We start from the raw sequence: 57,500 nt of genomic DNA on the forward strand, positions 1-57,500 counted from the left end.
GATTCCACCCTGTCTAGAAGAGCAGTATGAGTGGAACCCTCCCAGACATGTGAAGCATACTCCATACATGGACGGATAAGGCCCTTGTACAGAGTTAGCAGCTGGGGCGGTGAGAAAAACTGGCGGAGACGTCTCAGAACACCTAACTTCATAGAAGCTGTTTTAGCTAGAGATGAGATGTGAAGTTTCCTGTTCAGATTATAAGTAAAGGACAGACCGAGAACGTTCAGTGTAGAAGAGGGGGACAGTTGAGTGTCATTGAAGAAGAGGGGATAGTTGTCTGGAAGGTTGTGTCGAGTTGATAGATGGAGGAATTGAGTTTTTGGGGCATTGAACAATACCAAGTTTGCTCTGCCCCAATCAGAAATTTTAGAAAGATCAGAAGTCAGGCGTTCTGTGGCTTCGCTGCGTGATATGTTTATCTCCAGAAAGGTTGGACGTCTATGAAAAGACGTGGAAAAGTGCAGGGTGGTATCATCAGCGTAGGAGTGGATAGGACAAGAAGTTTGGTTTAGAAGATCATTAATGAATAATAAGAAGAGAGTGGGTGACAGGACATAACCCTGAGGAACACCACTGTTAATAGATTTAGGAGAAGAACAGTGACCGTCTACCACAGCAGCAATAGAACGGTCAGAAAGGAAACTTGAGATGAAGTTACAGAGAGAAGGATAGAAACCGTAGGAGGGTAGTTTGGAAATCAAAGCTTTGTGCCAGACTCTATCAAAGGCTTTTGATATGCCCAAGGGAACAGCAAAAGTTTCACCAAAATCTCTAAAAGAGGATGACCAAGACTCAGTAAGGAAAGCCAGAAGATCACCAGTAGAGCGGCCTTGACGGAACCCATACTGGCGATCAGATAGAAGGTTGTGAAGTGATAGATGTTTAATATTCTTCCTGTAGAGGATAGATTGAAAAACTTTAGATAAGCAGGAAATTAAAGCAATAGGACGATAGTTTGAGGGATTAGAACGGTCACCCTTTTTAGGAACAGGTTGAATGTGGGCAAACTTCCAGCAAGAAGGAAAGGTAGATGTTGACAGACAGAGCTGAAAGAGTTTGACTAGGCAAGGTTCAAGCACGGAGGCACAGTTTCGGAGAACAATAGGAGGTACCCCATTAGGTCCATAAGCCTTCCGAGGGTTTAGGCCAGCGAGGGCATGGAAAACATCATTGCGAAGAATTTTAATACGTGGCATGAAGTAGTCAGAGGGTGGAGGAGAGGGAGGAACAAGCCCAGAATCGTCCAAGGTAGAGTTTTTAGCAAAGGTTTGAGCAAAAGTTCAGCTTTAGAAATAGATGTGATAGCAGTGGTGCCATCTGGTTGAAGTAAAGGAGTGAAAGAAGAAGAAGCAAAGTTATTGGAGATATTTTTGGCTAGATGCCAGAAGTCAAGAGGGGAGTTAGATCTTGAAAGGTTTTGACATTTTCTGTTAATGAAGGAGTTTTTGGCTAGTTGGAGAACAGACTTGGCATGGTTCAAGGCAGAAATATAAAGTGCATGAGATTCTGGTGATGGAAGGCTTAAGTACCTTTTGTGGGCCACCTCTCTATCATGTATAGCATGAGAAAAAGCTGTGTTAAACCAAGGTTTAGAAGGTTTAGGACGAGAAAAAAAGTGAGGAATGTATGCCTCCATGCCAGACACTATCACCTCTTTTATGTGCTCAGCACACAAAGACGGGTCTCTGACACGGAAGCAGTAGTCATTCCAAGGAAAATCAGCAAAATACCTCCTCAGGTCCCCCCAACTAGCAGAGGCAAAACGCCAGAGGCACCTTCGCTTAGGGGGATCCTGAGGAGGGATTGGAGTGATAGGACAAGATAAGGATATGAGATTGTGATCGGAGGAGCCCAACGGAGAAAAAAGGGTGACAGCATAAGATTTCAATGGTGAACATTGAAATCTCCAAGAATGGAGATCTCTGCAAAAGGGAAGAGGGTCAGAATGTGCTCCACTTTGGAAGTTAAGTAGTCAAAGAATTTCTTATAGTCAGAGGAGTTAGGAGAGAGGTATACAGCACAGATAAATTTAGTATGAGAGTGAGTCTGTAGTCGTAGCCAGATGGTGGAAAACTCGGAAGATTCAAGAGCGTGGGCACGAGAGCAGGTTAAGTCATTGCGCACATAAACGCAGCATCCAGCTTTGGATCGAAAATGAGGATAGATAAAGTAGGAGGAAACAGAAAAGGGGCTACTGTCAGTTGCCTCAGACACCTGAGTTTCAGTGAGGAAAAGAAGATGAGGTTTAGAAGAGGAGAGGTGGTGTTCTACAGATTGAAAATTAGATCTTAGACCGCGAATGTTGCAGAAGTTAATGAAGAAAAAGTTGAGCGGGGTGTCAAGACACTTAGGGTCGTCGACAGAAAGGCAGTCCGACCTGGGGACATTTATGGTCCCCTTCCCAGATGGGGACTCCGAGGCTGGTGTAGGAGTCGCCATGATGATTTTAAATTTTTTGAGTGAAGGGTGTGTGTGTTATTAGGTGCTTGTAGTTTTGTGTGGAGGAAGAGAGTTGTCTTTAGAGGGCAGGCTGTGACTGCTCCCTTGTGTTGTGAGACACAAAGGGAAACGTTCAGTGAGGTCACAGCTGGGTTTAATGATAAGTTCACAGCATCCCCTGAACAGTGCTTTAGACCTCACTGGGAGTAATTATCGTTTCCGCAGGTGTCTACTGCCTCCTCCTCATTGTAAGCAAATGTTACTATTCATTTGAAACAATTCACGCTGCACAGTTTTAATAATTTTTTTTTTTTGTCACTCATGACTGACTTGTATGCAAATAATTTTGTATGTTCGAAATTTTATTGAAAACAATACACGCACATCGGCTTGTTTTCACCTTGTTTGCATCGCTGCCCGCGAGTGGCTGTGTCTTTCGCTACGCCCCGTTCCCCGCCCACAATTCTCGCAAACACTTTGAAAGCTTGCGGCCCTAAGCTCCCAGGAGACCTGCGCGAAAGGAATGCGTCGGAAAATGTCTGTTTTCGAGGCGCTTGCAAAGAACTGAGGTTTACTTCGGTTATGGGGGGTTATTCCTTACTGATATTGCTTCTAGAGCAAGTACGATCATAATTCGCTAGTATGAGGGTAAAGAAAATATCAGCAATACTATTATAATTTTCATTTATCAAGTATTATAAAATGTCCCACTCGTCTCCTGGACGGCGATTCCGCTGGCCTCGACTTATGTGCGTGCACTTTAAATTTTCAAAGTAACTAGTTGGATTTTCACGTTTCTTTTAATAATGTACACAAAGGAATAACTCACGGGGATCCACATGTATGTTCAATGAGAAACGCTCACTATCAACTAAATGGGGAGTTTTCGGAACTAAACCGCTAGATGTCGTTGCTGCTCATTTAACTTTAGGAAAGAGAGCTAAAATATTGTAGTAAATCCCAGGTGCGTAATGCATAGAACATTGATTATCATGATACTATTGAAATGATGTATCGACTTTTCAATATCCGGTATGGATAATATTGAGAGAATGTGGTTAAATTAATTATTTTTTTGTGTGATTATCGAGTAAACTGCTAGCATTATCTTAAATAAAGCATATTACAAGCATAAAAACTATTGATTTGGACAATAAAAAAAAGAAAAAAATCACACTGTACTATATAGTATGACACAACCTACTCAGTAACATCGTGATATGGCTCTAGTTTTTATCTTATTTATTTATTTATTTATTTTTTTGTGGGGATTTTAGCATCCCTCTCATGAAGCGAGCGACAAGGCAAAGTAATCGAGAACCAAAACAAACATCTCTCAGGCGATCCTGCTGCTGCTGTAGTGTCCAGCTACCGTAATCCATTGCTTAAGGCGTAGTGGAGATGGGCACCGCAGCAACATTCAACTTCTTGTCCAACAACGTGTTTCTTAAGTTCAACCAGCGCGGCTGAGTCAGGTGTTTGTTTTGGTTAGAGATACAGCATTCCTATCGCCAGGACACTCGAGTTGCCAATTTTTTTTTTCTATTAAAAACGCCGTTTCCATAAACTAGGAAGGAGATCTATGTAATTTGGACTTTTGACTGTCACAGACATGTTGCCTTTATGTTTACTGTCGTTTCCAGTCAAGAGTGTATTCATTTGGAAATCTTAAGATGACCAAATAAATCTAAATGCCGATTCACTAGAAAATCAACTTACATACATTTGTTCATGAAAAGTTTGATTTTACTTGTGTTACTACTTAGAAGGGTTTACGTAGAAAAATATATTATATAAGCCCGTTGCATCTTCATGTAAATAGAATAACACTGTAGGTATATCTGATATTGCTTGTATGTGAGAGAAGAGTTTGTGTCTGTACTGCCACCTGGTGACAACCACTATTTCTGAAAACTCCCCATTACAAGACCGCCCTTCGCCTCCGATCAAGCCACTCTCGCGATCACTCCGAATCATCACCATGCAATCAGATTTCTTCACTATTATATGTTGTATGATGATTCTGAAGTCATCTATGGATATATCATCTCTTTCTTTAAATATAGCTGGAAGTAAAATGTTAAAAGTCGATCTAGTAAATGAGAAATAATAAAATTCGGCAACTTTTCCTCGTCACTGAGGGAACCAAAGCTGCCAACCTATGCGGAAAGCTTAGTATTTGCTAACCTGACGTTGGGGCTTCCATCAAATGTTTAACGAACGCGACCGTGGGGTTAGTAAAACCAAATAAGAACGTGGTGCTTGCTGCTTCGTAATTACTAATACGACATTTAAATGAGCGGGCCGCTGCGTCATGTGCAAGGACTATAGACAACATATACATTTCTTGGTTTTGTGTCTGAAATACGCGGCTCTCCGCCACCAACGCCAATGTGAATGCTCAACGGCGAAGACAAAATAAGGAGCTTCCGAAGTAAAGAAATACATCTCCTTGAAATGTTGATCACCGTAGCCATCGACAACAAGGAAGAGGTGAAAGTAGAAGCAAAGGGAAACAGTGAAATAGTTGTGAGGACACACACACACACACACACACACACACTCATACCATCACTGCCAACACTTTCCTAACTCACCTACCGTACAACTCATATCCTTCTTCCAATCCTCCCCCCACCTCTCTCTCTCTCTCTCTCTCTCTCTCTCTGCTAATAAGGATGAACCCAATATGGAGGGCCTGAGGGAGGTTGTGATCCTTCCCACACTCCTGCCGACATCCACACCCGACTAATGCTAACACACACACACACACACACACACACACACACTTCTTTACTCGTAAATCTTCATCCCGTCTCATATAAACGCTCTTTCCTGTCTGTGCCATGCAACAAAGAACATCCATATCACAGCAAGCACCTCAGCAGTACAGCACAGCAATGCACGACACATGCTACCTAGCAGTCCACAGCACATCAGAGCGAAGTTTAGTGCAGCATAGCATACCGCAAAAGAACACAACACATCCTAGCACTAGAAACCATCCACAACACAAAACATCAGAGCCCACCACAACATTAAAAAAATGTAAATAAAATAAATAAAAAATAAATAAATCAACAAGTAAAACGTCTAAGACAGCAAAGAGCCTGCATCGGAGCGTCAATAAATTCACAACTTAGAACAGAAAAAAAAAAAAAACGCTCAACACACCACAGCAAACCACCAATACATAACAAAGTCACATGACACAGCAGACAGTTTAACAGTCTCCAGTATTAATAAACGTCACACTTCCTGACATCATCATTGTGTGTGTGTGTGTGTGTGTGTGTGTGTGTACCAATCAACAAGACTAGACGCCTCTCATGGGCGCAGGAATACCTAAGTCATGCACATATCTCCCACCCTTCCTTCGCCTCAGGCACTTCCATTACTAAGTGTAGAGCGTCCCCCGCCTCATACTTTTAACACGGTTTTCGAGTCTTAATCCCTTCAGATTGCTAAGGATTTTAGATTTTTCAGAGAGAGAGAGAGAGAGAGAGAGAGAGAGAGAGAGAGAGAGAGAGAGAGAGAGAGAGAGAGAGAGATTCAGCTTTGCCCATGGGTAAGTTTTTATTCTCGCTTAACTTTTCTGGTAGCATTTCGGGCTTAAGAAATCAAGTTCTCAACAGTGTGGTGAATTACAGACATTACGCATATTTTCCTATCAAGAGTAGCCAGACCTTAAAAACACCACCCCCCCAAAAAAAAAAAAAAAAAAATAGAGGATAAAACAACATAGAACTGCGAAACCATCGCGGTGAAACAGACACTACGATTAATTTCTTATCAAGTGTAGCGTAGCAAATGTAGCCAATCATTCTAAAACACTTCCGTGCCGCACCTTCACTTACAGTTAAAGCTATGTTTTTTTTTTTTTTCATGGGTGTTGTAACATTCTAATAACAGATTAGTAACAAAAGAACAATGCTTAAGAACCCGGTTAATCATCTGTGGCCATGGAGAATAGCCGTGGTGAGACTAGCATTAAAAAGGTACAACAGGGGGTTTATTGAGGCTACAACAGGGTTACAACAGGGGGTTTATTGAGGCTGCCGACCTTGAAATAGCGATAGTGTTTGGTTTAGGACTCTTGTACTGATTATTCTCAAGTACTGCAACATCTTATCTTTATTTTTGGAGTGTTATTGGAAGTTGGTTTCATTTTTTTTTGTTACAGTAATAAGAATCTTGCACCATGAACGAGCATAAAACATGAGAATCTGACCAAACATCTGTATGGCCTTTGAAAATAGTACTTGAGTGCCGAAAACATTTCAGAATACAGGCCTTGAGAGAGAGAGAGAGAGAGAGAGAGAGAGAGAGAGAGAGAGAGAGAGAGAGAGAGAGAGAGAGAGAGAGAGAGAGAGAATCGATGAAAAAAAAGACATGGCTTAATGCCATTTTTTTTTTTTTATCGATATATGTCCTTGAATCTACGTATAGGTAAGGACACTGATATTTGACGAGAATGGTGCGTCACATCACGCCCTTGGTGCCTCACGAGTCAACAGTAATACAAGAACGCAGTTACGCTAATGTTAAATAAACTGTATGGCATAGCTACGGATGGGTGAGTGAATAGCAAGAATCTTAAGTTGAACGTGCTAGACATCGAAGGTCATGTAGTAAGGGTAGCACCAAGAGGAAAGTAAAAAGGAGTGGGAGTGACAGGTGGATGATCAAGAGTGTTCACAGATGACGATGGGGAGACCACTGAATAAATTAAATAACACTCATTAGTGAAGCTCGGGTATTCTAAGCCGAATCAAGTTATACTGGATCCCTGATATAATGTAAAATTTATAGTAGTTTAGTAATAGTAGTGGTAGTAACAGTAGTTTACATAGTATGTATGTTGGTACAACTTACTTTCTATATTTCTACACATTTTGTTATCGAAGTAGTTGTCTGTGAATCAGTGAAATAATGAAAGGAACTCTCATTAACTTACGTTTATTCTGAAGTAACGAGTATTTAGGTTGTTAGGAAATAACTTTATCTAGGAATAGTACTGATCTAGGCATTAAGCTTTTCTGCATAATGCATGATGTGTACGAGAGAGAGAGAGAGAGAGAGAGAGAGAGAGAGAGAGAGAGAGAGAGATACAAGAGAGAGGCAAAGCCGGAGAGGAGAGTGAGGGGCCAACAAAACTGCTGCAGGAGAGGCGACCTTGGAAGTGCGGTGCGCGGGAATCAGTGTTGCCACCACCACCATGGTATCGGGACCCGTGGACAACATTATCCTGCTGGCGGACTGCTACAAGGTAAGAGAGTGTTCGCGTGTGTGTATTAAGTGACGAGGGTAGGGTATGGAAAAGTGTTCTGAAGGGGAATGAAAAGGCTAAGCTGGAAAGGAAATGAAAAGGCTAAACTGACAAGGGAATGAAAAGGCTATGGTGGAAAGGGAAATGAAAAGGCAATGCTGGAAATGTAATGAAAAGGCTATGCTAGAAAGGCAATGAAAAGCCTATGCTGGAAACGGAACGAAAAGACTAAGCTAGATATATAGTCTTGCCGAGTTGGTAGTAAGGTAGAAACTAAAGGGGAAGGATCCAACTGCCTTTAGAGACGTAGGGAGATGTCCCCATTCCTCTAGTTTTTATTTATTTTCAATCGCTTAACACTTTCACAGCTACATACTTTGCCTATAGCTTTACAACTTATCAGACACGCGTTTTTGTACTAGTTAGAGTATGTTAAATATTCCTGTGGCCTAGAAAGAACACAATGTTTTAATTATCTCTTCCCCATCTGTCCATGAAACCTACATACTGTTCGGAATGTTACCAAAATACAACTACGGGATTAAACTTTAAAAAAAAAAGTTAAATAATATCACAATATAGGCCTTATTTTATTACCTGAATAACACTAAGACCGTTAACTAACACTTAACACTCCTACTGAAAGTGATAGCTGGCTGCTGCTGCTACTACTACTACTACATTCAGCACTGCTAATCCTCGCCATCAGCACCCCATCCCCATCCTCTCGCATGCCAGCCACGTCGTCTTGCTGTTAAATATGTTGTCTTTGGGCTAACCTACTTCAAAATATGATTAGTTGTGGAATAAAGGATGTAAATTAAGAAGGAATGCAAAATATAGTAAGGGGGAGCGAAAAGTAAATAAATGGAGAGATAAATATAAAATATAGTGAATGAGTGCGCGTGTGGAGAGGAGGGAGAGGCTGATGTAAGTCATAAGAGACTCGAGAATATTATAACTGAACGCTAAATATGCAAGCTAGAGAGGATACAAATTTTACTTGCGGGGGAGGCGAGGAGGCAGACAGGTTATAGAGTTGGCCACCAAAATATGAATGGGAGGAACACAAATATGGAAACTGAAGAGGATAGAAAAAATAAATAAATAAATAAATAGAAAATAAGTAAGTAAATAAATAGATAATAATAATTAGTTTAACGTGTGCGTATGAGACGAGACTATGAAATACGGGATGACGGTTGCTAAACTGAATATTTAACGTGCAGTGTTGGGTTGTATTAGAAAAGCACTTGCATGGAATGTCAAGATGAAAATAACGTGGATAAGTACGATAATTTTTGGCATGGGAGTGAAACACAAGAAAGAATATATTGTCGGGTGGGTGCGAAGGTATGTATTGTGGACCGGGTGGAAGGACATACACTGCGGAGCGGCTGAATGGGTGAAGATAAGTATTGAAATGGTTTGGTCACGTGATAAGACTAAGTGCATATGACTTGCGCATTACATCTAATATGGGAGTGCGATGGGAGATCTGAACGTCTTATCTCTCCTGCATTTGTTATGTTCCCTAACGTCATTTATTATATATTTGCATCAACCCTACGCTCTTTGCCACGTATTTGGCATACCTGAAAACCCTTTATCCTCCCTCAGACTAGTTTCAAAGGCCACACTTACGAATTGGTGTCGAGTTCTGATGGATATTTTTCTTCAGATAGAGCAATTAGCTATCATTAGAATCACGAAAAGCTGAAAACTTAACAACTTCCACTAAAGTCTGTTGTTTGGGAGTCGAGACAAGCCATCGAAACTTAGAATATGAGCCTCATCCGGGAGTGTTGTTGTCTCCCTGAATTAAACTACTTTTAAATTATTCATATTGGACGATGATAAACAAGTTAATATGTTGAATATGTTATTCTATGTTGAAAATCCTGAAACATTTACCAAGAGTTTTAAAAATTAGTACATGGTAATCATAATAATCTCAAAGCTGCACGACTCAAATGAGAACGAGACCCATTCAATTGTTAGCTGTACGTTGGTGAAAATTTTCTCAAATACTATTACAAAGTCAAGTATTAGTACAGGCTAATGAACGACACCTATTCACCATCGTTACGCAGAGGATATTACTGTTTGTTGAAGCATCATTTCCTGTTACTGTTCACTTCATTACATCTATTACGAGTTACTGTTCTCTTCATTACATCTATTACGAGTAATCTCTCTCAACCTCACTATTGTGTTGAGCTAAAGTGATTAACCAAGCATAATAACTATTTTCGGTTATTCGACGCTTGCTTAATAACCCTTTGGTGGCTGAAAGGGGCTGGGGATACAGTGCGGAAACGAGGTAAATGGAAACACGTGATGACCGTCTATCTAATACAAATGCTGGTGACCACGAGAAACCAAGAAATTGGCGTTAATGATTAAGATTGGTGATATAACACACACACACACACACACGGTAAATCATGTGTAAAAAAAAGTTTGTAAAATACTTAGGGACAATAAGGTAACACTTAAGAAGACACGAGTAACAAAAAAAAAAAAAATAAATAAATAAAAATAAATAAACAAATAAATAAAATAAAAAATAAAAAATAACGCGCCAGAGTAGAAATTGCCAAACAAGAACAAATATATCCAACAGTGGAATGTGGAAACCCGAGGAAGTGGTGTGGGTGCGAACAGTGTATATTAAGTTAAAAAGATAAGCTGCTTAGTATTAAAAGACGAACATAAATTAAGAATTATAACGACCGAATTGATGAGCGAAAGCATAAATTGTCCATAACAATAAATATAACAAATAACTGTATCGAATTGTTTGTCAGCTCTGCTCCTGACCACCCACTTGCTTCCTTGTTTGATTGTTTGTCTCTCCTGGATCAGATGAGGAGCTTGGTGTGTTGGTAGCGTGGAGGACCGTTAGTGAGGCGGTGATTCTGGTAGCTTGGAGGTCATGGGTATAAGTTGATAGAGTTGATGTGTGCGAGTAAAAGACACGTATGACGAGAGTTCTTGATTTAATAATAGGTAGAATGTGCACACTTGGTACGACAGGAGATTGTAACTTGACGATTGATTGTTCTTTCTCTTGGAAGTGATATGAAGTGATGAGTGAGCAGCGTCTCTCAAGACTGACTGTGACTGAGCGGAACTGAGTGAGAGATCAAGACTGACTTCTTGTGATTGGGTGACTGACTGACTGGGACTGAGACAGAGCTCGGTACCATGCGGGCTGTATTTGTCTGAGCTAAATGGAGCACGTTTTGGTTTTTGGGGAGAAGAAATGACAAATGAGATACCTTGAAATGAGGTGAAGGACCAATAGAGGATCTCTTTACTTTATAACGAACTCAGAACGAAAACAGTTTTTGTCTCCAAGGACCGGAAGTGAGGTGTGAAATTCCCTTGAGAGGTAGAGAAAGGTTAAAATAGAATAGGCTGGCTGGACATGAGCACACGTGGCATCAATATATGAACTCATGCATGTGGGATGGATTTATGAATGGTGAATATATATATATATATATATATATATATATATATATATATATATATATATATATATATATATATATATATATATATATATATATATATATATATATATATATATATAATAACTAAAAATACCTGAAAACCTTCATGCCAACAAGATGCTGGTGCTCCTCTTGCTCCTGCATTGCCTCGCGGCGGGTAAGTTGCAGTAATGGCGGTGGTGGTGGTGGTGGTGGTGGTACTGATGTCACGCCCTCACACATGCGGCGAGGCTACACCATGATGTGGCGCTGGTGTGGGGAAAATGTGTGGTTTTATTATACACGAATAAAATACAGCAGTTTGTTTACCGTACTAAACTATTAATTCTGACATACGAGTACATCATTAGCATTGCTATTACCCACTGAAGCGTTTTGCCCGATAGAAAATTTCTGATACTGGGAGGGTTCGTCGGTACATCTTGGGTTCGTATTCTTAAAGCTTTGTTCTCTCTTCGCTGTTTCCAAGGCCATAAGGATGATTAGGCAAGTTTTCAAGGCCACTTTTTCCTCTGCTGGTACAGAATGCTCGTCAAACTACTTCTTGTACGTAAAAGCATAAAAACGAAAAGAAAAAAAAAATGAAAACTTCGTAGCAGTTACTTAAGCAATATTAGATTCGATAAAATGAAAATAAAGATGTGTATAATAAAGGAGTATACAGTTTTACCTACCAGAAGAAGAATAAAATGTTTAGTCTGAAATCAATGTGACTGCAAAAATACGAAGAGGAAGTGGTGACGTAGATGAAGAAGACACGTCCTTGTACGCATCTTGTCACCACGTCCTCCCTTCCTTCTTTCACATGTACAACTACAACACGCCTCTAAAGGGAAGACTCATCTCGACTCCCCAAACCGCCCTAGTGAAGCCGTTTCGAGATCAGTTGAGTCGTGTATCTTTCGTGAAGTCCCTTTATTCCGTTATCCTTGGACGAGTAATGCAACGAGTGTCTGATTGTTAAGCTGGAATTGAAAGCTCTTGTTACGATCCCAGCTTTAGTTGATACAGATGTGAAGAAGAAATGGATATGTATGTGTGATGTTCGTTTGCTAGAATGGTTAATATAATGGTTGTTGTGAAGGGATCTCTCTCTCTCTCTCTCTCTCTCTCTCTCTCTCTCTCTCTCTCTCGTTGAAACATAATTGTCTTTTTAAATAGTAATGATTTACGTGTGTGTGTGTGTGTGTGTGTGTGTGTGTGTTCTCTTGGAGTTGTAGAGAGAGAGAGAGAGAGAGGGAGAGTACTGATTATGTTTTCTCTCTTTTCAGTCCTCGCATTACAAAGTCTATCCGCCAGGCACCACCAAGCTCTATGCCTACTTCGAGTCCCGCGGGGGAAAGTGAGTTACAGAGAGAGAGAGAGAGAGAGAGAGAGAGAGAGAGAGAGAGAGAGAGAGAGAGAGAGAGAGAGAGAGGAAGACCCATAATTCACCTTCCTCAACATCCTTTCAATTGTGCATCCTCCCTTCCTCTTACTACATGCTCTCTCTCTCTCTCTCTCTCTCTCTCTCTCTCTCTCTCTCTCTCTCTCTCTCTCTCTCTCTCTCTCTCTCTCTCTCTCTGGCCTATCTTACCCTTACTTCTGAATCCTTCATTTCTTCCCCTACAAGAGAAAAGAAAATGAAAGAAAAAAATCCCTTTATTTCCTCCACATTCATTGAAACTTACATCTTTCCCCTAGTTTTCATACATTTTTTTTATTTACCTTATTTAGTATTCCGTATGTTTCATCCTCCTCCTTATTCTTCTCATACAGGCTCTACCTATCTTTTCTACAATGGTCTCTGTAGAATTGCTCCTTCGTCTCCTACAGACACTTTATCTCTATCTCCATTATTTATTCACTGTTCTCCACTTTTCCTATCAGTAAAACCAGCATGTTTTCCTTCCTTCCTCCTCCAGGAGGAGGACCTCTTCGTCGGATCATTCTCCTTCCTTTTCTTCTTTTTTTGTATCGGTAGCATAAATATCCTTCCTTCTTTCACGTCTTCCACTCCTACATACTCACTCTCTCCTTCGTCGGGCATTCCTTACCTTCCTTTCTCAACTTCCTCCTCTCACTACTCTCTTAAGTACACTTTTTCCTTCGTCAGGTATTTTTCCTTCCTTCCTTCACTTCTTTCCCTCCTACATACTCTCTCCTTCGCTGTTCATTCTACACCCTCCCTTCCTATCTTCCTAAACACATTATCTTCCCTTCGTTAGGCATTTTTCCCCCTTTCCTTCCTTCCCTGTTTCTCCACACCTCTTTTACAACCCCTCCTACAGGTACTCTTCCCTTCATCAGGTATTCTACATCCTCCCTACCTTTCTTCCCTCATTACTCTAAGATCTTAAACACACTATCTTCCCTTCGCTAGGCATTTTTCCCTCCTTCCTTCCCCATTTTTCCCCCGCCTCATACAGGTCTTTGTCCCTTCGTCAGGTACCCGTACACCGTGTTCTTCGGGCTGCAGTACATCCTGAAGCAATGGCTGTGCGGGCCGGTACTGACGAAGGAGATGGTGGCGGAGGCTAAGCAGGTGATAGGGCAGGTGTTCAAACGAGACGACGTGTTTAACGAGGCTGGATGGAACTACGTGGTGGAGGTATGGACTAAATGGACGAGAGCAAGGAAGGGAGGACATGCATTTTTACTAGGGTTTTCTAGGGGATTTCCAACTGAAGGCGTTTAAATCCTTACTAGGCTATTATTTTGTTTTGACTATACTGCTCTTCTCTGGCTAAGGAAAACCAGGTTGGATGGAAGTACGTGGCGAAGGTAAGGACAAGATCAACGGGAGAAGAGAAGAAAATGGTACTTTTACTAAGGAGTTTTCAACAGAAGACCCTTATATCATTTCAAGGCTGTTTGTTTTGGCTACACTGCTCTTCTCTGATCAATCCTCAAACTGCTTTCATGATCGCTTACATAAACCAGCCTCTCCGATCTGATATAAAATCAAGATTTTTCATGGCGTATATTTTAAGGAAAGCTAAACTTCTAAACCTCATCTTCTTTTCCTCACTGAAACTCAGGTGTCTGAAGCAACTGACAGTAGCCCCTTTTCTGTTCCCTCCTACTTTCTCTATCCTCATTTTCGATCCAAAGCTGGATGCTGCGTTTATGTGCGCAATGACTTAATCTGCTCTCGTGCCCACGCTCTTGAATCTTCCGAGTTTTCCACCATCTGGCTACGACTACAGAGTCACTCTCATACTAAATTTATCTGTGCTGTATACCTCCTCTGACTATAAGAAATTCTTTGACTACTTAACTTCCAAAGTGGAGCACATTCTGACCCTCTTCCCTTTTGCAGAGATCTCCATTCTTGGAGACTTCAGTGCTCACCACCAGCTTTGGCTTTCCTCTCCCTTCACTGACCATCCTGGTGAACTAGCCTACAACTTTGCTATCCTCCATGACCTAGAGCAATTGGTGCAACACCCTACTCGTATTCCTGACCGTCTTGGAAATACGCCCAACATTCTTGACCTTTTCCTGACCTCTAATCCTTCTGCTTATGCTGTCACCCTTTCTTCTCTGTTGGGCTCCTCCGATCACAATCTCATATCTTTATCTTGTCCTATCGCTCCAATCCCTCCTCAGGATCCCCCTAAGCGAAGGTGCCTCTGGCATTTTGCCTCTGCTAGTTGGGGGGACCTGAGGAGGTATTTTGCTGATTTTCCTTGGAATGACTACTGCTTCCGTGTCAGAGACCCGTCTTTGTGTGCTGAGCGCATAACAGAGGTGATAGTGTCTGGCATGGAGGCATACATTTCTCACTCTTTTTCTCGTCCTAAACCTTCTAAACCTTGGTTTAACACAGCTTGTTCTCGTGCTATACATGATAGAGAGTTGGCCCACAAAAGGTACTTAAGCCTTCCATCACCAGAATCTCATGCACTTTATATTTCTGCCCGGAACCATGCCAAGTCTGTTCTCCAACTAGCCAAAAATTCCTTCATTAACAGGAAATGTCAAAACCTTTCAAGATCTAACTCCCCTCGTGATTTCTGGCATCTAGCCAAAAATATCTCCAATAACTTTGCTTCTTCTTCTTTCCCTCCTCTATTTCAACCAGATGGCACCACTGCTATCACATCTATTTCTAAAGCTGAACTCTTAGCTCAAACCTTTGTTAAAAACTCTACCTTGGACGATTCTGGGCTTGTTCCTCCCTCTCCTCCACCCTCTGACTACTTCATGCCACGTATTAAAATTGTTCGCAATGATGTTTTCCATGCCCTCGCTGGCCTAAACCCTCGGAAGGCTTATGGACCTGATGGGGTCCCTCCTATTGTTCTCCGAAACTGTGCCTCCGTGCTTGCACCTTGCCTAGTCAAACCCTTTCAGCTCTGTCTGTCAACATCTACCTTTCCTTCTTGCTGGAAGTTTGCCTACATTCAACCTGTTCCTAAAAAGGGTGACCGTTCTAATCCCTCAAACTACCGTCCTATTGCTTTAATTTCCTGTCTATCTAAAGTTTTTGAATCTATCCTCAACAGGAAGATTCTTAAACATCTATCACTTCACAACCTTTTATCTGATCGCCAGTATGGGTTCCGTCAAGGCCGCTCTACTGGTGATCTGGCTTTCCTTACTGTGTCTTGGTCATCCTCTTTTAGAGATTTTGGTGAAACTTTTGCTGTTGCCTTGGACATATCAAAAGCTTTTGATAGAGTCTAGCACAAAGCTTTGATTTCCAAACTACCCTCCTACGGTTTCTATCCTTCTCTCTGTAACTTCATCTCAAGTTTCCTTTCTGACCGTTCTATTGCTGCTGTGGTAGACGGTCACTGTTCTTCTCCTAAATCTATTAACAGTGGTGTTCCTCAGGGTTCTGTCACCCACTCTCTTCTTATTATTCGTTAATGATCTTCTAAACCAAACTTCTTGTCCTATCCACTCCTACACTGATGATACCACCCTGCAGTTTTCCACGTCTTTTCATAGACGTCCAACCCTTCAGGAAGTAAACATATCACGCAGGGAAGCCACAGAACGCCTGACTTCTGATCTTTCTAAAATTTCTGATTGGGGCAGAGCAAACTTGTTATTGTTCAATGCCTCAAAAACTCAATTCCTCCATCTATCAACTCGACACAACCTTCCAGACAACTATCCCCTCTTCTTCAGTGACACTCAACTGTCCCCCTCTTCTACACTGAACATCCTCGGTCTGTCCTTTACTTATAATCTGAACTGGAAACTTCACATCTCATCTCTAGTTAAAACAGCTTCTATGAAGTTAGGTGTTCTGAGACGTCTCCGCCAGTTTTTGTCACCCCCACAGCTACTAACTCTGTACAAGGGCCTTATCCGTCCATGTATGGAGTATGCTTCACATGTCTGGGGGGGGTTCCACTCATACTGCTCTCATCAACTCCTCTCCTCTAACTGACTGTGTTCAGCCTCTCTCTGACCGCTGCAATGTTGCATATCTAGCTGTCTTCTACCGCTATTTTCATGCTAACTGCTCTTCTGATCTTGCTAACTGCATGCCTCCCCTCCTCCCGCGGCCTCGTTGCACAAGACTTTCTTCTTTCTCTCACCCCTATTCTGTCCACCTCTCTAACGCAAGAGTTAACCAGTATTCTCAATCATTCATCCCTTTCTCTGGTAAACTCTGGAACTCCCTGCCTGCTTCTGTACTTCCACTTTCCTATGACTTGAATTCCTTCAAGAGGGAGGTTTCAAGACACTTATTCATCAATTTTTGACCACTGCTTTGACCCTTTTATGGGACTGGCATTTCAGTGGGCATTTTTTTTTATTAGATTTTTGTTGCCCTTGGCCAGTGTCCTTCCTACATAAAAAAAAAAAAGGTGAACTATGCAATAAGAGTAATGAAGTATGAAAGAAGAATGAAGGAGATGTGGTGGAAGGAGGAAGGTAATGTGCATGGAGATTAAGGAATGAGAAAAGGAAAAGGAAGGAAGGACGTGAAGAAGAAAGAGAAGGAAGGAAGGTAGGAAGAGAGGAAGATAGTAGAGAAGGGAGGGTTGAGGCATGGAGGAGAGAACAGAAGGTAAGGAAAGGAATGATCGGACAGATGAACCAGTCACAAAATTGAACCAGTAGATAAATGAACCAGCACCAAGTGAACCACTCAAATGAAGCAGTGACAGTTGAACCAGTGACAAGTGAACCAGTGACAAGTGAACCAGTGAAAAATTAACCAGTTACAAATAAACCAGTGGCAAATGAACTAATGACAAATGGACCAGCTGACAACTGAACCACCGAATCAGGGCAGTAAAGAAGAATATTTGATTTGATTTAATTCAATTTAATCTATTGTAAAGAAGAGTGAATAAAAGGAGGGAAGAAGTTGGGCATTGTAGGGAAGAAATTATATTTATACAGACTGACTCTTTATAGGAACTGTGGAAGAAGGAAATAGAAAGAGACAATAAAGATGAGAGATGAAGAGAGAGATGAACGTGAGAAGTGAGAGAACTAGGAAAAAGGGCAAACAGAGAAAGGGAAAGGAAGTGATAACAATGATAGAAGAGTAGGGAAGACAAGATGCTGACTAGGAAGAAGGAAGGTTAATAAGGAAAGGAAGGAAAGAAGTGGAGAGAGGGAAGAAAGAAAGGAGGCAGATTAGAAAGAAGGAAGAATAAGGAAAGGAAGGAGAGAAGATGAAGAGGAGGAAAGAAGGACAAGTGGCAGACTAGAAAGAAAGAAAAATAAGCAAAGGAAGGAAAGAGGAGGAAGAAAATGAAAGGACTGAAAAGACGAAAGACATGTAAAGAAGCAGAGAAAAATGAGGTAAAGAAAATGAGTACTGATGATAATAATAAATAATAAAAGGAGAAAAGTGATGGAGAATATTAAAAAGGACATACACGGTGATATATATATATATATATATATATATATATATATATATATATATATATATATATATATATATATATATATATATATATATATATATATATATATATATATTTTTTTTTTTCAGATTGAATGTGAATTTGTCAAAAGAAGAACGTACAAATTAACTTGGTGCTATTGAGTGGATGTGATGAGTGATCACTATAGGCAGATAATCCTGAAAAAAATCAAATAAATAAAACATAAAAATAAAGAAAAAAAAAAATAAAGATATATTTCCCTAATGTGTCCAGATTTTCGGGTCCCTGTAGAATAAAATAAAAAAAAATTACACAGAAGATTAAAAGAGAAACATAATTCTCTTTTTCTCTGTCCGCAGCACCACGGGGGTCGCCTGCCGCTGCGCATCAAGGCCGTGCCCGAGGGAAGCGTGCTGCCCACCAGAAACGTGCTTTTCACCGTCGAGAACACTGACCCCGCCGTGCCCTGGCTCACCAACTTCTTTGAGGTAAGACACAGAGGACCGTATTCTGAAACACTTCCAACCCACACCTCCACTTCTTTTCAAAGGCTCTAAGTAGTCTAGCTGGTGACTTTTTTTTTTTTTTTTTTTTTTTTGTCACTGTTCTTGTAATAAACTATTCAACATCACTAACAGGAGAAACAGCCTTGAGAACCCGGCTATTCATCTGTGGCCTTTGAAAACACAGTAGGGTACGCGACAACGAACATGATTCGTTCCAATGTAGCGTTTGTTATGACAAATGTGCGTTATAGCGACTGAAGATATGGAAAAAATAAATAAATAAAATAAATAAATAAAATAAATAAATAAAAAAAGTAAATAAAAAAATGTTCCAGTGAACCATAAAATAACGAAGAAATTCTACAATTTTCGAAAAAAAAAACACACTTGCATTGCTACATTTGAAATAACACAATAAAATATAATATTACCATCCCGAGTTCCGCGCTGCTTTGACAAGTATCGGTCACATTAACTTCCTGTCTGCATCGCGTATACGTAGTGTAAACCTTAAGTCAGAACCACATCTCTCTCTCTCTCTCTCTCTCTCTCTCTCTCTCTCTCTCTCTCTCTCTGAAAGTAAGAACAATCCTAAGGATTGCTAAATAGAATGAGACTGACTGAAAATGAAAATGGAATTATGTATATGAGAGTGACAAAGAGTGAGAAAGGATTTTTTTTTCTTTTTTAATGTAGGAAGGACACTGGCCAAGGGCAACAAAAATCTAATAAAAAAAATGCCCACTGTAATGCCAGTCTCATAAAAGGGTCAAAGCAGTGGTCAAAAATTGATGAATAAGTGTCTTGAAACCTCCCTCTTGAAGGAATTCAAGTCATAGGAAGGTGGAAATACAGAAGCAGGCAGGGAGTTCCAGAGTTTACCAGAGAAAGGGATGAATGATTGAGAATACTGGTTAACTCTTGGGTTAGAGAGGTGAACAGAATAGGGGTGAGAGAAAGGAGAATGTCTTGTGCAGCGAGGCCGCGGGAGGAGAGGAGGCATGCAGTTAGCAAGATCAGAAGAGCAGTTAGCATGAAAATAGCGGTAGAAGACAGCTAGATATGCAACATTGCCGCGGTGAGAGAGAGGCTGAAGACAGTCAGTTAGAGTAGAGGAGTTGATGAGACGAAAAGCTTTTGCTTCCACCCTGTCTAGAAGAGCAGTATGAGTGGAACCCCCCCAGACATGTGAAGCATACTCCATACATGGAGGGATAAGGCCCTTGTACAGAGTTAGCAGCTGGGGGGGGTGAGAAAAACTGGCGGAGACGTCTCAGAACGCCTAACTTCATAGAAGCTGTTTTAGCTAGAGATGAGATGTGAAGTTTCCAGTTCAGATTATAAGTAAAGGACAGACCGAGGATGTTCAGTGTAGAAGAGGGCGACAGTTGAGTGTCATTGAAGAAGAGGGGATAGTTGTCTGGAAAGTTTTGTCGAGTTGATAGATTAAGGAATTGAGTTTTTGAGGCATTGAACAATACCAAGTTTGCTCTGCCCCAATCAGAAATTTTAGAAAGATCAGAAGTCAAGCGTTCTGTGGCTTCCCTGCGTGATATGTTTACCTCCTGAAGGGTTGGACGTCTATGAAAAGACGTCGAAAAGTGCAGGGTGGTATCATCAGTGTAGGAGTGGATAAGACAAGAAGTTTGGTTTAGAAGATCATTAATGAATAATAAGAAGAGAGTGGGTGACAGGACAGAACCCTGAGGAACACCACTGTTAATAGATTTAGGAGAAGAACAGTGACCGTCTACCACAGCAGCAATAGAACGGTCAGAAAGGAAACTTGAGATGAAGTTACAGAGAGAAGGATAGAAACCGTAGGAGGGTAGTTTGGAAATCAAAGCTTTGTGCTAGACTCTATCAAAAGCTTTTGATATGTCCAAGGCAACAGCAAAAGTTTCACCAAAATCTCTAAAAGAGGATGACAAAGACACAGTAAGGAAAGCCAGATCACCAGTAGAGCGGCCTTGACGGAACCCATACTGGCGATCAGATAAAAGGTTGTGAAGTGATAGATGTTTAAGAATCTTCCTGTTGAGGATAGATTCAAAAACTTTAGATAGACAGGAAATTAAAGCAATAAGACGGTAGTTTGAGGGATTAGAACGGTCACCCTTTTTAGGAACAGGTTAAATGTAGGCAAACTTCCAGCAAGAAGGAAAGGTAGATGTTGACAGACAGAGCTGAAAGAGTTTGACTAGGCAAGGTGCAAGCACGGAGGCACAGTTTCGGAGAACAATAGGAGGGACCCCATCAGGTCCATAAGCCTTCCGAGGGTTTAGGCCAGCGAGGGCATGGAAAACATCATTGCGAACAATTTTAATACGTGGCATGAAGTAGTCAGAGGGTGGAGGACAGGGAGGAACAAGCCCAGAATCGTCCAAGGTAGAGTTTTCAGCAAAGTTTTGAGCTAAGAGTTCAGCTTTAGAAATAGATGTGATAGCAGTGGTGCCATCTGGTTGAAGTAGAGGAGGGAAAGAAGAAGAAGCAAAGTTATTGGAGATATTTTTGGCTAGATGCCAGAAATCACGAGGGGAGTTAGATCTTGAAAGGTTTTGACATTTTCTGTTAATGAAAGAGTTTTTGGCTAGTTGGAGAACAGACTTGGCATGGTTCCGGGCAGAAATATAAAGTGTATGAGATTCTGGTGATGGAAGGCTTAAGTACCTTTTGTGGACCACCTCTCTATCATGTATAGCACGAGAACAAGCTGTGTTAAACCATGGTTTAGAAGGTTTAGGACGAGAAAAAGAGTGAGGAATGTACGCCTCCATGCCAGACACTATCACCTCTGTTATGCGCTCAGCACACAAAGACGGGTCTCTGACACGGAAGCAGTAGTCATTCCAAGGAAAATCAGCAAAATACCTCCTCAGGTCCCCCCAACTAGCAGAGGCAAAATGCCAGAGGCACCTTCGCTTAGGGGGATCCTGAGGAGGGATTGGAGCGATAGGACAAGATAAAGATATGAGATTGTGATCGGAGGAGCCCAACAGAGAAGAAAGGGTGACAGCATAAGCAGAAGGATTAGAGGTCAGGAAAAGGTCAAGAATGTTGGGCGTATCTCCAAGACGGTCAGGAATACGAGTAGGGTGTTGCACCAATTGCTCTAGGTCATGGAGGATAGCAAAGTTGTAGGCTAGTTCACCAGGATGGTCAGTGAAGGGAGAGGAAAGCCAAAGCTGGTGGTGAACATTAAAGTCTCCAAGAATGGAGATCTCTGCAAAAGGGAAGAGGGTCAGAATGTGCTCCACTTTGGAAGTTAAGTAGTCAAAGAATTTCTTATAATCAGAGGAGTTAGGTGAGAGGTATACAGCATAGATAAATTTAGTATGAGAGTGACTCTGTAGTCGTAGCCAGATGGTGGAAAACTCGGAAGATTCAAGAGTGTGGGCACGAGAGCAGGTTAAGTCATTGTGCACATAAACGCAGCATCCAGCTTTGGATCGAAAATGAGGATAGAGAAAGTAGGAGGGAACAGAAAAGGGGCTACTGTCAGTTGCCTCAGACACCTGAGTTTCAGTGAGGAAAAGAAGATGAGGTTTAGAAGAGGAGAGGTGGTGTTCTACAGATTGAAAATTAGATCTTAGACCGCGAATGTTGCAGAAGTTAATGAAGAAAAAGTTGAGGGGGGTGTCAAGACACTTAGGGTCGTCGACAGAAAGGCAGTCCGACCTGGGGACATTTATGGTCCCTTCCCCAGATGGGGACTCCGAGGCTGGTGTAGGAGTCGCCATGATGATTTTAAAATTTTTGAGTGAAGGGTGTGTGTGTTATTAGGTGCTTGTAGTTTTGTGTGGAGGAAGAGAGTTGTCTTTAGAGGGCAGGCTGTGACTGCCCCCTTGTGTTGTGAGACACAAAGGGAAACGATCAGTGAGGTCACAACTGGGTTTAATGATAAGCTCACAGCACCCCCTGAACGGTACTTTAGACCTCACTGGGAGTAATTATCGTTTCGGCAGGTGTCTACTGCCTCCTCCTCCTGAAGCAAAAATTATATAAAAATGAATGAGAGAGAGAGAGAGAGAGAGAGAGAGAGAGAGAGAGAGAGAGAGAGAGAGAGAGAGAGAGAGAGAGAGAGAGAGAGAGAGAGAGAGAGAGAGAGAGAGATTTCAACTCCTTGTCCCTTAGCTCTAACAGATAAGGGGGAGGGGAGGTGACAGGGAGGAGGTATGACAATATGAAAGAAGGAAGAGGGAAGGAAAAGAGAGGAAGGAACAGGCGACGGATAGATGAGCAGCAGCATGCACAACTGGTGAGTTAGTTTTCCGAGTTTTTTGATTAAATTTTCATCAGAATTTCAGTGCTTGCACAAATGGCAAGTTCATCTTGCTACTTTTGTTTCGTTGTTCCAGTTAAATATTTACTAAAATTCCAGTATTCACACGAGTGGCGAGTTTGTTATGCCAGTATTGGTTTGTTTTTCCGATTAAATATTTATTAAAATGTCAGTGCCAGTGCATTATTGCAGTTGTGAGTCGTGGTGAGAGGGCAAAGGGTTTCAGAATACGGGCCTTCTTAATAAGTCACACAGGTTTCTGAGTTTTTTTTTTCTTTTTTATGGTTCTAGTGAAGGATTAACAAGATTTTTTTTTTTTTTTATCATTAACAGGAGAAATACTCTTGAGAACCCAGCTAATCAGCTCTTTGAAATACTTGGTCGTGGTGAGAGAGTAAAGCGTTTCTGAATACGGGACACACACACACACACACACACACACACACACACACACACACAGAGAGAGAGAGAGAGAGAGAGAGAGACTTGGTGAAGGGTTTTGTTTTGAATAATTCTATCGTATTTGCGCGCGCGCGCGCGTGCGTGTGTGTGTGTGTGTGTGTGTGTGTGTGTGTGTGTTCCTTACTTTAAATCTATCACATTAACCCTCTTGCTATTTGGTATGACTCATTTTCATGAAGCTTAGCGAAACAATGTGATGCAGGTTTTTAAGTGCAATTTTTAAACTCATCACTGATATCGAGTAATACATACGATGGGGAAATTGTATATTATTTTTCCATATAGCGAGGCGATGGCCAATCTTTACCTTCGTGCGTAAGAATAATGAAATCCCTCAGTCTTCATGTGTAAGAATAATAAAATCTGTCTTTTCTTTCTGAACAGACAGTGCTGGTTCAGGCGTGGTACCCCATGACGGTCGCCACAGCCTCCAGCGTGTACCGCCAGCTCATCACCCACTACCTCCACCTCACCCACGACACGGACGAGATGGCCGAGTACATGGTGAGGAACGAAGGACTTTTGCATCCCGCCTTATCAGCTCTCAACAAGCTCTAATTAAAGTTCTGGGGATTTCAAAGATCTTTTTGTGATTCCAGGTTTAATTAACTGGGATTGTACATTGCTGTTATTATTATTATTATTATTATTATTATTATTATTATTATTATTATTACTACCACTACTACTACAACTACTATTATTATTATTATTATTATTATTATTATTATTATTATTATTATTATTATTATTATTATAGCTTAAAGTCATTATAGCTTCCTGTGTTACATATAAAAGAAATATTCTATAATATCCTATTCAATTTGTACCCATTATAATAACAATTAATTTCTATTATTATTACTACTACTACTATTTCTCTCAGCTGCACGACGCTGGGTACCGCGGCGTGTCCTCGGTGGAATCAGCAGCCTTGGGAGGGGCAGCTCACATGCTCAGTTTCAAGGTGAGAGAGAGAGAGAGAGAGAGAGAGAGAGAGAGAGAGAGAGAGAGAGAGAGAGAATTATGAATGTTATCCCATCATGGCCGGTTTTAAGGCTATTTGACCAATTTTATCAAATGAGCCCCACACCTTAAGCTGCTGCAGAGTTAACACTTGAAGCCTTTTCTGTATTTTAAGAGGAATAATAAACCACTACTGAAAACTTGAAATGAAGAATGAGAAATTATTACTTCTCACATTATTAATTTATTATGCATACTATATTATTTTGGTTAAAGATGAGCATACTACACTAAATATAAACATACATAAATTTTTGCTTTTGTAGATTAGGGGCCCTGCCATTAGTTTTCTAACTGAGCCCTGCAATTCCTAGCACTGGCCCTGCATCCCATCATCTCCCCTTATCATTGTTACTAGCTAGCATCCCCCATCAGCAACACTCCAACACCTCTCTGACTATCTTCTTGTCCCTGTCACCTTCCCATCTTTCCTATAAATATCACACCACCACCTCACACTCATCACTAACACCCCAACATTTTTCTATCACAGTTATCTTCCTGTCCCCATCAAGGATCCCATCATCCTACTGTTCCCCATGACTGCTCACTATCATCCTGTCTCCATTACTTTCCTATCACTATCATTGTCCACATTTCATCTATAAACACCCTATTATCCTCTTACCTCCATGTCTACTTTTTTTTTTTGTAATACCCTATCTCTCATTCTCCCCTCACAGTCCTCAGACACTGTGGCGGGCACCTCTCTCCTGCAGAAGTTTTACGGCCTGGAGGGTGTGGCGGGGCATTCCACACCCTCCTCAGAGCACTCCACAGTCACATCATGGGGCAGGGACAGGGAGCTGCAGTCACACCGCCACATGCTGGACACCTACCACCAAGGTAACAAACACACACACACACACACACACACACACACACACAGTTCTAAAAAGGGACATGATGAGCTTGACTTGCCAGTAGTTCTGCAAAATTAGAAATGGGTGAATACAGTATGTATAGGTAAACACACACACACACACACACACACACACACTAAGCTGCCTATATAAGACAGAGGACACAAAGTAACCCCAGTTCATCAGTCTGTCAGAGTTATTCTTGAAAAATGATGTAATACTGCCTCTGAAACCAATAGTAGATTATCTCTTGCTATGACTATGCTTTGTTTTATTCATTATTTGTATCACTATTGTTGTTATCACTATGTATCACTTTTTGCAATTTCTGGTGTGAAGTGACTAATTCTCTCTCTCTCTCTCTCTCTCTCTCTCTCTCTCTCTCTCTCTCTCTCTCTCTCTCTCTCTCTCTCTCTCTCTCTCTCTCTCTCTCTCTCTCTCTCTCTCAATTTTTTGGTGTGAATGACTACCTAATTTTCTCTCTCTCTCTCTCTCTCTCTCTCGCTCTCTCTCTCTCTCTCTCTCTCTCTCTCTCTCTCTCTCTCTCTCTCTCTCTCTCTCTCTCTCTCTCTCTCTCTCTCTCTCTCTCTCTTGCAATTTTTTGGTGTGAATGACTACCTAATTCTCTCTCTCTCTCTCTCTCTCTCTCTCTCTCTCTCTCTCTCTCTCTCTCTCTCTCTCTCTCTCTCTCTCTCTCTCTCTCTCTCTCTCTCTCTCTCTCTTGCAATTTTTTGGTGTGAATGACTACCTAATTCTCTCTCTCTCTCTCTCTCTCTCTCTCTCTCTCTCTCTCTCTCTCTCTCTCTCTCTCTCTCTCTCTCTCTCTCTCTCTCTCTCTCTCTCTCTCTCTCTCTCTCTCTCAGGGGATGCTGGGTGTGTGTGTGACTCATATGACATCTGGAAGTGTCTGGAGGAGATGTGGGGTGGGGAGCTGAAGGAGTTGGTGCTGGAGAGGGGCCAGAGGGGCGGCTGTGTGTACCTCAGGCCTGACAGCGGTGACCCCAAGGCTGTAGTGCTCAAGGTGAAGGGAACTGGCATGCACACACACACACACACACACACACACACACACACACATGACTTCAAGATAACAAGAAATGAGTATGTGAAAATAAGGAGAGGAAGAGAAAGGATATGAAAAGGATATAGTTGAAGAGTGCAAGGTTGAACTAAAACTGTTCTACAGATTCATAAATGGAAAAATTAGTCTAAAAGAAAAAAAAACAAGAAAGATTGAAGGATGGAAATGAAACATATGAAGACCCTAAAGACACGAGTGAATTGCTACACAAAAAGTTTCAACAAGTTTTCAAAGAAGAATGAGAATTTAAAGAACCACAGGACAAGAAGACAGAAAAACAAATGTGGAAAATTATAGTGATTAAAAAAGTTTATAAAATGATTGAGGAACTGGAAGAGAGAAAAGCAACAGAACTGGATGGAGTATCAAGTTTCATCTTAAAAGAATGCAGAAAACAATTAATTGAACCAGTATATGACATAATAAAGTGTTCATTATCAAATGGAAAAATGTCTAAGGAATGGAAGAGAGAAGACATAGTGCCAATTTATAAAAGTGGAAAGAAAGAACCACCACAAAAATATACGAGTAGACCAGTATCAGTGACCTGCATAGTATGTAAGATATGTGAAAAGTGATTGTTGCTGTCCTGTGATGACAATATAGCCTGACTGCTCTCAATTCTTTATTGAGTAGAGTGAATTGCAATACAAGCACAGTGTCAAACCAAATCACCTTTTCAAATACACAATAACAAATGGAAAATAACACTATTATAATAGCTGATTTGGCAAGTCACATTACAGCTCATTGAACACCAAAAGCTATAATTAATGAAAGCAAGTTATAGCAAAACTAGTTACATGCACAGACACTATTGGTTAATGGAAGTACACAGCTTTTACTGCAGTAATGGAGTTTCAGATGGGGAACAACTTAGCAGCAAAACAACCAAGCACATACTGAAACACAATAGTTTTGCCATACTCCTAAAGTGATCATACCTAAACCCACAATCACATATTTAATTGGACACACATGCCAATGGATAAATCTAAGATATTACTGCCTTACTCAAACATATGGTCAGCTCACCAACTCAACTCACCAGCTAGGATAATCTGCTTCACCCTCCTCCACTGTCAGACTGCTTTCCACACACTGCCTGTGCTGCTTGCCAACCTCCCACACCTCAACTAGGTCCATCACTTGCCTTCTATGGCCTGTGTGGCCTGGTGACCAGCAATCGGTCACTAAAAATGACATCAGTGGGATTACTGAGTCATTGACCACTTACACTTATCACCAAATAAATAATTGATACAAACATTCCTTAATAGGTCCTTGATCCACACACAATTAAAAATAAATACATTATGTAATTCCTAATCCATACCCAGTTCTTAATTTATACAAAATTTCTAATCCATACAAGTATAACAATTCATTCTAAACAGTTGTTCAATACATTTGAGATGGTGGCGTGTAATACAGTGACATAGTAATACAGCAAGTATTTAAATTACACATAGTTGTACCTTAAATACATTCATATAAACATACATGAATTCAGTCATAGTGACAAAAGAAGCAGTGGACAGAATTTCTAGAAAAATGTGATATAATAACAGAAAAACAGAATGACTAGACAAAAGGAAATCATGTGTAACCAATTTGATGATTTTTTATTCAAGAGCAACTGATGTAACATAGGAGAGAAATGCATGGGTAGACAGTGTATTTAGATCTAAAAAAAAAAAAAAAAACTCAGCAAAGTTCCCTACAGCAGGTTATTATGGAAGCTAGAAAGTATGGGAGGATTGAACAGAAAAAATAAAAGAAACTGGATGGAAAGTTATTTAAAGGGAATAGAAGTGAGAATGGTAGTGGAAGATGTTAAATTGAAATGGAGAAATGTAGATAGTGGAGTACAACAAGGATCAGTGCTGGCACCAATACTTTTCCTGACCTACATAGATGATATACCTGAAGGAATAAAGAATTACATGAACTTGTCTGCAGATAATGCAAAATTACAGACATATAAGAAACAACAAAGACTGCAAAATTCTACATAAGGATTTCAATAAGATTTGGGACTGGAGTAAGAAATGGGAGATGGAATTTAATGTGAAAAATGTCATGTAATGGAAATGGGAAAAAGTGAAGAGACCAAAATGGACATGTAAAATGGAAGATAAAGAAATAATAAAAGTACAAAAAGAAAGATCTGAGAGTGATAGTACAGGATAGTACAGTTGAAGAAGCATGTATAAAAGATATTCAGAGATACTTATAAAATGGTGAGAAATATTGGAACAGCATTCCACTACACAGATAAAGATATGATGAGAAAGATAAGTACCACCATGATTAGACCAAAGTTGGAATATGCTGAATTAGTGTGGTCTCCTCATAACAAGAAACATGTAAAAAAAAAAAGAAAAAACTAGAAAGGATACAAAGGATGGCAACAAAGATGGTTCCAGGACTGAAAGAATTAACATATGAAGACAGGTTAAAGAAAATTAATCTGCCAACATTGGAACAAAGAAGAGAAAGGGGAGACTTAATGCAAATTTATAAATTGTGGAATAGAGTGGGAGAAATATATAATGAGAAACTGCTGCTAAGAGAAGTAGGAAATACCAGATACACATGAGGGCAGCAAAAAAACTAAAAAGAAGATGCTTGAGTAACATAAAGAAATATAGAAGTTTGGAACAAGTTCATTGAGGATGTAGTTTTGGCAATGAGTGTGCACAACTTCAAGGAAAAACTGGACAAGTGTAGATATGGAGACAGGACCACATGAGCATAGCTCGTGTGGTTCTGTAAATTACAACTAGGTCTTGTAAATTACAACTAAGTAAACAACTACACATGTCTATTACAACTATGGTCTTGTAAATTACAACCATGGTCCTGTAAATTACAACTAGGTACACAGCTACACATGTCCTCACTCACATTCTTTAATTTATTTGATGTTTTGGTATTAGTGTTGTAGTTATTAGGATTAATCATTGTGGTGGTGATGGTCCACCTCACCTTCCTTAATCCCCTATCCTCCTCCACAGTGCCTGGAGATCCTAGGGAAGGCCTTTGGCACTGAAACCAACAAAAAAGGCTACAAGATGTTGCCCTCCTGTGTAAAGGTCATTCAGGCAGATGGCATTGACCTCCACTCACTCTGTACGTACAAAAAACACCTTTAAGAATAAGTACCATTGTCTCTGTGGCCAGATGTAGAAATAACCTAAGCAATATATATATATATATATATATATATATATATATATATATATATATATATATATATATATATATATATATATATATATATATATATATATATATATATATTAAAGGGAAAGCCAAAAGGGTAATTATTCAAAATTGGAGGATATGTCTCAAAACCTCCCTATTGAAAAGTGCAAGTCAAAAGAAGGGGCAAGTACAGAAGCAAACAAGAAGTTCCAGACTTTACACAGACTATTTATTTCAGAGCCAAAAATAAGCCGGTTTTTAGAGTTGTGATCCATACAGTAAAGTGATCAGTAGTGAAATTAATGAACTGAATTAATGTAAATCTAACCAAACCTAACTCTTAGATGGATAATGTTATTTCAATATCATTCCTGTCACCTTTGAAAACAGTCCCAATGAAAACCCAGATATAGTTTCAGAATATGGGTCCTTAACATGGTGCCCTGTGTATGTGTGTTAGAGACTGAGGTATACTGCAGGTTGTTAGGGGCTTGGTAGTGCTTTGGGCGAGGAATATACAGTATATGGTAGTATAAAGGTGATGGTTATTGTTTTTCTAACAAGTCTATTGACAGTAGTTTTCCTCATGGTTCTGTCCTGTCACCCACTCTCTTCTTATTTATTCATCAGTGATCTAAACCAAACTTATTGTCCGATCCACTTCTATGCTGATGATACCACCCTGCACTTTTCCATTTCTTTTTATAGATGTCCAACCCTTTAGGAAATAAACAGCTCATGCAGTGAAGCCACAGAATGGCTGACTTTTGATCTATCAAAAATTTCTGATTGGGGCAGAGCAAACTTAATTTTGTTCGATGCCTCAAAGCTCAATTCCTCCATCTATCAACTCGACACAACCTTCCAGACAATTATCTTCTTCAATGATACTCAACTGTCCTCCTTTTCTACACTGAACATCCTTGGTCTGTCCTTTACCTATAATCTAAACTGTAAACTTCACATCTCATCTCTAGTTAAAACAGCTATGAAGTTAGGCATACTGAATTGTCTTTGCCCATTTTTCTCATCCCTCCTAGCTGTTAACTCTGTACAAGAGTCTTATCCATCCATGTATGAAGTATGCATCACATGTATGGGAGTGATTCCACTCATACCACAGGGTAAAATAAAAAACTGTTAATCTTATCAATTCCTCTCCTCGAACTGACTGTCTTCAGCCTCTCTCTCATCACCACATTGTTGAATCTCTTGCTATTCTCTTGCACTATTTTCATGCTAACTGCCCTTCTGATCTTGCTAACTGCATGCCTCCCCTCCTTCCGCAGCCTCGCTGCACAACTTTCTTCTTCCTCTCACCCCTATTCTGTCCACCTCTCTAATACAAGAGTTAACCAGTATTCTCAATCATTCATTCCTTTCTCTTCTAAACTCTGGAACTTCCTGCTTGCTTCTGTATTTCCTCCTTCCTATGACTTGAATTCTTTCAAGAGGGGAGTTTCAAGACACATCTTCTGTTATTTAATTGTTCTACTTGGAATTTCTTCTTTGAGGACTGGCATTTGAGTGAGTCTTTTTTTTTATTCCAAAAATTTTGTTACCCGTTGCCAATGGTCTTCTTACATAAAAAATAAACATAAATCAATAAAAGTAATTGGAGTGACAGCAGTTATGGGTAGTAAAAGGTTAGTGCATAATTGTACAGTAAAATCCCTCTTATCTGGCATCAACGGGACCGCCGACATGCCAGATACTTGAACATTGCCGGATACTTGAATAGAAGTGAAATTATGTACACAATCACCACCCTACACTCACGCATCTTACCATAACAAAGATCAGCTGATCTTAATCACCAGCTGATCTGATCAGCTGCTTAAGTGTAAACACAACACGCTTCCTCTTTTCTACAACTTTAGGCATGATGAAGGCGTCAAGTGATAAACAGTGCACACGTGGGACTGAGTCACTGAGTAAACACAGTGCAGTGGGCCGCGGGTGGCGCGAAGCAGTGTGCTCTGGTGGCGAGGGGACAAAGTATGCCTCGCGTGGGAATTTTAATCTATTTTATGAGTATACATTGATTTTTTATTGATTTTAAGGCTCGGGGAAAAATGTGCTGGATACTTGAAGCTGCCGGATACTCGAATGCTGGATGAGAGGGATTTTACTGTATAATGTATTGGTGTATGTGGGTATATCTTTTAACTTGTCAGATTGAAAGTGATGATAGGGAGAAGCAGGAGGGGGAGGAGGGAAAGGAGAAAGAGGAGTAGGAAAAGGAGGGAAAAAAAAAAGAGGAGGAGGATGAGGAAGAGACTGTAGCTTCTACCTTATGTACTATTTACTACTAATGCTGCCACTACTATGAATATCAATAGCAGTAATTTCACTAAGAACACCACTACCAATAGTAATAATAATAATAATAATAATAATAATAATAATAATAATAATAATAATAATAATAATAATGATGATGATGATGATGATGGGCCCAACACACAGGGGACATCCTGGAACACGTTAAGGAGCATGGCTGGAGCACCGGCAGTGTGTTCTTTGGTGCTGGTGGAGCACTCCTGCAGAAGGTCAGTGTGCTCTCTCTCTCTCTCTCTCTCTCTCTCTCTCTCTCTCTCTCTCTCTCTCTCTCTCTCTCTCTCTCTCTCTCTCTCTCTCTCTCTCTGCTCTGCTCTGTTCCTGGTGGATGTCACAGGTACCTAATCAAACTGTTATCATCCCTAGGTGCACCGTGACACCCAGAAATGTGCCTACAAGGTGAGCTATGCGGAGGTGGAGGGCAAGGGTGTGGAAGTGTTCAAGCAGCCCATCACTGACTCAGGCAAGACTAGCAAGAAGGGGAGGCTGACCCTGGAGCGAGGTGAGGACGGCACATACAGCACGGTGCAGCATGGCAAGGGAGACCTGACTAAGGTGTGTACTGCTTACGTGGTTCTCAGAGTAGTAGATGAATTGAATACTCAGTAATCAGGTTGTTAGTGCTGAGTCATTAAGGAGCTTTAAAAGAAGATTTAACAGATGGGGATGATAGACGATAGATGGAAATAGGTAGGTACATTTGATACAGGAACTGCCACATGTAGGCCTGTTGGCATCTTGCAGCTTCCATGTTCCTTGCAGCTTCATATGTTCTAGTTGCAGTATAGGAAGTGTTGTAGTGTAGCACATCTGATCAAATGTAAGGTGTCCCAAGTTTGAATCTTGGCTTCAGTTGAAATTTTCTTGGATACTTGCCTGCTCCTAGTTCTCCAACTGCTGAGGACACAAGGCAAAGCAACTTAAGTGCCATTCCAAAGCCTAGATAAATAAGGGGGTTTGTGTCAGGGACCACATCTGGCATAAACCCTCTGTCAAATCACTGTGTGGATCTAATCTGTATGTCAATCCCACACAGGTGTGGAAAAAGATGTCAGGAGTAAGGATAATGTACCTAGTTGCAATATGCAGACCTGCAAGGTCTACTTCTTCCTCATGTTTCCATGTACTCTTCTTTGTCATCTCTCCATCTTTTAGTTCAACTAAGTATATTTCTATGCAGAACACTGTAGTTTTGTAACACTTTTCCATATGAGGTAGAGAGGTAAAAATAGATAGATAGACAAAGTGTGCATGTGTGTGTGTGTTTACCTAGTTGTAATTTACAGGGCCTAAGCTATGCTCATGTGGTCCTGTCTCCATATCTACACTTGTCCAGTTTTTCCTAGAAGCTATGCACACTCATTGCCACTACTACATCCTCACTGAGCTTGTTCCAAACTTCTATATTTCTTTATGTTACTCAAGCATCTTTCTTTTATTTTTTTGCTGTCCTCATGTGTATCTGGTATTTCCTATTGTTTTAGCAGCAGCTTTCATTATATATTTCTCCCACTCTATTCTACAATTTATAAATTCATATTAAGTCTCCCCTTTCTCTTCTTTGTTCCAGTGCTGACAGATTAATTTCCTTTAACCTGTCTTCATATGTTAATTCTTTCAGTTCTGGAATCATCTTTATTATTGCCATCCTTTGCATCCTTTCTATTTTTTTTTTTACATGTTTCTTGTTATGGGGAGACCACACTAATTCAGCATATTCTAACTTTGGTCTAATCATGGTGGTACTTATCTTTCTCATCATATCTTTATCTGTGTAGTGGAATGCTGTTCCAATATTTCTCACCATTTTATAAGTATCTCTTAATATCTTTTCTACATGCTTCTTCAACTGTACTATCCTGTACTATCACTCTCAGATCTTTCTCTTTTTGTACTTTTATTATTTCTTTATCTTCCATTTTACATGTCCATTTTGGTCTCTTCACTTTTTCTCATTTCTATTACATGATATTTTTTCACATTAAATTCCATCTCCCATTTCTTACTCCAGTCCCAAATTTTATTGAAATCCTCATGTACAATTTTGCAGTCTTTGTTGTTTCTTATATGTCTGTAACTTTGCATCATCTGCAAACAAGTTCATGTAACTCTTTATTCCTACAGGCATATCATTTATGTAGGTCAGGAAAAGTATTGGTGCCAGCACTGATCTTTGTTGTACTTCACTCTCTACATTTCTCCATTTCAGTTTAATATCTTTTACTACCATTCTCACTTCTATTCCCTTTAAATAACTTTCCATCCAGTTTTTTTTTAATATTTTTCTGTTTAATCCTCCTATATTTTCTAGCTTCCTTAATAACCTGTTGTGGAGAACTTTTTGAGAGCTTTTCTTTTAGCTGTAAATACACACAATCTACCCATCCATCTCTCTTGTGTTATATCAGTCACTCTTGAATAAAAGCTCATCAAATTCGTTACACATGATCGCTTTTGTCAAAAGCCATACTGTGTTTCTTTTATTATATATTTTTTTCTAGAAATTCTGTCCACCGCTTCTTTAACACTTTTTCATAGATCTTACATACTATGCTGGTCAGTGATACTGGTGTATGATTTCTTTCCACTTTTATAAACTGGCACTATGTCTGTTCTCTTCCATTCCTTAGGCACTCTTCCAGTTGATAATGAACACTTTATTATGTCACATACTAGTTCAGTTAATTGTTTTCTGTACTCTTTTAAGATGAAACTTGATACTCCATCTGGTCCTGTTGCTTTTCTCTTTTCCAGTTCCTCCATCACTTTATAAACTTTTTAATTACTATAATTTCCCATATTTGCTTTTGTCTTCTTGCATTATGGTTCTTTAAATTCTCTTTTCTTCTGTGAAAACCTGTTGAAACTTTTTGTTTAGCAATTCACTAGTGTCTTTTGGGTCTTTATATGTTTCATTTCCATCTTCAATGTAGTTTTTCTTTTAGTTTAATTTTTCCATTATGAATCTGAAGAACAGTTTTGGTTTGTCCTTGCACTTTTCAACTATATCCTTTTCATATTGTTTCTCTTCCTCTCTCCTTACTTTCACATATTTATTTCTTCTTTATTTTTATGGTTTTGATTTCTTTTTATTCTTACCCATTCTTTGTTTTTTCTTTTGTGCAATTTTTTTTTGCACTTGCACATCTTGCATTGAACCACACCTATTTTCCTTTTTCTTTAGGTTTTTATAATGGGACATTTATTTCCATAAAAATGTCAAACTTATCTTGCACATCATTTGCTCTTTTCAGCTTTTTGTAGTCCATTTCTTCATAAAATTTCTTAAGGTCATCTTTATTTGGTTTTCCATAGTTTTTCTCTTTTCTTTGTATGATTCATCCTCTTCACTGACATCATTATCAGTCTCTATTTCTGTCATTACATGGTCACTTTTTCCAATGGGGCACACTTATCTTAATTCTTTAGTTAGGTCCATACCCTTTCTTAGTATTAGGTCTAGTCTTGCTGGTTCATCATCTCCTGAATATCTTGTATTTTTAGTCACCCAGTGCATCATTGAGTTTTCCATAGTCAGCTTCAGAAATCTTTCTTCCCATACAGTCTCATTTCTTCTTTCTCCAAAATTTTCCAATTTACTTCTTTGGAATTGAAGTCACCAACTAATAATACTCTTTTAATACTTTTGATTAATTCACTCAAACACTGAATGGTATCTTCCATTATTTTCTTGTATTCTTCCTTGCTCCAAGAATTTGTTTGGGGTAGTACATAGGTTGTTATTACCATTAGTATTTCTCCATTATTATCCTCCAAGTTAACACTCACTATTTCTGCATTTCCTTCTCCATATTTCACTATTTTTGTCTGTGCCTCTTTTCTTGCCATTATCATTACACCTCCCTTTCCTTTAGCAATGTGTGTGTGTGTGTGTGTGTGTGTGTGTGTGTGTGTGTACTCTCTATACCTATCCAGTTTGGTCTTAAAAGCATGGTCAGTTATGGCATTGACAACATTTTCACTTAGTTCATTTCATTTGTTCACACTTCTGTGAAGAAAACTATTATACTTTTTGATGACTCTTCTACAGTTAACTTTCTTCAACTTCTTACTGTATCCCCTTGTACTCTGCATGTCCAAGTTTATAAAACATTCTTTGTCCACATTTTCCATACCATTTATCTTTCTATAAAATGTTTATTAAATCTCCTCTCTCTCTCTCCTATTTTCAAGGGTAGGAATTTCCAACATTCTTAATCTCTCCATAAGTCAACTTACTCAACTCTGAATTCATCTTAGTGACTGCTCTGTACTCTTTCAAATTTTATAATATTCCTCTTTACATAAGGAGACCACATCACTGCTACATATTCCAGTCGTGGTCTTATCATGGAAATCAACAACTTTTTATCATTCCTTCATCTACATATAAGAATGTCATTCTTATTCTTTTAACAAATTCATCGTCTCTCCAGTAATTTTAGCAATGTGTCTGTCCGAAGTCAAGTTTTCAGTAACTGTTACTTTTTTTGATTTCTGTAACTTCACACCATCCATCTCATAATGATACTGTATTCTTTTCTTACTCTTACCAAACTCCATTACTTTACATTTACTTAAACTGAATAACATTTGCCAAGATTTACTCCATCTATTTATCTTATTTAAATCATCTTGCAGTACCATACAGTCATTTATATTTTCTACCCTTCTCATCAGCTTAGCATCATCTGCAAATAAGTTCATGTAACTGTTTATTTCTTTATTTATGTCATTCACATATATTACAAACATTAACGGTCCCAACACTGACCCCTGTGGAACATCACTAGTTACTTTCAGCCAAGATGAATTCTGGTCTTGTATTACTGTTCTCATCTCTATCATCCAGATAATCCTCCATCCACTCCAGCAGTCTTCCTCCAATTTTTCCATAATTTTTTATTTTCCTTAGCAATCTTCGGTGTGGTACTTTGTCAAATGCTTTCTTCAGGTCTAAGTTGACACCATCCACCCATCCATCTCTCTCCTGCACAATGTCGATTACCTATGAATAAAAGGACAGTAAGTTCATGGATCTTCCCCTCCTAAATCCAAATTGACAATTTACCAAAACTTTATTTCTTTCCAAGTGTTCCATCCATCTTTCTTTTATTTTTCTTTCACATAGTTTGTGTGTGTGTGTGTGTGTGTGTGTGTGTGTGTGTGTGTGTGTGTAAGGAAAAGAGACTATGGAATAGGTTCATAAAATTCAAAATTATGTGCTGGCAGAGAGAGAGAGAGAGAGAGAGAGAGAGAGAGAGAGAGAGAGAGAGAGAGAGAGAGAGAGAGAGAGAGAGAGAGAGAGAGAGAGAGAGAGAGAGAGAGAGAGAGAGAGAGAAACACATTGTTAATATTGCCATCCATGCCAATCCTTCACATACATTCACATACATATATACACCACTTTCTGCAACAGTAACCATTCACCATGCCCATCACTACACCAGTAAAGATCTAAACATATAAACACAGAAGCTGCCCATGACCTACCCTAGCCCATGGCATGTCCCACCCTAGCCCATGGCATGTCCCCCCAGGATCTGCTGGTACCCATCTTTGAGGATGGCACCCTCCTGCAGGAGTACACATTCAAGGAGGTGAAGCAGCGGGCAGACCAAGGCCCTCAGGACTTTGACGTCATCAAATTCCTGCAGGAAAGCAAGAATTAAGCTACATCTAATGTGTTGCTACAATACAAATGGTACTGCTAATACTACTAAAACTACTGATAATAAAAACAATAATAACAATAATAATAATAATAATAATAATAATAATATTAATAATAATACCTACATACACACATATGTATATCAAGGCTGTCTCCTCCAAAAAGGGGGATAGCCAAAACAAGGCATGCAACTTTCATATTCACACTCTTTACACCACTTTCCTAGCCCCTCAGCTCCTAACAGAAAAGAGGGACTCTTGCACTCACTTTATATAATAATAATAATAATAATAATAATAATAATAATAATAATAATAATAATAATAATAATAATAATGATAATTTATTAACTACTGCTACTACTACTAAAAAAATTAGAGTGCTTAGTCTGTCTGTCTGGAGGTCAACTTGGGAAATGTAACTAATGTCATTCAATGCATAATGGTTGAAAGCTGTATCTTCAATAAAAAATAAAATGGATTAATTAATAAAATAAATTCCCACCCCATCAACAGTCATCCCAGTCCAGCAGCTTGTGGGCAGAGTGAGGTGACACAGGAGTTCTCAATTACAAAACTTGATCAAGGTATAGCCACAGTGAGAAAAAGAGAGAGAGAGAGAGAGAGAGAGAGAGAGAGAGAGAGAGAGAGAGAGAGAGAGAGAGAGAGAGAGAGAGAGAGAGAGAGAGAGAGAGAGAGAGAGAGAGAGAGAGAGAGAGAGAGAGAGAGTGTCTATGAAGACATTTTCAATGAGAGCCCTGCAGTGAGCCAGCCCAGCTTGAATACCTCCTCTATATTCTTCAGCTTTAGGGTCATCATCATTAAGTAGTGGCTTATTCTTTTTTGGATGCACATGTTATGCTACTGCACAGATGCTACTTCTATATGAGCACTTTTAACCATGTGGTACTGCAGGCTGCAGCCTGACTCATGCAGACAGTGGACTGGATTTCAGTGTCCCAAATGTTTGCTCCACCATCACATGTATCTTTGCATGGCTGTGGTAGGCCAGCTTGTCAGCAGTTCTTGGCTGGCTTACAGGAGTCATTAGTAAGGGCTCCAGAGGATAACCTGAATCACCTGCAATGATAGAAGCACATGTGAAGGATTAGTCCTGGCAAAAAATAACTTAAAAGACCTTGTTCATAAATAATTAACCATCACATACTAGTATCCATTTCTTGTTCATAAAATTAACCTTCACTTTATTGTCCAATCTATTTAATTCTCATTCAGATTGATCTCCCGCCTCATAAGAAAAAATCTTAATATTATGGAGAAACAATTTGGCTTTTCAGGTACACTTGTTTAATAACTTTTACATTTACAGGAGACAAACATGAAAATATATGATAAAAAAAGCAAGTAATTCATAGGTGACACTGATATGCTGACAATTACTAGCAAAATTTTGCTAAAGAATTTTAGCACCAATTTTTGAGGTGAGATAATGTAATGAATCACCACTAAAAGTAAATTGGTAATATAATTTGATAACTGAAAAACACAGCAGTTAGTTTTGAAGTTTCATATACATCAAATGAAAATAAATACACAGAAACAAATGAAGGGTTACTCACTAAGGAGTCAAAAGGTGCAGGATCTCATGAGAACATAAGAGCTGGTCATCGCTGACATCCAGTGGATCAAGCCAATCACTGAAGATTTTCCTTGCACACCCTACCATGTTCTATTGCCGACAGGAATTCCATGAAGGCTAAAGTTACTTTTATCAAAATGAATTTTATTTCATTTTTTATTTCAGTTGATAGTAAAGTTTAAAAGGAATAAGCACAAAGATTGCATATGATACTTAAAGGCAGCTTAAATGCAATGTTACAAAAAAAAAAAAGCTAGGATGCTATACAGCAAGGCTGATAAGTGTAGGCAGGTATAACAAGCCTGATCAGAGGCCCACAAAAAGCAGAGGACACTATTATAGAAGTGAAGGGCCCAACAGCAGGGCCAGCAATAGACAGCAAAGCTGTGAGTTAAGAGGCAGCATATACATGTACAATATGTGTGGCAGGAGGAAACCATGAGATGGAAGCCCAGCTCCTGCCTGTTCTTTGCTGGGTCAGCATGCTCAGGAAAAAGCACCACTGATGCAACTGACATTCAGCAAAGGCTGCTGGCCACAGGAACATGTGCAGTTGTGGTGGGTGGGCTGGTGGGCAACAAAGAGACTGTGAGGTGGAGAACAAAACTGGTGTATGGCAGAGTAGCGTTGCAGGCAGCTATCAACCACCAAGCCAAGCCTCTCAGGCAAGACCACGGAAGCTTTGCAGGAAACAGGTTTGAAGACTGGGTTGCAAAGTACAAAAGGCGCTCAGTAAGCAGATCGTAGAACAGAAGCACCCATTTAGCGGCAGCATAAGACAGGAGGGAAGGCTGTGAATACGTGTGGCGGTGAAGGGGGTAGGAAGGCAGCCAGGGAAAAGCCTGCAGAAAACGGAAGGCTAACAAGAATCTTTGTTAAACTAAAACCATTTATTTTATTATTTTCATTTGTTATTATTATAATATTTTTTTTTTTTACGTATTTCATCTTAGTTTATTTATTTATTTATTTGCTTGTTTTTTATTCTATTTATCCATTAATTAATTATTTATTGATCTATTTAATTATTCATTTATTATTATTATTTTCTTGTTGTGATGTTTGCGTCCCACAAATCTTTGTAGAGCTCACACTTGTCCAATTCTTTGTGGCTGTCAACATTCCCATCAATTCAACAGTACACTGATGTGATGAAACTGCTATGTGCCAAAGACAACTCCTACCTTGGCAGAAAATGCATTCCACAACCAATCATAGACCTCAATCATCACTTGTTTCTTCATGCTTACTTATTTATTTATTTATTTATTTTTTAATTGCAGTACTCCAACTAGTAACAACAGAGTGAAGAATGGAGTTTGAATCAGTTGCTGTTTGCTGATGACATAACACTGGTTGCAGATACAGAGAAGTTAACTAGGCTGATAGAGGAGTTTGGGCAGATACGCAGGGGAAAGAAACTCTGAAGGTTAATGTAGGAAGGAATAAGGTAATGAAGTGCACCAGGGAGACAGGTGTTAGAATAAATGTAAGCTGGAGGAGGAAGACTGTTTCAAATATCTTGGATCTACAGTAGCCGAGGATGAAGGAGTAGTAGAGACAAGTTAGAGCTGGTGTGAAGGAAGCAGGACAAGTGTTAGGAAACATGAATAGACTATTTGAGAGTATGGCATTTGAAATTAATATACTAAAGAGAATATATTACATGAACGATAGTAGTGCCTACTGCGCTGCACGGTGCTGAGGCTTGGGAGTAGACGACAAGAAGAGACTGAATGTAATGAAGATGAGATGTCTACGGAGTATGTGGGAGTGCCTAGTGGACTGTCAGAAATGAGAAGTGCAAATGAAAACGGCAGGAACAGAGCAATGTGCGCTGAGATCGTGGACAAGTTGAGAGAATGGAGGATTATAGGCTGGTGAAGAAGATGGTTAGATTAAGAGTGAGAGGCGTGGGCTTGAGAGGTAGGCCACTTAAGGGATGGATAGATAGTATAAAGGAAGTCTTAAAGGGAAGATGACTGACATTAGGGCATAGCAGAGTGACTGTGCATGACAGAAGTGAATGGAGAGCAGTTGTGAATGCGTGACGTGACCTTGCGACCTCTGAGTGAGACGCCAAACATCGATGGTCTCACATAGGTGTGAAACAGTAATGTGTGGTAGGGAATGAATACTTATAAAGGAGCCTTGTTTCCGGACAAAACTGTCCAAGCTGTGGGACTGATCCCCGTAAAGTGAGTAGGGGTATCTCTCTTCTCCATCTGGAGCCAGCGGGATAAGAAAGGTGTGAAAGTTGTGTCTTGTCTTGTCTTGGCTATCCCGCTTTTTTGGGGTAGCCAGCCTTTGTAAATGTATGTATGTATTCCTTCAACTTTGGATTATAGTGTTAAACATTTATAATTCATTACGAAGATTTTCAATCAGTTATGTCTATGAAATTCATCTTTACTTTAATCTGATAATTATTTACATATGCCAGCTCATGAAGTAGTGACCACTCGTAATAGATCCTGGTAGAGGTGCAATGCGACCATCTTACCCAGCAGCACACTACTGCCGCACAAGTTGCTCGTGCGCGCTGCCGAGCCATCATATCACGTCGTGTGGGGTTATTTCGAAAATGGATCCCGAGCGCATTCATTTGCTGAGATAACCACTAAAATCTCCCTCGGCTATGGTCCATTGCACCACAAATATTTCATTTTCATACGACAGGCAGCCACTAAAGTCACAGGCATAAAAGTCGCGCTTAGCTTAAGTTTTCGGATCACCTGAAGATCCGCCACCCCAGCCGCACTTGGGGTGGCAGATCTTCAGGTGAGACAATCTGGGGTGGCGGATCTTCAGGTGATCCCATACTTTTAATGAAGTAAATTTTTTTCTGCATTTTTTATATCCACTCAGTTTTTTAATGCGTTCATGTTGTTAGGTTAGGTTAGGTTAGGCTAACCTAACCTAACCTAACCAAGTGAGAGAGTCTGGGGTGGCGGATCTTCAGGTGAGACAATCTGGGGTGGTGGATCTTCAGGTGAGACAATCTGGGGTGGCGGATCTTCAGGTGATCCCTGTGGGCTGGCGGATCTTCAGGTGATCCAAGTTTTCTCATTCACTTTCAGATCCAACGACTATCAGGAAAAGTCCCACCACTTAAATCCGGCAAACAACACACACACACACACACACAATACAGGAGTTTTCTTACTTGTCTACGTAGAATATTAATAACATCCTTTCTGAACTACACCTCCCAACTATTAATAATATCTGCTCTTCCACTCCCTGTACCCTCCTTTATGGCATTGGTGGGATGCTTGTTAGTATATTGTCGTACTTGTAAGTTTTCACACTAGTTTCAATTATATTATTTAACTAGTGGCCACAAGGGGCTGTATACCGTTACGTGGGTCTTTCGGTGCAGGCACGAAACACCCATGAATGCAACGAGCACACGTAGGTGTGAAACAGGAACACAGGGAAGTGTACTTGAACCCGTTTATTCACAGTGCTACGTGGTCTATCGATGCACACACAAAAACACACCCATGAATGCCACGATCGCACGGCGGTGCAAAGACACGGAACACAGAGTGGCAGGGAGCGGGGCGTGGCGCTGACATTACAACTTGAAGGTAAAGGCTTAAGAACTATGCTTGGCTAGGCTGGTTGTGGCTTCCTCTCCAAACGGACGAAGGCTCGATCCGAAGTACCCTTTCCCGTCCCTGCTAACAGTACTTATCTCTTCGTATGAAGCCCGGGTCAGCAGAGCTCGAAGCTTCAAGCATCAAAAGTGAAACCTTGAAGCTTCATGGAGAAGCTAACATCTCAAAAGAAAACCAATTAAACCCCTTGACAAGCTTCATGGAGAAGCCAACATCACAAAAGAAAACCAATTAAACCCCTTTCTGATCTGAAACAACTATGTAGTTTTATCAAATAACCTCCTTCACTCGTTCTCTCCCTCTCTCTGTAACAATACGTACGTACACGTTAGATTTTCTACATTTACTTAATTAAAATTGAGTACAGTAATGATAATAATAATAACCTTCAGCAACTCGCAAATAATTTTACAAATCAGTTCACAACAGTACCCGCATTTTGTGTCACAGTAACTCAATACTTAAGTTCATTTTAAGAAATTACACACAAGTACACCTAAAAATCAAACAGAAAATCCTATATTTTAAACATGCTATAAGTATTCCTCCTTTTCACCTAATGAAATAATATTTACTGGGACTGCATCACTCAACTTTCAAGCTCCAGTTACGAGTAGCATGCCGTACTTGTCCAAGTTGCCTCAGGCGCCTCTCATGTCTGGAACCTCTCTTTCATTCTCTGCTCCCTGGTCTCTTTGCTATTAACTGTCCAATTTCTACCTCGTTTACATGACCTAATGTACCATAGCATATGTTACATTTTTCCTAAAAAAAAAAAAAAAAAAAAAAAAAAAAAAAAAAAAAAATATATATATATATATATATATATATATATATATATATATATATATATATATATATATATATATATATATATATATATATATATATATATATATATATATATATATATATATATATATATATATATATATATATATATATATATATATATATATATATATATATATATATATATATATATATATATATATATATATATATGTGTGTGTGTGTTAAGGAGGAAATTCTCATATATCTCACATTGTTTGCATGGAGCGGTACAATTCATGTATGTGACCCGCCACAGGCGAGGCGATATTTGTCAGGGCGGGGTGTGGGGTACAAGAGCCGAGTGAGGGGTTGGGGGATGATAGGCAAGGGTAGGTTCGCACGAGTCACCTTGTTTTTCCTCTCTTTTGCACAGTGTCACCTCGGTGATGCGCTTGGTGCCGATACCGGGTCACGGTCTCATAAATGTTTATAATTTTTTTTTTCCGTGTGGGTCAAGTCTGCTTGGGCCTTCTCATCCATTCACACCAAGTGTTTCAAAACAAAACAGTTTCGTTGGTACAGGGTTTTCTATTTTCTTTAATCCCTCTTTCTTCTTCATGTTTTTTTCCGTTCCCTCTTCTTTTCCTGTTTCTTCTGTCTTCTTTAACTTCGTAAGGCTACCACACAATTTTTATCTAATAGATCTGTGTGTTCTTGTTGATGAAATTTCCTCTGTTTCTGTTCCTGTGGTTTCGGTTGTCCCACAGAGCAGTGTTCTTGGTCCTCTATTCTTTAATGTCTTTCACTTCTAACTGGGCATCGGTCTTGAAAATAGATTAATTCCTTATGCCGATGACACAATTTCTTATTCTTCGATTTCTTTCTCTGATCATCGAAAGCCCTAACCAGGATCTCCTCTTGATGTTAGTTATGGGACATGAATTTTAATGAAAAAAAAAAAAAAAGATGGATTATAGTATTATCAGTAAATTTCATCCTTTGGCTTCCTTTCATCCTCCATGGCTTATCGCTGGTAAATAAATTGTAGAGGTGTTCGATCTTTGCATGCTTAACTCCATACTGACACATGAAATGCGCATCCGCTCCGTGTCTTCTTTAATCATAAGGAAATCGGGCTTGCTTCATAAATCCCATTGTACATTTACTACTGTGATTAAATTATTTTATGCTTTTATTTTGCCCCATTTTGAATAGTGTTCACGTGTCTGGATGTCGCCTCCATTCGCTTGATAGAGATATTAATTCCATGAGATTCATTGTTCCGTGTTTGTCTGTTGATTTGGATCACCGTGGTACAGTTGTCGGTCTTAGTAGTTCCTTGAAAGTGATGAACGGCGCGATATCCACTGCTTTGCACCTTGCTTGTGTTCTTTACTCCACCACCACTGGCTTGGTGTCCCCTCAACATTAATGCCTTAGCTTTAAACCATATCACTGCTTCCTCTTCACAGTTTTCTCATTATTTTCTTCCACCCTGTTGAAATTAACTGCCGAACGTGGTTGTTCATTTGTTCGTCAACTACATCTGTTTTTGAATGCTACATCAACTTGGCTTTTAAGCAAAAGTGTATATGTATAATATATTTATTGATGTGAGTTATTTATTTATTTATCTAATTATTTATTTATTATTATTGTTTTGTTATTATTATTGTTTTGTTATTATTATTATTATTATTATTATTATTATTATTATTATTATTATTATTATTATTATTATTATTATCATTATTGTTGTTGTTATTATTATTATTATTATTATTATTATTATTATTATTATTATTATTATTATTACTATCATCATTATTATTATTATTATTATTATTATTATTATTATTATTATTATTATTACTATTATTACTATTATTATTATCACTACTATTATTATTATTATCATTATTATTATTTTTATTATTATTATTATTATTATTATTATTATTATTATTATTATTATTATTATTATTATTATTATTATTATCATCATCATCATCATCATCATCATCATCATCATCATCATCATCATTCTTCTTCTTCTTCTTTTTCTTCTTTTTCTTCTTCTTCTTCTTCTTCTTCTTCTTCTAGATATAAATCGCTTGTCACCACAGCGTCAGATGTGACTGCACACCGCTGTATCAGATATGGATCCATTTGCCACCACTGTTCTAATTGGAGTCGCTGCCACTTGTTGGTAAATTTATAAGTCCACTGGTCACCACTTACTACTGCCTTGATGGTGACTTACTGGTTGTTACTGGATGTTGAGGTGATGGTAGCAGCAACAGATGTGGAGGCTCGTTGGAGTTCTCCTATGATGATGATATGATAGGTAGTGTGGAGTTGGATTGCATGGTTAGATTGTTCATGTGTGAAATAAAGGAAACACACACAACACGCATCACCTTATCTTCTTTTACTGATGACAGTACATGCGATATGAAGACGATGTCCGATTTACACAGTACACTCTTGAGGGCTGAGACACTGATATGACAGACTTGAATTGATGCTTCGACTCTCTCTGATGACTAACTTCTAGCTACACATACAAGTCTACCAATGGGAAAGACGTGGATCACGATCAGGAGAAGCTGACCAATGGTAAATATGAAGGGATGGCCAATCAGATGCTATTGATGGGAATGAGTTAACCAACCACAGTTGTCGTTATTCTAGGCAATGACCTGTGAGCAGGTGTTTTCCCCAGAGACACCGGCGATGAGATGTGAGGAATATGAGGAAGGTGTGATGCTCCCTTGAGAGGGAGAGAGGAGGAAAAAGCTTTAAAAACAGATAGTCTTAACCACGTGGGGACGCCAAACACGTGGAACACAATGAACAATGAAACATATACGGCTGGTATAGTGCCTCCCCCGACAAAAAGAAAAAAAAAAAAAAGTGTCCTTGCATTGAACATAATAACAATAAGAGCAATAAGATATGAAAAATAATAAAAAGTAATATATGAACAATAACTTAAGAATAATAGACAGACATCAATACTTAACATTCTGATATGATAATGATAATAATACGAGAGAGTACGTAATCTCAAGTTTCCTTTCTGACCTTTCTATTGCTTCTGTGGTAGACGGTCACTGTTCTTCTCCTAAAATCTATTAACAGTGGTGTTCCTCAGGGTTCTGTCCTGTCATCCACTCTCTTATTATTCATTAATGATTTTCTAAACCAAACTTCCTGTCCTATCCACTCCTACGCTGATGATACCACCCTATACTTTTCCACGTCTTTTCATAGACATCCAACCCTTCAGGAGGTAAACATTTCACGCAGGGAAGCCACAGAACGCTTGACTTCTGATCTTTCTAAAATTTATGATTGGGGCAGAGCAAACTTGGTATTGTTCAGTGCCTCAAAAACTCAATTCCTCCATCTATCAACTCGACACAACCTTCCAGACAACTATCCCCTCTTCTTCAATGACACTCAACTGTCCCCCTCTTCTACACTGAACATCCTCGGTCTGTCCTTTACTTATAATCTGAACTGGAAACTTCACATCTCATCTCTAGCTAAAACAGCTTCTATGAAGTTAGGTGTTCTGAGACGTCTCCGCCACTTTTTCTCACCCCCCCCCCCACCTGCTAACTCTGTACAAGGGCCTTATCCGTCCATGTATGGAGTATGCTTCACATGTCTGGGGGGGTTCCACTCATACTGCTCTTCTAGACAGGGTGGAATCAAAAGCTTTTCGTCTCATCAACTCCTCTCCTCTAACTGACTGTCTTCAGCCTCTCTCTCACCGCGGCAATGTTGTATCTCTAGCTGTCTTCTACCGCTGTTTTCATGCTAACTGCTCTTCTGATCTTACTAACTGTATGCCTCCCCTCCTCCCGCGGCCTCGTTGCACAAGACTTTCTTCTTTCTCTCACTTCTATTCTGTCCACCTCTCTAACGCAAGAGTTAACCAGTATTCTCAATCATTCGTCCCTTTCTCTGGTAAACTCTGGAACTCCCTGCCTGCTTCTGTATTTCCACTTCCTATGACTTGAATTCATTCAAGAGGGAGGTTTCAAGACACTTATCCATTAATTTTTGACCACTGCTTTGATCCTTTTATGGGACTGGCATTTCAGTGGGCATTTTTTTTTTTATTGGATTTTTGTTGCCCTTGGCCAGTGACCCTCCTAAATAAAAAAAAAAGCAATAATCCTTAAGAATAATACACAAACATCTATGCGTGACATGATAATATATATAACACAGTACATTTAAGCAAGAGAGAATATACACACACACTCATATATATATATATATATATATATATATATATATATATATATATATATATATATATATATATATATATATATATATATATATATATATATATATATATATATATATATATATATATATATATATATATATATATATATATATATATATATATATATATATATATATATATATATATATATATATATATATATATATATATATATATATATATATATATATATATATATATATATATATATATATATATATATATATATATATATATATATATATATATATATATATATATATATATATATATATATATATATATATATATATATATATATATATATATATATATATATATATATATATATATATATATATATATATACAAAATATTGAAACCTGAGAATGATTAAATCTAAGAGTGAGAGCGAAGTTTTTGTCTGGAAGAAGTGGTTAGATTATTCATGTACGAACAAAGGAAACACACGCAGCATGTAACAACCTTTCCTTCTTTTACTGATGATGGTGCAGGTGATATGATTACGACGTCCTATTTACACAGTACACTCTTGAGAGCTGAGACACTGATATGACAAACGTGAATTGATGCTTCCACTCTCTCTCTCTCTCTCTCTCTCTCTGATGGCTGACTTCTAGAAACAACTTAAAAAAAAAAAAATTTTAATTAATTAATTATTATATTTTTTTTTTACGAAATAACTTTTATTTAGGGAAGTTGGGATACACAAGAGGGGGTGGGGGGTGGTGTACCAGGACTGGTACACTGGAAGAAAAAGAAAGGAAAACTAACCTTTAGCCACACATATAGGTCTATTTATGGGAAAGAAGTGGATCATGATCATGAGAAGCTGACCAATGGTAAAGATGAAGGGATGGCCAATCAGATGCTACAGATGGTAATAAATTAATCAACCACAGTTGTCGTTATTCTAGGCAATAATGACCTACGAGCAGGTGTTTACCCCCAGATACATTGGCGATGAGATGCGGAAGATGTGATGCTTCCTTGGGAGGGAGAGAGGAGGAAAAAGGTTTAAAAATAGATAGACTCAACCATGTGGGGGCACCAAACACGTGGAACACAATGAACAATGAAACATATACGACTGATATATTATTGTTATTATTATTATTATTATTATTATTATTATCATTATTATTATTATTATCATTATTATTATTATTATTATTATTATTATTATTATTATTATAATTATTATCATCATCATCATCATCTTTATACGTATTATTTTTGTTACTTATTTGCTTTCATTTTATTTATATTTTCTACTTCTATTTGACTTTTTTTTTGTAATAAATTTGTTTTTTCTTAGTTTCCATGTGCAATATTTTCCTAGTCCAAAATCTGTGACATATTTCTCTTGGTACTTTTCTACTCATCTATTTTTTTTTTCGTGTGACGTTTATTACAATAAGACTTTTGCATTTTTTTTTTTATGTGATCTTTATAATTATTCCTGTGCCATTTATTCATTTACGATTTATTCCTGTGTAATTTTCAGTATGACTTTTATTCTTGCGTTATTTCCACTGTGACATTTATTCTTGTGAAATTCTTTGTTGCTGTTTTTCCGAGTAACCCAAAACATAACTATCTCCGCTGACGTTTATTTCATACATGTCACATATACAAGCGTGACTGGGCATGACAATACAGACGAGAGAGAGAGAGAGAGAGAGAGAGAGAGAGAGAGAGAGAGAGAGAGAGAGAGAGAGAGAGAGAGAGAGAGAGAGAGAGACTCAGAGTGAGAGTGAGGGTCCTAACCGTAAATGAGTTGAATGAAAAGTAGCAGTGAATTAGTTGAGAAATTGATAAAGTGAGAATAAGTGTGGAGAGGAAGGAATACGTGACAATAAGCATGAGTCAGAGAGAAGGCGAAAACAAGCGTGCGTTACATTATGAAAATAAGTGAAAGATTAAGCGTGAGCGTGAGTGCTAATTAGAGTGAGACTGATTGTGAGTCAGCATGAGTGAGAGAGAAAGCAAGCGTGAGTGAAAGTTAGCGAAAAATGAAGTGTGAGAGTGAGCAAGTAACTCCTATGCCCGAGTCTTCTAATGGCCAGTCTCCCTCTGGCGAATATTACCTTGGCGAATATTACACGGGGGTATATTACGATGGGGAATCCCTTGTCGTCCAGTTCGTCGCATGCGAACTTTAAAACGGAGAATCCCTCGTTGCCCATTTCATCGCGGGCCAGTTCGAGGATGGTGAATCCCTCAGGCTGTTCCTTGTGATGAGACCAGCAGGACCCACCGACTGAGACACCTGGCCTGACAATCAAACCTACCCTTGCCAAAACCTAACAACGACCAAACTCAGCCTGGCCAAAACTCCCGTGGCCAAACTTGACGACGATCAAATCTCTCCTGGCCAGACCCGACGACGATCAAATCTCTTCTGGCCAAACATGACGACGACCAAGTCCCCCCTGGCCAGACCTGATGATGATCAAATCTCCCCTTGCCAGACCCGACGACAATCAAATCTCCCCTGGCCAGAAATGACGACGATTGAATCCCCCCTGGCCAGACCTGATGACGATTAAATCTCCCCTGACCAGACCTGACGACGACCAAATTTCCCCTGGCCAGACCTGACGAAGGTCGACTCTCCCCTGGCCAGAGCTGACGACGACTAAATCTCTCCTGGCCAGACTTGACGACGACCAAGTCTCCTCAGGCCAGAGCTGACGACAATTAAATCTCCCCTGGCCAGACCTGACGACGACCAAATCTCCCCTAGTCAGACCTGACGACGACCAAATTGATTTATTTTTTGTTTACTTGCTTTCTTCTCTCTCTATCCTTTCTGAAGCTTTGTGTCGCAGATACGATGCACTCTGTATGTGAAAAAATATTTACTTTCACATCCGTCACTGCAATATGGAGGTAAAAATAATCCGCAATCACACGCGCATTCGTAAATATCAGTGTTTTAACATCCGAAATTATATTAGCAACAGCATTTTTTTTTTTTTTGAGAAATACGTATCCGGCTCTGCTTCTGCACCAGCGGAGGTCTAAAATTTAGTATTCTACACACGGTATGAAGTACGATCCACATATGTATGGGGGAGAGGAGGTTTCCACTCATCTCTCACTCTTGAACAGTGTGAAATCAAAAGATTTTCGTTTTCACTCTTTTTCTTTTCGCTGCAGAGTTGCATTTCTTGTTGCCTTCTATTGTTATTTTCACGCTGAGTGCTCCTCTGAACTTGTTAACTGCATGCCTCCTCTCCTCCCATGATCTCGTCGTACATTTTTTTTTACGTTCTCTGTCCTCTGTGTTGTCCATCCCATTATGTAATGCAAGAGTTAACCAATATTTTAAATTTTTCATCCTTTTTTTTAGTGATAAACTCTGGAACTCCCTGCCTATTTCTGTATTTCCTCCTGCTTATATACTAAAGTCTTTCAGGGCTTTTTGGTCTTTCCTCCTTTAGAGACTGGCACATTCAGTGGGCCCTTTTTTTTCATCTTTTTGTTGCCCTTGGCTAGACTCCCTCTTACATGAATAAAGGTAAAAACAAACAAACAAGCAAGCAAAGCAAATATTGGAGGAGGCAGTAGGCACCTGCCGAAACGATAATTACTCCCAGTGGGGTCTAAAGCAGTGGATCAGGGGGTTCTGTGAGCTTATCTTTAAACCCAGCTGTGACCTCACAACATTTCTCTTTGTGTCTCACAACACAAGGGGACAGTCACAGCCTACCCTCTAAAGACAACACTCTTCCTTCACACAAAACTACAACCACCTAATTACACACACACACCCTTCACTCAAAATTCAAAATTATTATGGCGACTACTACACCAGCCTCATAGTCCCCATCTGGGGAGGGGACCACAAATGTCACCAGGTCGGACTGCTCTTCTGGTATCGACCATAAGTATCTTGACACCCCCTCTCAACTTTTTCTTCATTAACTTCTGTAACATTCGCGGTCTAAGATCTAATTTTCAATCTATAGAACACCACCTCTCCTCTACTAAACATCTTCTTTTCCTCACTGAAACAAAGCTGTCTGAGGCAACTGACAGTAGCCCCTTTTCTGTTCCCTCCTACTTTCTCTATCCTCATTTTCAATCCAAAGCTGGATGTTGCGTTTATATGCGCAATGACTTAACCTGCTCTCGTGCCTACGCTCTTGAATCTTCCGAGTTCTCCACCATCTGGCAACGACTACAGAGTCACTCTCAAACTAAATTTATCTGTGCTGTATACCTCTCATCTAACTCCTCTGACTATAAGAAATTCCTTGACTACTTAACTTTCAAAGTGGAGCACATTCTGACTCTACCCTTTTGCAGAGATCTCCATTCTTGGAGACTTCAATATTAACCACCAGCTTTGGCTTTCCTCTCCCTTCACTGACCATCCTGGTGAACTAGCCTTCAACTTTGCTAGCCTCCACTACTTAGACCAGTTGGTGCAACACCCTACTCGTGTTCCTGACTGTCTTGGAGATACACCCAACTATCTTGACCTTTTCCTTACCTCTAATCCTTCTCTTTATGTTGTTACCCTCTCTTCTCCGTTGGGCTCCTCCGATCACAATCTCATATCTGTATCTTGTCCTATTGGTCCAGTCCCTCCTCAGGATACCCCTAAGTGAAGGTGCCTCCGGCGTTTTGCCTCTCCTAGCTGGGGGGACCTGAGGAGGTATTTTGCTGATTTTCCTTGGAATGACTACTGCTTTCGTGATAGACCCGTCTCTGTGTGCCGAGATGATAGTGTCTGGCACGGAGGAGTACATTCCTCACTCTTTTCTCGACCTAAACCTTCCAAACCTTGGTTTAACACAGCTTGTTCTCGTGCTATACATGATAGAAAGGTGGCCCACAAAAGGTTCTTGAGCCTTCCATCACCAGAATCTCATGCACTTTATATTTCTGCTCGGAACCATGCCAAGTTTGTTCTCCAACTAGCCAAAAAACTCCTTCATTAATAGAAAGTGTCAAAATCTTTCAAGATCTAACTCCCCTCGTGACTTCTGGCATCTAGTCAAAAATATCTCCAATAACTTTGCTTCTTCTTCTTCTTTCCCTCCTTTATTTCAACCAGATGGCACCACTGCTATCACATCTATCTCTAAAGCTGAACTCTTCGCTCAAACCTTTGCTAAAAACACTATCTTGGACGATTCTGGGCTTGTTCCTCCCTCTCCTCCACCCTCTGACTACTTTATGCTACCTATTAAAATTGTTCGCAATGATGTTTTCCATGCCCTTGCTGGCCTAAACCCTCGGAAGGCTTATGGACCTGATGGGATTCCTTCTATTGTTCTCCGAAACTGCGCTTCCGTGCTTACACCTTGCTGAGTCAAATTCTTCCAACTCTGTCTGTGAACATCTACCTTTCCTTCTTGCTGGAAGTTTGCCTACATTCAGCCTGTTCCTAAAAAGGGTGATCGTTCTAATCCCTCAAACTACCGTTCTATTGCTTTAATTTCCTACCTATCTAGTTTTTGAATCTATCCTCTCACTTTACAACCTCCTATCTGATCGCCAGTATGGGTTCCGTCAAGGCCGCTCTACTGGTGATCTTCTGGCTTTCCTTACCGAGTCTTGGTCATCTTCTTTTATAGGTTTTAGTGAAACTTTTGCTGTTGCCTTGGACATATCAAAAGCTTTTGATAGAGTCTGGCACAAAGCTTTGATTTCCAAAGTATCCTCCCACAGCTTCTATCCTTCTCTCTGTAACTTCATCTTATGTTTCCTTTCTGACCATTCTATTGCTGCTGTAGTTCTTCTAATAAATCTATTAACATTGGTGTTCCTCATGGTTCTGTCCTGTCATCAACACTCTTCCTATTATTCATCAATGATCTTCTAAACCAAACTTCTTATCCTATCCACTCGTTCGCTGATGATTCCACCCTGCACTTTTCCACATCTTTTCATAGACGTCCAACCCTTTAGGAAATAAACAGCTCATACAGGGAAGCCACAGAACGCCTGACTTCTGATCTTTCTAAAATTTCTGATTGGGGCAGAGAAAACTTGGTATTTTTCAATGCCTCAAAACTCAATTCCTCCATCTATCATCTCGACACAGCCTTTCAGACAAATATCCCCTCTTCTTCAATGACACTCAACTGTCCCCCCTCTTCTATACTGAACATCCTCGGCCTGTCCTTTTCTTATAATCTAAACTGGAAACTTCACATCTAGCTCTAGCTAAGACAGCTTCTATGAAGTTTAGTGTTCTGAGACGACTCAGCCAGTTTTTCTCAACACCCCAGCTGCTAACTCTGTACAAGGGCCTTATGCTTCCATGTATGGAGTATGCTTCACATGTAGGGGGGGGAGGGGCGCTCCACTCATACCGCTCTTTTAGACAAGGTGGAATGGAAAGTTTTTTGTCTCATCATCTCTTCTCCTCTAACTGACTGCCTTCAGCCTCTTTCTCACCGCCGCAACGTTGCATCTCTATCTATCTTCTACCGCTATTTTCAAGCTAACTGCTCTTCTGATCTTGCTAACTGCATGCCTGCCCTCCTCCCGCGGCCTCGCTTCACAAGATTTTTTTCTTTCTCTCACTCCTATTCTGTCCACCTCTCTAATGCAAGAGTTAACCAGTATTCCCAATCCCTTTCTTTGGTAAACTCTGGAACTCCCTGCCTGCTTCTGTATTTCCGCCTTTCTATGACTTGAACTCCTTCAAGAGGGAGGTTTCAAGACATCCTTCAGCTTTTGACTGCCGCTTCGGACACTATTCTGGGACCGTCATCTCAGTTTTTTTTTTCTTTTTAAGATCTTTTTTACCCTTTGGCCAGTGTTCCTCATATATATATATATATATATATATATATATATATATATATATATATATATATATATATATATATATATATATATATATATATATATATTTTTTTTTTATGTAGGAAGGATACTGGCCAAGGGCAACAAAAATCTAATAAAAAAAATGCCCACTGAAATGCCAGTCCCATAAAAGGCTCAAAGCAGTGGTCAAAAATTGGTGGATAAGTGTCTTGAAACCTCCCTCTTGAAGGAATTCAAGTCATAGGAAGGTGGAAATACAGAAGCAGGCAGGGAGTTTCAGAGTTTACCAGAGAAAGGGATGAATGATTGAGAATACTGGTTAACTCTTGCGTTAGAGAGGTGGACAGAATAGGGGTCAGAGAAAGAAGAAAGTCTTGTGCAGCGAGGCCGCGGAAGGAGGGGAGGCATGCAGTTAGCAAGATCAGAAGAGCAGTTAGCATGAAAATAGCGGTAGAAGACAGCTAGATATGCAACATTGCGGCGGTGGGAGAGAGGCTGAAGACAGTCAGTTAGAGGAGAGGAGTTGATGAGACGAAAAGCTTTTGATTCCACCCTGTCTAGAAGAGCAGTATGAGTGGAACCCCCCCAGACATGTGAAGCATACTCCATACATGGACGGATAAGGCCCTTGTACAGAGTTAGCAGCTGGGGGGGGGGTGAGAAAAACTGGCGGAGACATCTCAGAACACCTAACTTCATAGAAGCTGTTTTAGCTAGAGATGAGATGTGAAGTTTCCAGTTCAGATTATAAGTAAAGGACAGACCGAGGATGTTCAGTGTAGAAGAGGGGGACAGTTGAGTGTCATTGAAGAAGAGGGGATAGTTGTCTGGAAGGTTGTGTCGAGTTGATAGATGGAGGAATTGAGTTTTTGAGGCATTGAACAATACCAAGTTTGCTGTGCCCCAATCAGAAATTTTAGAAAGATCAGAAGCCAGGCGTTCTCTGGGATCCCTGCGTGATATGTTTACCTCCTGAAGGGTTGGACATCTATGAAAAGACGTGGAAAAGTGCAGGGTGGTATCATCAGCGTAGGAGTGGATAGGACAAGAAGTTTGGTTTAGAAGATCATTAATGAATAATAAGAAGAGAGTGGGTGACAGGACAGAACCCTGAGGAACACCACTGTTAATAGATTTAGGAGAAGAACAGTGACCGTCTACCACAGCAGCAATAGAACGGTTAGAAAGGAAACTTGAGATGAAGTTACAGAGAGAAGGATAGAAACTGTAGGAGGGTAGTTTGGAAATCAAAGCTTTGTGCCAGACTCTATCAAAGGCTTTTGATATGTCCAAGGCACAGCAAAAGTTTCACCAAAATCTCTAAAAGAGGATGACCAAGACTCAGTAAGGAAAGCCAGAAGATTACCAGTAGAGCGGCCTTGACGGAACCCATACTGGCGATCAGATAGAAGGTTGTGAAGTGATAGATGTTTAAGAATCTTCCTGTTGAGGATAGATTCAAAAACTTTAGATAAGCAGGAAATTAAAGCAATAGGACGGTAGTTTGAGGGATTAGAGCGGTCACCCTTTTTAGGAACAGGTTGAATGTAGGCAAACTTCCAGCAAGAAGGAAAGGTAGATGTTGACAGACAGAGCTGAAAGAGTTTGACTAGGCAAGGTGCAAGCACGGAGGCACAGTTTCGGAGAACAATAGGAGGGACCCCATCAGGTCCATAAGCCTTCCGAGGGTTTAGGCCAGCAAGGGCATGGAAAACATCATTGCGAAGAATTTTAATAGGTAGCATGAAGTAGTCAGAGGGTGGAGGAGAGGGAGGAACAAGCCCAGAATTGTCCAAAGTTGAGTTTTTAGCAAAGGTTTGAGCAAAGAGTTCAGCTTTAGAAATAGATGTGATAGCAGTGGTGCCATCTGGTTGAAGTAGAGGAGGGAAAGAAGAAAAAGCAAAGTTATTGGAGATATTTTTGGCTAGATGCCAGAAATCACGAGGGGAATTAGATCTTGAAAGGTTTTGACATTTTCTGTTAATGAAGGAGTTTTTGGCTAGTTGGAGAACAGACTTGGCATGATTTCGGACAGAAATATAAAGTGCATGAGATTCTGGTGATGGAAGGCTTAAGTACCCTTTGTGGGCCACCTCTCTATCATGTATAGCACGAGAACAAGCTGTGTTAAACCAAGGTTTAGAAGGTTTAGGACGAGAAAAAGAGTGAGGAATGTACGCCTCCATGCCAGACATTATCACCTCTGTTATGCGCTCAGCACACAAAGACGGGTCTCTGACACGGAAGCAGTAGTCATTCCAAGGAAAATCAGCATAATACCTCCTCAGGTCCCCCCAACAAGCAGAGGCAAAACGCCAGAGGCACCTTCGCTTAGGGGGATCCTGAGGAGGGACTGGAGTGATAGGACAAGATAAACTTATGAGATTGTGATCGGAGGAGCCCATCGGAGAAGAAAGGGTGACAGCATAAGCAGAAGGATTGGAGGACAGGAAAAGGTCAAGAATGTTGGGCGTATCTCCAAGACGGTCAGGAATACGAGTAGGGTGTTGCACCAATTGCTCTAGGTCATGGAGGATAGCAAAGTTGTAGGCTAGTTCACCAGGATGGTCAGTGAAGGGAGAGGAAAGCCAAAGCTGGTGGTGAACACTGAAGTCTCCAAGAATGGAGATCTCTGCAAAAGGGAAGAGGGTCAGAATGTGCTCCACTTTGGAAGTTAAGTAGTCAAAGAATTTCTTATAGTCAGAGGAGTTAGGAGAGAGGTATACAGCACAGATAAATTTAGTATGAGAATGACTCTGTAGTTGTAGCCAGATGGTGGAAAACTCGGAAGATTCAAGAGCGTGGGCACGAGAGCAGGTTAAGTCATTGCGCACATATATATATACTCGTATATATATATATATATATATATATAT

The 57,500-nt window shown here is 39.7% G+C and overlaps 1 protein-coding gene and 2 long non-coding RNA genes across 4 annotated transcripts; 1 reads left to right on the plus strand and 2 right to left on the minus strand.

The window, feature by feature from the left end:
- Positions 1–7,572: 7,572 nt before the first annotated feature.
- On the plus strand, positions 7,573–38,004 carry LOC135102719 (nicotinamide phosphoribosyltransferase-like). 2 transcript variants are annotated; one of them, XM_064008215.1, is made up of 12 exons: positions 7,573–7,711; positions 12,504–12,574; positions 13,660–13,822; positions 18,440–18,568; positions 23,715–23,834; positions 24,217–24,297; positions 25,040–25,202; positions 26,083–26,240; positions 29,321–29,435; positions 31,980–32,062; positions 32,217–32,405; positions 37,371–38,004. In XM_064008215.1, the coding sequence occupies exons 1-12, from the start codon at positions 7,661–7,663 to the stop codon at positions 37,452–37,454; spliced, it is 1,407 nt and encodes a 468-aa protein (XP_063864285.1). In that variant the 5' UTR covers positions 7,573–7,660; the 3' UTR covers positions 37,455–38,004. The 2 variants fall into 2 exon arrangements, with proteins under 2 accessions (XP_063864285.1, XP_063864284.1); XM_064008214.1 differs by having other exon boundaries at positions 7,575–7,711; positions 37,391–38,004.
- LOC135102722 (uncharacterized) lies at positions 34,862–37,483 on the minus strand. The gene is made up of 2 exons (XR_010269747.1): positions 37,344–37,483; positions 34,862–36,858 (listed from the first exon to the last, which is right to left on the minus strand). It is a non-coding gene; the product is annotated as an uncharacterized LOC135102722 (long non-coding RNA).
- Positions 37,797–41,089, minus strand: LOC135102723 (uncharacterized). The gene is made up of 2 exons (XR_010269748.1): positions 39,104–41,089; positions 37,797–38,603 (listed from the first exon to the last, which is right to left on the minus strand). It is a non-coding gene; the product is annotated as an uncharacterized LOC135102723 (long non-coding RNA).
- Between the last annotated feature and the right edge of the window lie 16,411 nt (positions 41,090–57,500).

This window comes from Scylla paramamosain, chromosome 8 (genome assembly GCF_035594125.1).
Source record: "Scylla paramamosain isolate STU-SP2022 chromosome 8, ASM3559412v1, whole genome shotgun sequence".
NCBI classification, from domain to species: Eukaryota; Metazoa; Arthropoda; class Malacostraca; order Decapoda; family Portunidae; genus Scylla; species Scylla paramamosain.

What these genes read in the sequence shown, in the direction of transcription:
- LOC135102719 (XM_064008214.1), top strand. Translation starts at nt 7,661, where the DNA reads ATGGTATCGGGACCCGTGGACAACATTATCCTGCTGGCGGACTGCTAC. An exon ending in TGCTGGCGGACTGCTACAAG is followed by an intron (nt 7,712 to 12,503) that starts GTAAGAGAGTGT and finishes CTCTCTTTTCAG; the next exon opens with TCCTCGCATTACAAAGTCTA. An exon ending in GGCTCACCAACTTCTTTGAG is followed by an intron (nt 18,569 to 23,714) that starts GTAAGACACAGA and finishes CTTTCTGAACAG; the next exon opens with ACAGTGCTGGTTCAGGCGTG.